At 38.0% G+C, this 64,706-nt stretch overlaps 4 protein-coding genes and 1 pseudogene across 6 annotated transcripts in view; 3 read left to right on the top strand and 2 right to left on the bottom strand.

The window, feature by feature from the left end:
- LOC143848486 (zeta-carotene desaturase, chloroplastic/chromoplastic-like) overlaps positions 1 to 2,170 on the bottom strand; it is a 17,738-nt gene extending 15,568 nt beyond the window's left edge. Inside the window, exons 1-2 of one of the 2 annotated variants that reach the window (XM_077357452.1) lie at positions 1,694 to 2,170; positions 1 to 21 (exon numbers count right to left, since the gene is read on the bottom strand). The exon at positions 1 to 21 is cut by the window's left edge and continues 104 nt beyond it. In XM_077357452.1, the coding sequence (XP_077213567.1) occupies positions 1 to 21; positions 1,694 to 1,877 (205 nt within the window). In that variant the 5' untranslated portion in view covers positions 1,878 to 2,170. The remainder of the gene's footprint in view (positions 22 to 1,693) is intronic. The other variant, XM_077357444.1, reaches the window with a different exon arrangement.
- Positions 2,171 to 7,519: 5,349 nt separating this feature from the next.
- LOC143860339 (SEC14 cytosolic factor-like) lies at positions 7,520 to 9,914 on the top strand. Its single transcript, XM_077370929.1, has 7 exons — positions 7,520 to 7,658; positions 7,738 to 7,855; positions 7,965 to 8,053; positions 8,159 to 8,205; positions 8,309 to 8,397; positions 8,967 to 9,100; positions 9,200 to 9,914. Exons 1-7 carry the CDS (start codon positions 7,572 to 7,574, stop codon positions 9,806 to 9,808), a joined length of 1,173 nt encoding a protein of 390 aa, XP_077227044.1. The 5' UTR covers positions 7,520 to 7,571; the 3' UTR covers positions 9,809 to 9,914.
- Positions 9,915 to 15,141: 5,227 nt separating this feature from the next.
- Positions 15,142 to 21,741, bottom strand: LOC143848503 (uncharacterized; annotated as a pseudogene). The gene is made up of 3 exons (XR_013235401.1): positions 19,997 to 21,741; positions 16,275 to 16,550; positions 15,142 to 15,589 (listed from the first exon to the last, which is right to left on the bottom strand). The product of XR_013235401.1 is annotated as an uncharacterized LOC143848503 (transcript).
- Positions 21,742 to 30,100: 8,359 nt separating this feature from the next.
- LOC143860347 (protein NDL2-like) lies at positions 30,101 to 47,022 on the top strand. The gene is made up of 11 exons (XM_077370937.1): positions 30,101 to 30,335; positions 30,491 to 30,590; positions 30,800 to 30,897; positions 30,999 to 31,087; positions 33,152 to 33,212; positions 33,326 to 33,412; positions 33,524 to 33,601; positions 33,697 to 33,753; positions 33,892 to 33,947; positions 44,941 to 45,076; positions 46,276 to 47,022. Exons 1-11 carry the CDS (start codon positions 30,276 to 30,278, stop codon positions 46,513 to 46,515), a joined length of 1,062 nt encoding a protein of 353 aa, XP_077227052.1. The 5' UTR covers positions 30,101 to 30,275; the 3' UTR covers positions 46,516 to 47,022.
- Positions 47,023 to 54,870: 7,848 nt separating this feature from the next.
- Positions 54,871 to 60,291, top strand: LOC143860354 ((-)-kolavenyl diphosphate synthase TPS28, chloroplastic-like). Its single transcript, XM_077370944.1, has 13 exons — positions 54,871 to 54,891; positions 54,979 to 55,258; positions 55,349 to 55,532; positions 56,725 to 56,939; positions 57,175 to 57,295; positions 57,430 to 57,542; positions 57,631 to 57,857; positions 57,949 to 58,064; positions 58,165 to 58,263; positions 58,347 to 58,571; positions 58,838 to 58,958; positions 59,617 to 59,823; positions 59,995 to 60,291. The coding sequence occupies exons 1-13, from the start codon at positions 54,886 to 54,888 to the stop codon at positions 60,214 to 60,216; spliced, it is 2,136 nt and encodes a 711-aa protein (XP_077227059.1). The 5' UTR covers positions 54,871 to 54,885; the 3' UTR covers positions 60,217 to 60,291.
- Positions 60,292 to 64,706: the final 4,415 nt, after the last annotated feature.

Genomic DNA, 64,706 nt, shown 5'->3' on the forward strand with positions numbered 1-64,706 from the left:
GTGGGAACAACCCTTTTGGAGCTGCCAGGTAAATCATGGATTTAACTAAATCAATGCCACATCCAAATACGAAGCGGTATCCGTGAGAGAATGTAAATATAAAACCATCTTCCAAACAAAGAACTTGTAACTTATGAACATTATAAAATATTAAAATGGCAATCATAGCTTGCATAACACATGAACTTTAGAAGTACTTAAAATACAATTCTGTGGGTAAGAGAAGTCATCCACCAATGCCATGATCCACTCTATCTAATCAGTCCAATTCAACTTCCTACTAACTAGACTAATAATGCTTTACTTAAATCAATTTTCAAACAAAGTCAAAGAGTAGCATGTACAAGGGGTGAAAGCAAGTAATTCCCTCTATATTATATGTTCTGAATCATGAGGATTTGGCACCTCAACACATCATTCTCCAATTACGTCCAAGCTTTTGTGAACCCTATTTTTCTAAAATGTGTGTCATAGAATTCTCGTAAATTAACAAACACACAGTTAGACAAGGAAATTGTATGGTTCGTTTTTTTTTTCCACCACGTGGAACCACTATAATTACCATTACATTTTGGATTTTTCTACACTAGTTTCAAGCTTATGTGTGTTTCTTTGAGCAATCAAAATTGCAATGCCACTAATCCACCGGAAGCCTACCGGTTCAACTATTGTGCCATAGTTAACTACCGTTAACAAAAATTATTCTTCGCTGTGATGCTTTTGTTTCACCTGCTAACAATGAATAAAAGATTTTGAGAGAATTCAAAAGCTCGACCAGCAACAAAACCGGTAAATTCCCCAATTCAATCAAAGTCGGATTAAAATGGAAGCAACATATAAACCCCAAAAACAGTGAAAACTCTGCTATAATCTCATTGTGATGTTTTAGTTTTACCTACTAAGGCCCTGTTCATTTGAAATTGTGGCAACCGATTGCAGGCCCCAAACAGATTAAACGCAAGTTCGAGTCCTGTAATCAGTTTGAGGCCCACAATCGGTTTGCCACAATCTCAAACAAACAGGGCCTAAGACTCTGTTCGTTTTAGATTATGATAACCAATTGTGAGTCCAAAACCTATTATTGGACTCAAAAATTAATAGGGCCTAAGAATGAATAAAAGATTTTGAGAGAATCCAAATGCACGACTAGCATCAAAACCCACATATTTCCCAATACCAACAAAATAGGGATTCAAATGGAAGCAACATTCAAACACCCCAAAATGCTGAAAAGCTATCTTCTAATCTCACTAAAATTCTATCCAATTCCAGTAGCCTACACAAATCCATATAGTAGAAATTCCCCCAAAAAACTCACTAAAATCTCAAACGCCATGAATTGAAAATCATTCGCAAGCTTCAAAAAAATCATAAAAAGCATCCAATTAATCAAACTCATTAAGAAACACTCTAAATTCCCAATTCCAGCTAACTAAAATTCACTCCAACTCTAGAAGCCAACACAAACCAATATCAGAAAATCCTTAAATACATACCCCAAAATCTCAGTTAAAAAAATAAATAAAATAAAATCACAAACAGCATCCAATAAACAATCTCATCAGAAACCCTAAATTCCCAATCCCAACATCTATCTCAAGCTCCCACCACAAAACCCTAATTCCTAACCCCACAAAAACTCATCCAAATTCACATAAAAAAAAAAGTGAATCAAAACAAAACAACTACTCACCATTCACGCTCATATCCGAAACCTGATTCTCCAACGAAGAACGAGCTTCCAACCTCTGAGATTTCCATTGAAACTTCCCATCGTACAAAACAACGGGAAAACCTACAGAAAATCCCACAAAATCACTCCGAAAAAGGCTTCGTTTTCCCAACGGAGTAGTAGTGAAACAGGTAAACGAAGCCATGATCGAAACGAGAAAACAATAAAAGCTAGGGTTTCTAGGGTTTCTACTTCAACAAAAAGAAGAAGAAAAGAGCAGTATCTTTTAACAAGGAGATGCTTGCATGGTGAATTTTGTCGTGGCTTCTACCTCAGAGATTCCACTACTCTACTCTCCCATTATATAATTCGACCAAAGAGGTGTGGTCTTATCAATTTATGGGTGGAGAGAAGGTAAATGGACACAGCCATAAGTAGGAGAAAATGGAGATTTTCTTGGCGATTATCTGCCTCGCTCCGGAGCTCTGGAAGTGAATGCAACACGAAGCTGGCATTAATACATGCCTGTCCGTACGTCTTTTCATGTTGTGGGGCCCGTGCATGAATCAGTGTGATTTAGACACGTCATACGTGGGGCCATATTGTGTGGACGTGGCCCCCTTGAAAATCTCTCTTATAGGCAAATATTGACCATTAGATTTGGGGAATAGAGATTCGAAGATTTTGGAAACGCATAAAGTGACTTTTACGACCAACAAACATAAAAGGCAAATTTGTACGTACCAAGAAAAACAAGGCACATGGAAAATATCATCCATTGGCAAACACATGGCTTTGGTTCTATCCTAAAAAGAAAGTCACTTTTATTCTCCTTCCTAAAAGACACTTGTTAGGCCCCACCCATTTATAAATGCAGTGCTGTGAGTTTCCTCCTTGCAAGTCGAGGATGCTTAAATAAAAGTTCATATCTAATGCATGATTTTGATGTCATGAAATTTGCATGGGTGCCCTTCTACCAAGAGGAATGCTAAACTAAAGGTTGCCATCGGCACCCCCATTGGATTGCATTTGTACGGGCACTAAAAAATGTCTACGGAACAGTAAATTGCAATTAGGTGACATGGATCTAAGGGGGGACTACCTTGTCGTTGATTTTTATAAGGCCGGCCTTCATTTCAGCATTCCTGTTCTACCAACATTTTCGATATCTGTTACTAATTAATCTTGGAAAGGTTTTCATGGGAAAATTTAACCCTAAAACTGAATCATATAAAAGGAGTGGTTGCTAAATAGGCACACCATACACAAAGAGTAACTGGTGATTTAGGGTTATTCTTTGGGTGGTCCTTGATCTACCAAGATCAAGCCCAAGATTTCAATGATCTAAGCATCTGTACTTGGTTAGATTGGAAGATCTCTCCGGTGATCTAATCTAAAGCATCAGCAGCGTCTTCAACAGCCGGATCACATGGAATTTAAAGCATTGTCATCTGATCATCATGGCTGGAACCTGGAGGTGACCTGCGGGTCCGGGTCACTTTTTGCCGGGTCTAAAGTCAGCCCGTAATCCAAGCTTTCTTTCATGACAAAAATGTGAGAGGTGCGGGGAAATATTACATGGTTTTTAAATACCATAGTCAGGTTCTTCACCTAAGATCTAATTTTCAGTCCACCTGAGGTGCAACCCAACATCTAGACTTCAAGAACAATCCCTCTAAATATTGTATATGTTGGGGGAAATGGTGGTGGAAAAATCTAATGGAGTGATAAGGAATGCTTCAAGGCGCATTGCACTTTGTCGCTTTCCAAGACGATAATCGCCACACCAATCGAGTTATGTACAACGGTGATCCACGAGTTCACCTCCAAGATACAATGAAGCCCAATAGAGAAAGCCTATTGATGATTGTTGAGACTTTGGATTTTGCAAGTCTTAGAGAATTCTAGTTTCTAATTCTGCAGATTAATGGAAACTAGATGGAAATGGAAAAAAGAAAACAGTATGTAGGCCTACAGAGAGAAAGAGGAGGCTTTGGATGTCTATTTATAGGCCATTTGGTGGCTTCTTTGGTTGAAAAGCACCATTCCATGGTACCTTATCACAATGGGCAGCTTAACTGGCCGTTAGATCGTGTCAGGTCGTGATTCTATGGCCCAAATCAGTCTTGAAATGACTGATGGGTTGTGTAAATCCCCAGTCATCCCCTATAACCGTGGCTGATCACCAATCTACGGTTCCTATCACACCCGGTCGGCTCTTAATCATTGGGAAGTGACTCTTAGCAATCCAACGATCCAGATCGCACTGGATCGGACACAACAGATTCACACGATCCGACACCTTGGAATGCACCTGATCTAGCATTGGAGTTGGACATCCGAGCACGATCCAACGGTCTTGATCCCACCCGCTTGGGATCTCCGTCAGATCACTCCGATCTCGACCAGCAGCTATGATCGAATCTAGAAGAATTTAAGCTCTCCTCGTGACATGCACCCTACAGCCCAAGCCGCGCACCCACGGCTCCACCTTTTGCCAAAACCCACTTGAGAAACAGAGAAAGAGAGAAAGGAAGAAGGGAATATATAAACCCCTCTCCACCTCTTTGAGTTTCCAATGTGGGAATAAAACTTCCCTCTTCCCACAACTTCTCTTTCACCTTTTACAAAAAGCTCCATTCTTCAAAATAAAATCTTTTTATTATTTAAAAACTATTTTCCAAAATATTTTATTTTAAAGATATTGAACATTATCTAAGAAAAGGCGCACTAATTGGATTTCTACAATAATAATGCAACCCCAAACAAAGTAAAAAAGCGTGCAAGAAAATAATAACAGCTAATGCAGCAATCCACATTCAACAGCCAAATTAAAATTCTATTGGTAGGATGGTTAATTAGAAACTTAAGATTTTAAATCATACAATGTGGAACCCACAATCTATACTTCAAGTTCAAAACTCAGAATTTTGAATGCTGAGTGTACAATAGGAAGCATTTAATCATCTCTTAAAGCTACATGAAAGAATGGTGGAGCAGTCGCAGAACACCCTGAAAGAGGAATGCTAATGACGTGGTTGTCCCAAACTGCAGTTATAGCTAGCAAGTTGGATGTTCCGCGACTATACCTACCATTTCTTAACAAGACATATGCGTAGGATTACCTACAGAAGAAGGTCCCACAGCATGTGAGGAAGTGAATATCCATATCCCATATTCAACACATTACTACTACAAATCACATCATTCATGATCGCAATGACCTCTCTGTAAAGCATAAAAGGGAGATTTTGCCGCATCACCTCTTTGATTGATATGATCATTAGTGTCCTAAACCATGCTTTTTACAACGTTAATAAAACACCTCAGCATCAATTTCCCATTTTGTCCGAGGCTTGCGTCCTAGAACCATGGTTTTAAAAATCGGTTTCGGTACCAGTTTTGGACCCCACCGAAATCGAAATTTCGACCAAAATTTTGAAATTTCAGCCAAAATCCAGCGAAAAAATAAAACACTATTTTATTTGATAATAAATTTCAGTAGTTTAGGTCGAAATTTCTGTAAAATATTAAATTAATTAAAAAAACACTTTTTGCGTAAAAATTTGGGAAAATTCCAAAATTTCGACCAATCCTAAAAATAGAAAAATATTGAAAGGTAATCCGAGAGAGAGAAAGACACATGGGGAGTCGATTTATCCATTTGGGGAGTCGATTTATCCCTACCCTAAACAAAATCCTAAAAATAGAAAAATATTGAAAGTTAAATCCCTAACTATATAAGAATCGAATGGGTAAAGGTTGAAAGGGAAGCAATAAAACATATTGTTGATATTTTTTCAAGTAAAAATGACATAATAGTGGAAAATAAAATATAAATGTAAAATTACGGTATTTTCATAAAACTGGGTAAATACAGAAAATGGGTTTCAAACATATTTCTCAAAGATCATAAAAACAATCTTGAAATATTGTACAATTGTATTTTAATCCGAAACATATATATGCGGAAAAAAAAAGGAAAAAAATAATTTAAGAAAACGGTTTTAGTAAAAGACAGTACTTGTTCTTTACGGACTCTTTGGAAGCCATCAAAATTAGTCCTTATTTGCAAATACAATTATTTTAAATTAATTTTGATCACCGATAGGACAACAAGGTCACATTTTTTAAAGGACGCAAAATTATGTTAATAAGAAGGAAAAACCTCCTAGACTGAGCCTCAAGTTAACAACAACAACAACAAAAGGGGAAAAAAAAATAAGACAAAGGTGGTAATAAAAAATTTCCAGACTCCATCGCGTTCCACCTCACTATTGGCAGGGCGACGAACATACTGAAATAGGATGAAATACCCCTTCACAAATCTCCACCGATATGGAAAGAATACTTTAGAAAGCCATTAATAGGATCATTTCTAAAACTGCTTACAAAACTATGTGCAGATGATCATTAGATCTATCCAAAGAGGCCCTTAAGTAAGTATGAGATGTAACCTAGTTTTGGCACAGATTAAAAAACAGACCCCTCACCAGCTGGATCTACATGGGAAACCATATCATCCAAACATTCAATGTATATGCAAATATGGAATCCGCTATCGGTTGACCATTTCGGATCATTCGTTGGTAATTAATGTATCAAGCCTTCCACCTACTACTAATGGTACAGATCAACTTGGGTGGGTCCTGCACTCCTAGAAGGTAGTGGGTCCCACTGAAATGCAACGTGTCATCATTCTCAGACAATGGCGAAGACATATGCGACAGACAGAGGTGGTAGGAAGACAACCCTCCCGTCGCTAGCCCAACACAATACATTAATTACCATTTATGACAGAATACCCATCTTAGAGATGGGCTTTAATTAGGACTAGATATAAGTAACCAATGATGTTAGACGTTATGTTTGAATTTGAAAGGAAATGATTCATGCAATGTCGTGGGGTGGCCATATGAGAGTAGTGGAATATTCACTCATGGTGGGTTTCAAATTTTGAAATCTAGGGTTAGGTTAGGTTAGGTCAGGTTGTGGAATATGTTGAGAGAGAGAAAGAAGCTACCATTTTTCTACGGAGAGATGGGATCGCACGTTGAGAGTAGTCAGCCAGGACATGAAGGGGAGAATCTCTACCCTTTTGAATCAAGACAACGGAAACAAATGTTCACTAAATAACACTTGGAGACGACTCCCCACTTTTCCATATATAAAAAAACAAACTGCAACACAGCTACTATATACTTTTAAATCTTTTGACTTTCTTCTTTTCTACTTTTCCAACAAACAGCCCTTTCACTTCCAGACGAGAATCTCTTTTCTTACACACAGTATATAATTAAAATATCTGAGCGGGTACTAAAGGGGGAAAATCCCACATACAGGAAAGTGAAAGAGGACACGGGTTTACAGGCCTACAAATAAAATAGCACTTCCGCTTAATTTTTTTCTATCAAAATCACCAAAATGGCCTTATTTCCACTTCATGAAAAGCCTCCAACTCTACTGAAGAAGAGAGGATAGTCTGGTAACTTTCGTTATTATTCATATGTGAGTCAGAGAACCCATGTGGCCCGGCATGAACCAGGTACGTTATTGGCTTTGCTTTTTGACTTTGGTTTCATGTGCCATTAATGGGAAGATCGAGTGTGGAGTGGTGATACGATGAGTACGAAAATAATAAACTCACCCCCCTACGTATTTTAGCCTTGACAATTAAATACCCATTACCCATATGGCCATATATAGGTTGTCGGCGGCCGACGTTTTCCGTTACGAATCGGGAACGGTCTCTGTCGATCACATAACGGAATCCGTCAGTCTACGTGGCATCTTCCTATAAACACGGGCTCTCTTTTGACTCTTTCTCGTCTCACACACGCATAGCAGGCCCAGACATTTTCAGACCCTCTCTCTCTGTTGCTTTCTGTGTCTAGTTGAAATGGGGATGAATGAGCAGAGAGAGAGAGAGAGAGTAGAAGAGATTCTTCAGATCCTGAGAAAACAAGCTCCTCTTACTGTAAAACAGGTGAGCATGCATTTCAGAAGCATTTTGCCATTTTTCCTCTTTAGTGATCGTCTCTAATTTTATAATTCTATACCGGCAGGAGAAGTTCTGCAACTACGCTTGCGTTCAACGGTTTCTAAAAACAAAAGGAGAGAACGTGAGAAAAGCTGCGAAACATTTAAGAGCCTGCCTTTCTTGGAGAGATAGCATTGGGACTGGTATCATTGCTTTTCATTTCCTTATTCCTCTTCTCCTTTCTGAGCTCTTCATTTTTTTAATCTCTCTCTCTCTTCTTCTTCAAAAAAAAAAAAAAAAAAAAAAAAACAGAGCATCTAGTAGCAGATGAGTTCTCATCTGAGCTGGCAGAAGGATTTGCCTACGTTGCAGGTCACGACCACGAATCCAGGCCTGTAATGGTAATTTCCGCATTTCATTTCTCTCTTCCTAATAATAAATAAATTCGGTTTCAAACGAAGGAATAAAAGATAAATTACCTTTTCTTTTCTTTTTTACTTTGGCAGATTTTCCGGATAAAGCAAGATTACAAGAAATTCCATTCTCAGAAACTGTGAGAGAAACGTTCCGGATATTTACAACAGTGATCTTTCTTCTTACGAAAGAAAGCAACAGTAATCGTAAGATTTTTCATTGTTCATGTGTAATCTTTGCAGGTATATTCGTCTGCTGGTATTTACACTGGAAGTGGCAATTGGATCCATGTCGAAAAATGTAGAACAATTCGTACTCCTCTTTGATGCCAGTAAGCTTTCTCCAACCGATATTTATCTTCAGTTATAAGACCAGGCACCCGTAGCTTTCTCCAACCCGATATTTATGGTCATTTAGAACATCATTTCCTTTCTTCATGTCGCTCACTGCCAAACCATAATCTGATTTTTCACAGTCTGGAATTCTTAGCACGATTCCCTCATCAATGCCTCTCCATTAATTTTCAAAGAAGTTACCCCAGAAATTCTAATGTGAGCCAAACGGAGTGATTATGATCTTCCCCGGAAACACAGAGCACATGGCGCACATTAATTAATGAGGATGGTGTGCAGAAATGTCAGACTTAGAGGAAAGGTCATTATGGTGATCAAAATTTCAGAAACCCTCCGAAATTTCGGACTTGTGTTGGAAAAGGTGTTTGTGGATTGACATTTGATTGGCCGAGAGACAGAAGTTGGAGTTGTCAGATAAGGAGGTGGGGGGGGTCCACTTCTTAAAAGGGGGCGCATTATCCTACATTGGGGGCGAAAAAATTCATCTCCATTTTTTATTTTTTATTTTTTCCAAATTTCTTAGAGGAAACGCTTCTCTCATTTGCAGGCTTTTTCAGATCGGGGTCGGCTTTCTTGAATTTATTGCTGGCAACACTGAAGATACTATCAGAATTCTACCCTGGAAGACTTCACAAAGCCTTCGTCATTGATCCTCCCTCCCTCTTCTCTTATCTATGGAAGGTAATTAAATTAAAAGGAAAGAAAAGAAAAGGGAAACGTGAGTTGCTATATCGTATAAAAATCAACGGCTAATCGAGCGTCTGATCGGTTTTGGCTCAGGGCGTCCGTCCGTTCGTGGATCTATCAACGGCTACGATGGTGGTCTCGTCATTAGACTTCGAAGATTCGTTAGAAGATTCCTTCTATCCAGGAGCAGCCTCTCTCCGTTTCGATCCCTCATCCGTCCCCACCAAAATCGGTGGCTCCTCCCGTTTTTCCTTCACCGTCTCCCACTTTGACTCCCTCAAACCATGGCACCTCACTCTCACCGACACGTCAGCATCCTCCAAAGTGGGTCCCACCTTAAACCCTAACTCCCTCATGGGCCCCGCACTCGTCTCCCCACTCAACGCGCGTTCCTTCTCCTTCGCCTCACCTGCCACAAGAACGCCACGTGGCAGCAGGACCCCATCTTCCTTCCCCAGCAGGACCCACAACCAAAGAACTCCGAGGCCGTCTTTCCTCCAATCTCCAGCTACTTTCTTCAAAAAAGACACCCACCATCTCAGTAACAGAACAGACAAAAGCCGTGAATTGTTCCTTCCTTTTCTCAAGTTTTACAGACAGCCGTACGATGAGATGATCTACCGGTCCAAGATGAGACCTCCTCTCGGTGGTCTCATCTCCATCGTCAAACGCCGACACCTCACCCCTTCCCGACGCTTGTGATCTTTTTTTCTTTTTTTTCTTTTTATTTTTCAATCAATATTTTTGTACCTGGAAATATCCTATAATCTCAAGAATCCCCTAAGAAATTGCTTTTATTTTTGTGAAACGATATCAGCACAACCATGTTTTAATATTAGCAAAAACCCAGCTTCTCTTTTATTTTATTTTATGCGGAAATGTAATCAACTTTTGACAGCTCTTTAAATAGGGGTGCAACTTGGGTCACCCTCGGGTTGGGTTGGCATTTCCTCAGGTGGTTGGGTTTAGGTTGGGAAAAGCATCAGATTTAATTTCGGGTTGGGTTAGGGTCAAGGGCGGACGGACATATATCATGAGGGGGGCCATGGCCCCCAATGACATGCAAAATCCCTTTTATGTGCATGGCTGTACATGCATGATTGGCTAGTTTAGTAGGCATGGCCCCCCAATGACCAATGCTTAGCGAGTGTAAATTAGTCTGGCGCACTCTAGTGTAAAATCCTAGCTCCGCCCCTAGTTAGGGTTGAGGTCTTGGTGACCTAACTCGACCTCCACCCTCTAATTTTATCTTTATTTTCTTTGGGTTACTGTAGATTTCTATTTGGCCCAAGGTGACCCCATACCAACCTAACTCAACCTGACCTGATTTTAGCTAGATGGGTTTGGATTAGGGTTGAGAAATTTAGAGGGGGATTGGGTCAGGGTTGACCACCCTCAACCCGATGCTCGGGTTGGGTTGGGTTGGGTTGAGGGAATGCTATCTCGGGTTGGGTTAGGGTTGTTCTCAACCAGATCCAACCCAACCCGAGTTGCACCTCTATCTTTAAATAGAAAAAGACAAGGTGGGTTAGTGAAAATATCAAAACATGGTTGTGCTGATATCAATTCGCTCTTTTTTTTGTCCACGTATTCCTAGAGTGAGCGAGGTACAGAAGTGGAGACGACGTGCTGAGCGGGATATGAAAGGGTGTGCACGTGTTAAATTTTCTTGGAAAGCTAATTCCACGACTGTGTTTGTTTTATGTGTATCGGATTACGGAACATGGAAACGCGATAGCGTGGTCGCGACGTTGTGCATTGGAAATAAATGATTAGACAAAGAAAGAGCAGAAAAAATATGAAGTATGAAATCTATGTTTTACCATGCTTTGGTGTAATTAAAATAGTAAGATAATCTTCGGTTATTGGGACGGGATCTACTTACTCTCCTTCATTTTCGAGAAGACTCTACGGTTTTATTTTATTTTATTTCATTTTTTTTTCTTAAAGTAGGAGAGTAGGAATAAGTGTCGTGTTTGTTTCTTTGTTTGTTTGTTGCCAAGTCAAAGAGGAAGAGTTGAGTTCAGACAGTCAAAAGAGTCTTGGAAATTGAACAACCGTCTTTTACTGCTCAAGGTCTTTGTTTAGGGTTTAGGGTTAGGTAAGAGACTAACCCTGGCTTTTGGAATTTATTTATCTTCTCTCAGTCTATGTAGTTTCTATTTAGATCGGAGGGCTAGGACCAGCCTATGGAAATGAAATTTTGGGACGCAACCTATTTACGTTTATGGCCCATCAAATGGACGGTTTGGATCATCCTATGGTATGGTATGGTCAGGGCCTATGTTGTTGAAAGATGAGCCCACCGTTCCACCAACGGTTTCTCTTGGGCCCACTAACTTTTCGTGTTGTGTGTGGAGAGAGAGAGAGAGACTTCAAATGATGGGAGACGTGACATACGTTAAACCCTAACGTTAGCCAGCCGTCAAGGGGGGGGAAATATCAGCGCCCTTACAGAAAAATGTTATTGATAGAATGGGGCCACTTTTTTACACCTCATGTTGTTTTATGAGGTGGGGCATATCATTTTACACCTCAGGTTTTGATGGGTTGGGCCTACTATTTCTACCCAAAGCTATATACTAGGGTTGGGCCCACCCTTTTACACCCACGCATAGCATGTCACAGAATACTAGCAAGTTTATCATGTTGTCTCTTAACTACAATTTTGAAGAAATGCCGGATTCTAAAATCCACGTACCCAAACGGCCCCTTAGGGTTCTTTTATGAAAAGTCAAATTGTTGTTTTTGAAGTACTACTAAAAACGCACTAAGGTATTTTACAATAAAATTTAGGATAAGCATAGAAAATTGATTTTATAGAAATTTTCCATTTTCCAACTAAATAACATAAGTTATCAAGTAATGAAAATAAAGTTATTGAGATAGAGAATTGGCAGTATCAAATAAGTTGATTCTAATACAAGCTTTCTATTAAACCTGAACAATAGAAGGAAAATGATATATTGCACTCCCACACTACAGTAATGACTGTACTCGTTTTGTACACTTCTCTAATTGAAATAAGCCTAAGAGCTCTCAAACTTAGCAATCAGATAAGGTTTGATATCATGCAATCCAAACATGGCCTTTTGTCAACCTTATTGATTTTTCATAAACATAAATAATACTAATATGCAACGTACCATTTATCAAATAAAATAAAATTTTAACCGTCAATTTAGTACCAAAATAGGAAAAATATGAAAACCATAACATAGAAATGTACGTGGTATTTTTTTATCAGAGGAATTAGACCTGAGCAGATCGGAGGGTCAGGATCAGCCTTCAAGGCACGGACTATTTTACTTCAGGGCTCAACAAATTAACGGTTTAGATCACCCAAACAATGGAAGCGCCACTGTTTTTGTTGGGCTGCATGGGCCACAATGTACATAGGTTGTGCCCTAAAAATCATTTCCCTGGGATGATCCCAACGGTCCGGTCTATAGAAATTTCCATCATGTAATTCCGATTTATAGCTGCAGAAGTTTAGCGTGTCTTTTATTTTGAAATATAACTGAGAAATTTAGGATAAGATTTGGTTGTAGGCCTGTCAACGGAAATTGATGGTTCTGATGGGCAGATGCTTTTGGATCGTAGGGCATAGATCTGGCAAACGGGCGAGCCGGGCCGGGATTGACCCGACCTGTACGGGCCTCGTAGAGCCGGGGTCACCCGGATTTTAGACATATTTTGTAAGGTTGTTGTTTTGTTTGTACAGGGATTTGCTAGCCACCTTCACCAACCCATCCTTTGCAATTACATGCGATCATGTGATGTTAGCCCATTTATATTTGTTGAATTTTTGAGACATTTGTCTTATCCTTGACGTGGTGCAAACTAAAAAGATTGGCAGAAGTAAGATTTGTGCAAAGGTGGATAGCAATAAATAATAACCTGATAGATTTGTTAAGAATTTTTTTGTTTGTATAGGGATTTGCTAGCCACCTTTGCTAACCCATCCTTTTCAATTGCATGTGATCATGAGTTGTTATCCCATTTATGTTTGTTGACGTTTTGACACATATGTCTTATTCTCGATGTGGTGCAAATTGCAAAGATTGGCAGAAGTACGATTTTTGCAAAGGTGGGTAGCAATATATAATAATGATGCGGGTACTAAGTTTTAAATGAAAAATTAAGGCAACATGGTAGTAAAGTGGAGAAATGACTACAAAAAATACAGAAGCAGGGTAGCAAAATATGACAATTAAGTAAAAAAATGGAAGCAAAGTAGAAAAATTACCAAAAAAGGAGACAGTTGGCGTTTTCTTTGGACGCATGTGCGAGGGGCATATGAGAAGCGGAAATGACGAAACCGAAGTAGTGAAAAAGGACATGTGTGGTAGTTTTACGGAAAGAAAGGGGGGACGCATACGGCAATAGAAAGGATTCTCGCTTTTAGTATAGTAAGGATAAGGATTTTATAAATCTTGAGTATGAGATTGCCGTTTGGAATGAGACTAATATCATTTGTTTTTCAAGTCTTTTATATAATTTCTTATGATTCGTCTGCTTACGTGGTGGGTGTTTGACCTCTTACAGCTACAAGATTTGGTCCTATGCAAACTATATACTATAGAGTCTACCATAAGAAGATAAAGAAAACTGGCGACAGAAATAGCAGCAAAACAGCTGCTACCATCAACGACGAGGATGAAAATATGATTGAAGATGCCAATCATGGCTAAAATTATGTGATTCTTTCTTTTCTTAGGGGTTTCTTTTTGTTTTTTTTTTGTTTTTTTCCATCACATGTGTTTGGGTTTGAGGCAAGGTTTTATGTCCTCCTGTATTCATTTACTTTCATTGATAAAACTAAGGGTGCCGCCCTGGGTTCCTAGATAAATTCTGGGTTAAAAGAAAAGATGGAGAAGAGAATAAAAAAACATTGATTGTCATGATTCTTGACAATTTTCCAATTTTGTTTTGAATTTGTTAAGAGACTTATTTTTGGGAATATTTGTTAGGGCAGTGATAAATCAACTCCCAAATATCTTAAATCAACTCCCCATGTGTCTTTCTTGAATTCCACTATGTGATGCCCAGTGACTTACCTCCTATTCTTCCCCAAGGCGGGAGACAGACCACGCCATTGAGTTGGTACCCGGCACGCGACCACGACCGCAGGCCCCTTATCGAATGGGCCCCTCCGAGACCCCCACCCTACTGGGCAGATGACGAGACCCCCACTCAAATGCTTTCGATGTAAAGAACCGGGTCACAGTGCGGTGGACTGCAGGAAGGGAATTAGCCGCGAGAGCAGGTTGGAGTTTTTGACTAATGTTCTGATTTTGACTTCGTAATCAATTGGCTTGGAGAGAGAAAGACACATGGGGAGTTGATTTATCACTCCCCGGATTATATTGTCAAATAGACAACAAGATTGACCCGTCACAGGCAATGCTGGAAGAGGATTTGGATGGTTTCCTGAGCACCCACTGTTGTGTTTCATAGTGTCAGCTTGTAAAAGGGCTGTGAAGCATAAGATATTAAGATGATCGAGGGATTCCTCGGTCATCTTACAAAGAAAGCACCTACTTGCAAGAAAGATAGACATGCTTTTTCTTGATCCTATCACAAGTATAAATTTTATGAGGAATGCTAAACTGACAAGAGCCCTTGTCGAAAACGGGTAGAATGGCTAAGCGTTAGAAGCTAATGAAGTGTATCCAATGGTGCCGCCCTTCTACCCGGTTTCTACAAGAGTCCTTGTAGAAACCAAAGAACAACACTCGGATAAAAAGATCAAGGGTGGATTGTGACAAAATCCAGATTCCAAGAGCCCAATGTAGCGCAATACATGCTTAACAAGCTAAAAATGACCTATTGTGAGCACGGCCATAAATAGACTGAGGTACTGTAGAGCTCCAACTATACTCTGATAATGGGTCAGATAAGGGTATGGGTCACTAGGCAGAGCTGTGCAAGATTTAGTGGCCATTGGAGCCACAATGGGCTTATTTCTGGCCATTAGTGCACTGTCTAGACGCTCACAAGCAGAATAGGCTTGGCATAGAAAAAGCCCAATGGAGTCATGTGGTACTTCATTCTTAAGAAAATAATGTAGGTTACTCATATCCTTCGCGGACAAGACTTTGACTTATGTGTAGTACAATATAAAGAGGTTTATGAAGCGGCCATTGAGATCAAAGAATTTTTCACATCAAAATTGGGGAATATCCCATCCTTTTATATTAACAACAATTAAGAGAGAAGAGAACATATGCTCACCAGGTTTGATGACAGGTAAGAAGGTTTTCAGAGAATAACTTGGTCATATACTTTATCGACTAGTCGTGCTTTTAGTCTTTCAGAACTTCCATCTACCTGAAATTTGTTCTTAAAACCACACTTGCAACCAATAATATTGATATGCAGTGCTCTTGGCTATTATGAAGACAAGAACAACGGGGATCGGCTTTCTTTCGCTCACTCCATTTTGCTTGAGTGCTCAGTCACGACTCTTGTAAGCAAATCCTGTGTTCACACAGATGATTCAAAAATTATATTTTTCCATACTAACCTCCTCCCTCACTTTGAAAAATCTTAATTTTTCAGATTAAAAACCACCAAATTCTCAAAAGAAATATAGCATAAGAAAAAATCAGATCTCTATCGTATAGAGAGAAAAAAACCAATGTAAACCTTGTACGGTCATCCACAAAACAAATATATTAACGATAATGTTAGATAAGAGCAAACAAGATAGGTTCCCGTAAATCAATATATTTTTTATAGGGCTCATCACAAATATTTTGAAATGTGAACAAAGGGAGTTTACAAGTTTTCCCTAGTTGACAACTGGAACAAACAAAGCCATGTTTATTTCAACTACTGACAATTAAACCTTTATCTAGAAGTAAAGGAACCATAATACCTAGTGGGTGACCTGATCCCTGATGCCAGATTTAGCTGAACACCCAAACAACAAATACATCAAACAGAGACCACATACAAGTCCAAGATTTAGTAAGGGCCAGTATCAAAAAATTACTTACAATATTCATACAAACAATGCTGGGAAGAACAGTGCGAAAAAAAAAAAAAAACAAAAAAAAAAAACTAAGCATATGGGATCAAGTAAAACTTTTCATGATACATAATGATATTAAAGAATATTTAGTCATTCATCCAAGTGAAGTCATGATGAAGTCAGTCCTACCTCTTCATTCCACATGTTTCGAAGATTTACAATCAGGGAGATTTAATGTATGCTTAGTAGAAACTTTAGTAGCTCTAGGTTGATGGATGTAGAGGCTTCTTAGTTTCTAGGATGGAGAAACAGTTCTCGCCCAAGATAATCTTCAATCGCTTTCACCATTTTCCTTTTGCTTGTGGCAGTTCAGCACATAGAGCCAGCTGAAGCCCAACAAGCGCTCTCTTTCTCCCATTATTTTTACCACCGAGACATCAAGTCCAACCACAGTGTCGGCGAAGTCTGTAATATCAGAACATATGATTTCAGATATTGTTCACCAATTTAGAAAAAAGGAGTGCTCTGCTCACATGGAAAGAACATTCAAGGTGTTATAACTCTAGAAGGGAAACTACATTGAGTAAGAGAAATAATGCGGAAAATACAGTTGAGTGACTTAAAATTTACACAAAAACAAATGATGGGCACCTCAGAACATGTATTAACTTGTATCAACATGGTGCTACAAATCCAGATACAGATGCTAAAAGCCTGACATTTTCCAAAAACGAAACAGCAGAAAATCACAATGAGCACGAACTAGAAACACAGCTCATCAAATCAGATATAACCTTATCCTCACACATTTTTTTTATTTTTTATTTTTTGAGAGAGAGAACTGCTTATTCGTAAGAACGAATCGTGGAAAAAAACCAAAGCGAAAAATAAATGCAGGGCAAAAGATCACCCCTCAACGAAAGATTCTTCTCTGAAAGACGTACAACCATAAGCCTCCCTAAACACATGAGAGAAAGCAAAACTCCTTCCCCTTGTCAAACTCCGAATTTCATATATGATCAGACCCAGACCCCAAGGTCCTCTACATCTTTTGGACGAGGCGTCCCCAAAGGAGTATACAGCCGCTGAATCCCAAAACCTACACACCGAACCTACGATAAGCCCAACCTCAAACTTCCTTCCGTCACTAAAGGGCCTCAATCGGGCTGGAACATTCATTTGCTATACCAACCGTTGAACTATTCCATTAGTCACATATTACATATACCATGAAGGTCGCATTGTCATGGATTGGTTAGCCAAGCAACAAGTGCTGACCGAAGGTATACAAACTGGAGAGACCCATCACCAGGAGTCTCTTTCAGATTTTAGTTTCAGATTGTCAATCAGGAGCCTTCTTTGAGGACTCACTAGGCTTTAGATTGTTCTGGTGTTTGCTTACCAAAAAAGAAAAGCGCGCCCAAACAAATCACTATATTTAGGAATCATGGGTTTATAAAATTTAGACCAAAATGCAACGAGTTATAAACAACATATAACTAATCAATGTTTTAAAATTTGGACCATGTTTGGTACAATCAAACTGCCACATATTAGTGAATGAACCACCCAAACTAATTTAGCTAGACGATTCTTTGCAAACAACGCTGATCAATTAATAACTAAAGAAACACCCAAGACAAGATCTAATCAAGATTTCTTTCTCTTAATCACATCTCCAAACCTCAAAATTTGAACTGGCAAGCTGCTTAATTAATGCATGGCTAACTTACCAGATTATCCTCTTATTTTTCCCTATTCAATTATTTTTATTTTTTTTTCGGAATTTGGTATTTAAAATTGATTTATGGGAGATGATAAATCTGCACCCCCTATAGGATTATTCGGACCCCTTTAACTTGAATTGACGTCAAAAAGCGTAAAAAAGGAGGGTAACGTGAACTAGACTTTTAACGCTTTTTGACATCAATTCACGTTACAGTGGTGCGAATAATCCTACATGGGGTGTGAATGTATCATCTTCCTTGATTTATTTATGACATCACAATTCAACATAGATTGGGCTGGGGTCAAATCAGGACCATTTCTAGTTCCATCACTGATTTGAGTTAATGAACTTGAGGTATAAGTAGTTAGCTGTGGTGAGAAAATTCAATGCAAAGCAGAAGAGCATGAGAAGTCTCTTATTTTCGAACGGTCAATACTCAAAAGAGTATGTGAATTCATTAAAGGTGTGGAACCTTTGGTGGGAGATTTTGACAACTAAGGTATAAAAATGAGGTCAATCGACCACTTCTATTGGACATTTTCTTCTAAGGTACAAGGTGTCTTCATTCCCAAGCTTCGAATAGGGTTGATCTTTCCAAGCACAAAGACGCATGGTGTCTTTCTGACCTTTCCTGGGCAACAATGCATTAGTTTAACATTTTATCAACATTTGCACTTCCTATCAATTCATGGGCAGAATAAAAGAATAGAAACACTACTATTTGACTTCGTACCTATACAAGATAGTATAATACCCTGTAAGAGGATCTTTTTTCCTGATTGGCTTTGGATATGATTCATTAACAAACAATACAGTTCAATAGAGAAAAAATGTTTCTTTGAGTCTAGTTGCTTTTATTTTGCCTCTCACTCAAATGACTAATTGTAAGTAAGTGTAGAAGAATCGAGGCAGATCACTGAAGAGTGCACTGTGCTAGTGAGCAAATGGGGAATAAGACTTAAACCGGATATGTGGGGACTGGGGACCTATTGGGTTCCCCAGACCCCATATAACTCAGTTGATTATCCTGAAGTATCAAAATGGAAAGGATGGCATTAGTCTAATGGTTTTGCACCCCTCACACCATGGTTATCGAAAGGGATGAGGAACTATTAACATTTTGGTCTATACATTGTCGTAGTGTGCCATATATCTATGTCTGACTGCTAGTTAAACATATTTTCACCCGTTTGTCACCCCATTTCCTTGTGTACGGTCAGTACTCTGGATTTGTGGTATGATACCACCACCTTTATTTAATAGCACAACAATAACATGGGATTCTCCTGATTATTCATTCCACAAACACAACAGTACATATATCCATCAATCTGAACAGTAAGAACAGACACCCTAACCGTGTGCCGTGTTGAACTAATTGGAGAACCCTAACTGTCTGATCAGTTTACTGGGAAATGGATGGTTAAAAGGAAAATTGGCTAGCAGTCCACATTTCACATGCAAAAGCCAAATCAGATAGACAGTTATAATCGTGAAATCAGTAGCAATACTTATGTAATGATCCATCAAAGATGTTGCCCTTCAATCAGAATGTCCAAGCTCCAAACCAGTGAGCATGCGATTGTGCACTGATTGTGGTAATGATGATTAAAGCCATGGTAGTACCATGGTCTTGATTGAGACCATGCTACCATCATGGCACCACCCTCATGCAACACATTTTCCCTTTAATTTCTTGAAAGTTTAATTTTCATATCCTTTTAAGAAAGCCATTTACTCTCATAAAACGAAAAACAAAAGACACGAAAATGTGTTCTGTCTTTATTTGATTAATGAGACAATCAAATTGAGATGAACATTTTCAAACCACAAGCTAAAAATCATACGAGTGTTCATAATGAGAAGCTCAAAGCTATAAATGGAAATTATGATAAGAAAAACAGAATCAGCTCCTACTCATACCACAACATATAGTTACCATGCACAATAAGCTACACAAAATCATTAATGGTTCTACATTAGAAGTGATTAGAACATAATGATACATGTAATTTCCCACAGTCAGAATAAAGCATGTCTTGTCTTGTGCGTCAAACTCAAAATTCAAAATATTGAATTCATCTTTTGTAGAGTTTCACATATTCTTCTAGTATAAGTATGTAAACATAGAGCAATCCATGGAGAGAAATGAAGCACTTAAGGCATATGTTAAACATCGAACCTATATCAAGATTATGCCTCAGCTGCCTCAGAGGCCTTTGGTGCGAAAGGATCATGTGTAGGACCGACATCCTGCCCGATATGACGCTGTACCAGCCGCTGAAGATCAGCCATAACCTTATGTTCAGGTTTTGCTTTCTCCTCATAGTTAAACATCGCCAATGCTCGCTTGTCCTCAGCACTGTAAACCTGGTTTTCTTTTCTGATACGAATGGCATTCATCCGTTGATGCCTGCTTCCACTCATCACATACCCAAGGCACTCAAACTTCTGAATCTCTTCCGCAGAAAGACCCACTTCTCCTCTACGAGGGATACGTTTCCCTTGCTGCACATACTGAGCAATGGCATCACCTTCACCTGGTCTAAGGGCACCTCCATAGCTAATATGTCCCTCTGCCCTTGGCAGGGTACAGGCCCAACAAATGGGTCATTGTCCAAAGCAGGTTTCTTTTGGGATTCAATCATTTCTTTCAAGATAAGAATTTCCTCGGCTTTCTTCACATCATCAGCCTTAGCATTGCTTTTTGTATCCACATTTGAATCAGAAGAATTTTCAATCAAACTCCCACTACCCAATTTGGGCTGTTTCTTTTTCTTGCTCAACTTTGAATCAGAAGATAATTTTGAGTGTTTCCTCTTCTTGTTTCTCGCATTGTCATCAGACAATTGGCTAGAGTCATGTTCCTCACTTGCACTCTTTTTGCCTCTGCTTTCATCAGAACTACTGTCCCTACTCCTTTTCCTACTATTTCCTTCCTTCTTCCTCCCTTGCCTATACTGGATTTTCCCTAATTTCTTCTTCTTATTCGAGTCTTCGTCAGTTGAAACATAAGAACTCTCCGATGCACTTAAATCCTCATCGGATTCACTGTCTGTTGATGAATCCCTAACCCTTTTAGAACGAGAAGATTTACTCTTCGCCCGAATCCTTCTTCTTCCCCTTTCTTTCCTTCTCTTTGAATGCTGACTACGCGAATCAGAATCACTCGCCCCAGTATCTTCCCATTGAGAATCCCTGTACGATTGGAATTACCCTTCTGTTGCTCCTCTATAATCTCCTTCAGTTCCTCATCAAATGGCTCAAATCGCTCACGAGGAGGACTAGGGCTCACATTCCAAATACAATTCATCATATCCTTCTTCCTCAATTTCTGGCGCTTGATCCGTCTATACTCTTCGAAACTCAACCCTTTCAAATCCTCGTCACCATCAGAATCCAAATACCGTCCTCCATTCCGTACATCTCGATCGAGGTACGGGGCCCTTCGACCCTGACGGTGGAACGAATTAGGTAGGGTTTCAGATCTAGGGTTTCTTCTAGGGTTTGAGAATCCATTAGAATCTACAAGATCGCGATGGCGATCTGATTCACGAGAACGAGCTCTAGGGCGGCCGTAGGGATCGTCTTCGGGGTCGGACGAAGAGTGCGGAGGAGAAGAAACCCTAACTCTTTCCGGTGTACGGATGCCGTTATTACGGTCGGATCGACGGTGGTTTTCCGGTAAAGCAATCGCTGAGGCAAGCTTCAACATGCTTTTTCTCCGGTCACTGCCTTTCTCCATTTCCCCCTCTCTTCTCTCCATTAGAAAACCTTCGCGAATCGGGGATTTTATAGCAAGGGATTTTATAACGGGTGCCTTGGTGCGCACGGCTTTCGCCGGTATATAGTTTTTCTAACATGCGCTGAGGGCGTTAAATACCTGTACGCGGGTCTCTTTGTATACCATAGTGGGCTGATTAACTTGCCCGCCTTTAGTCCAGTATTTCTCAAAAGGTACTGTACGTCGCATTTCATAGGATGATCCATACCGTTCATTTGTGGGGCCACAATGAAAATAGTTTTTCTCATCTATAGAGGGATGATCCAAACCCTCCGATCTACAACCTAAGCCTCTGCTCTAGATTGGGATGATCATGAACTTCAGAGTCTGGCCTCTTTTCTTTGTTTATGTGAAAAGAAAAAATCCAAGAACCGCGGATAGCTTCTTCCCCAAGGAAGGGCCATAATAGAACATACCAACAACACGTCAAAGGCTAGCGGTGTAAATGGATATTCGAAAATTCGATTACCGTCTGCATCTGAATCCGTTTAAAGCGAATATTATCCGGATCCTTTTCAAGCGGATATTATCCGAATCCGTTTATGAGATATCCGGCTCTAAGCGGATGCGAATCTGGTAAATGGTATATCTGATCGTTTTAACATTCGAATCCGAGAAGTAAATCCCTTTTATTTATTATTAATAATCTCATTAATATTTATTTTTAGTAATGACACACTATCTTTTGTTTTTAAAAGAAAAGTGAGTTTTCTTTTTAGAAAAAAACAAAAACAAAAAGTGTTTTGGGCAAGAAATGAAGTAATCTCTTATTTTAAGGGTATTCTTGAAGTTTGACATGGCTTCTTTATGAAGCAACAAAGGTGGGTTGTAGGATGAAAGAGACAAATGGATGATGGTGATTGAATGAAAATGTCATAGTTTCTAGAGAATTCTAGAGCAAAAAGGCCATAGTCATTGATGGTAAATGGACGACCATAGAAAGATAAAGTGCTGCAATATAATATTCGAATTTACCGGATAAACTGATAATATCCGAATTCGAACAATATCCGACGGATACGAATTCGGTAATAGATATTAAATATCCGTCAAATTCGAATCCGAATCCGAATTCAGATAGTGTATACTGTAATCGAATTCGGATATAGCCATATCCGATTCGAATTCGATCCGTTTACACCCCTATCAAAGGCAATAGGTTCAATTTAAATCCAAAAAATCTTATTAAACCTCTGGCACTGTTTTTGTAGTTGTGCAATGAGAGAATTTATATGATGGGTGGCTGTGAAAACACCTGAAGTCTAAAAAAGTAGGTACGGCCCACTTTTTCTGATGATCCAAACCGTTCATCTGTTTGGGCGCAACGAAAATAGGTTGTTGTGCCCCAAAAACCATTTCCATAGGATGATCCTAACCCTCCGATCTGAACTGATCTGAATATGGAGATTTCCAAAAATCATGTATGGAATTTTCTACAGATCGGCGGGTTAGGATCATCCTATGGAAATGATTTTTGGGACACAACCTATTTACGTTGTGCCCAAACAGATGAGCGGTTTGGATCATTAAAAAAAGTGGGTCGTACCTACTTTTTTTAGACTTCACGTGTTTTCACGGCCACCCATCATATAAATTCTAGTGCAATGAATATCCGGAAAGTAATAGGTTGGGTAAGAACGTATGAAAGAAGTCCTTCATCAAACACACAGTTGGAGCTTCATCGAGAACTTAATGCTCTGTCTCGTTGCTCAGAGTTGGCTTGGAGAATAGTGGAAGAAGAAGTCAAATGAGAGTTGACAAGCAAGGAAAATGGGGAGTAGATTAGTGGATATTTTGCCTACAAAGAATTGAAACTAAATAAAAGTAGGGCAGTGATAAATTCGACCCCCATATATTTGAAATCAACCCCTTCTAACGTTAAACTTAGGGCGTGGGAATAAAGTTGCCATCTACCGTTAAACACCGAACTGAGTGTACAACTCACACACCCTAACATTTTCTGTTAGAACGGTCGATTTAGGATATATGGGAGATCGATTTATCATCCCTAAAAATAAGTCTGATTATGAAAGATGAAACCCAAGATACAAATATATATTGGGGTTTTGCTAAGGGCACTCGTTGAGGAGCATTTAAATGCTAATGGAAATATCATTTTATACATTTTTTGAAAAAAAAGATTTAGAAACATGTGTAAATCGATGTTTCCAGGAGCATTGAAATGCTCCTTAACAAGTGCTTTATTAGCAAAACCCTAAATACAAACTCTCAAAGTGCAAACCATTGAACCGAAAAGGAGATGATATCAAAACAATCAATAGGAAAAAAAAGGCAACAAATGAGCAAAGGAAAAACAAAAGGGAATATTTAGAGTTTCTAAACTCCCTAAATTTTTTCTCTTTCTTAGTTCGCCAGCATTTCGATCCAATTTTTAGAGTCACGTGCACGTAATATGAAGTCCGGAAGAGTTTCCAAACTCTTAGACCGTTAAATCAAAACTTTTAATTTGATGAATTCTAAAAGGGAAATGATATTTATACCCCTTTTATCACCAGGGACACCCATTTGCCAGTGCACTTTGCAATCAAAGCCACTAGATTTTTCTGAGATACAGTACATTAGCTCCCCTTTTGCCATTGACGCTGGGTGTCCCTGGTGATCAAAAGGGGCGTAAATATCACTTCCCATTCTAAAATCGTATTTAAGATAATATGAGCTTAGAATGGGGTTACTTTGTCTTTTAACACTTAAAAGGGTATTTTTGTTTTCTTATAATTCAAAATCAGCAGTCGTTTTGCATTCCATCAAGAAACTAGTACCATGACTTGATTTGCAAAATATGACCAAATGTGATGACTTATTTTACTAATTGGCAAACTACACCCCACGTTCACAAATATAGCATAGTAGGAAACTTCTTTTACAGGAAATTATTTAAGATAAACTTATTCAAGTAAGATGCCAAATACAAGAACAACTTATCCAAAATGGTTCCTTTTTCCGGCTCTGTTTGGTCACACAAAAGCAGGGATGGGTTAGGGGTTTTGCTTGGCATTTGGGTGCCATGTCAACAAAACCCTTTGTTTGGTTGCCAATGTAGTAATGAAATCCTTGGAGACTACTAGGGATCAAGGTGGCAAACGGGCCGTGCCGGGCCGGCACGGTACTACCAAATGCGGCCCGGATAGGCCCGCGGGCCGGGCACGGCACGGCACGGAAGGCTTTATGTGCCAGGCCGGAATCCTCGACGGTAGGCACGGCATGGCCCGGGGCACGCCGTGCCGGGCTGTGTTTTTTAATTTTTTTTTGAAACAGAACATTTCTCGAAACTCCGTGGGATCCCCACGGAGTTCCGAGAAAGTTTTGATCCCACGGAGTTTCAAGAAACGTTCTGTTTTAAAAAAAAAAAAATTTCAAATTTTGTTTTCAATTTTCTTGGTCCCTTTTTGTCAATTTTTGTATACAATTTTCTTGGTCCCCTTTTTTGTCAATTTCATTTACAATAGTAATTTAGAAACAAAGATCGATTGTGCCCGGAATATTTATTGCACCTTTAAATTTTATTTATATCAAATATTATAACAAGTAAAGAGGAGCTGAGGAGGACATAGAACCTTGCCTCTAACCCTTTAAAGGAAAGAAAAGAAAAAAAATAATTACAACTTTGAAATTACAATAACTTCTAAATTAAAAGTCTTCAGCAATCTTCAGATGATGAGCTTGAGCCTTACAGTCCTTGTATCCTAGCATCTGCATCAAGCCAATCCTTCAAGCACACACATACCTCAAATGTTTTTTATGACATTTTGGTTCATTTGTCTTCTAAAATCCTGTTACCTGCACTAAAAGTGGACTCCGATGCTACTGTAGACACCGGGGGGTTAGTAGATCACGTGCCATAACGGATAGCACTGGATATATTTTCTCATTTGCTTTCCACCAAGGCAAAATTTTAATAGTTTTCCATTCTTCGGGATTGATGTAATGTTCATTTTTCAAATACAATGATAACTCATTGCAAGATGTTTCACCAACACTACTAGGTTTTGCTCTTTTTAGGCTTATTAAAGTAAAAATTAGATTATTTTTAGGCCCCGAGCTCGTAGAAGAAGTGGGTCTTCTTTGTCCATGTTCCACCTCATATATATAATACATAGACCTTAATAATGATTTAATTTCATTTATACTATTCCCTGAATCTTCAGGATCATTACCAAGGTTGTTATTGCACTATTCTAACAAGACTTCTAAACCTTGTAACTTAAACCTAGGGTCTATTACTGTAGTGAAGGAATATAAAAATAGAATTTCATTAAAATATTTTTTTAATTTTGCCTCCATGACTTTCTATTATTTGTTCATGTCTTTCAGTTCTTTTTAAAAAATAGTAAGCGTGATGTTATATAAGTTACTCATAATTATTTTTGAGGTTGGTTTGTAAACAGCAGAAAAAGCATTAGTTGCAGCATAAAAAATTTCAAGAAAACTCATGAAACTCTCACAAGTGTTCCAATCTGGGAGACCTACAGTGTAACAGAGAGGTTGATGTATATTTTCATTACCAAATGATTGAATTAAATTTTTATATGGGAGGCAATATTTCAACATTAAATAAGTTGAATTTCACCTATGTCTAACATCTAATTTAAATTTAGAAAATTCTTTTCCATAGGTGTTGCATATTTTTGCAAATTCTTGTCTTCTAGACATTGAAGAATTGATAAATGTAATATAAGTTTTAATATTTTCTATTTGTGGGTCAATAAGAGCTAAATCATCTTGCACAACTAAATTTAAAATATGGCATGCGCATATTTTAAATGGGTACCAACCTCAACCTATATATCAAAAAAGTCAAAATATGAAATCAGTTGTTGTTTACGTTATAATTAAATATTTAAATGGGTACCAACCTCAACCTATTTGAGGAAAATCTCCCCCTCTTGTTGATCGCCAATCACCGCCCTCTTGATGAGTAGTTAGTGCTACTAAGTAGAGAGAGAAGTAGATTGGGGGAGAGAGAGAGGGTGAACTTGATTAGGGAGAGAGAGAAGTTAATTGGAGATTTTAGATAATAGATAGAGAGTGTGAGCTTTTGTGAGAAATGAAGGGGGTGGAAAGTTATATTTATAGGATTGAGTGGGTTATTTTTTGACTTCCTAAAATACCCCCAAAAAAGAGTTATTAGGGGGTTAATTTGGTAAAAGACATGAAATGACTTAAATATCCACAAAAAGAGTTGTTGGGGAGGGTATTTAGGAAATGTAAAAGATTTAAATAATGAAAATCCCAAAATACCACCCAAAACCAGACCAATCATCCAATCGTAAGTCAATAACATGCATTTTTGTTGGTGAAGATGAACGGTCTACATGTAAGCAACGGTTCACATTCAATGACAAAAATAAAAATATTAATTCAATGTTAGGATGAGGATGCATGGTTGATCTTCCCAATTTTTGGGGCCTTTCGAGATTCAAAGCAAAGCTCATCAAATCAACGGTTCAGATCGATTAAAGGGGAGATCACACAATGACATACCATTACTCATGCACGTGTGAATTTCAAGCCCCTTGTATTGCCGGTGATGTTTATAAGTTGCCACGTGGCAGATCCTGACGTGTATATGTTGCCACGTGGACAGATCCTAAAAGGTTAGTGACGTCATCCAGGCAACTCTCCTCCGGTTCTTTTCGTCTTGCGAACACGGGTCAAAGAAAACTAACTATGGTTGGAAAATAACGGTTAGCCATGACGCGATAGCCGGTGCATTAACAAAACACTGTACAAGAGACAATGACAAGGCAACAACTGTCACGGCGTTTCTGAGATTTACATTAAAGTTCGGGGCATTTATGGTGAGGCTAGTTTAGTCATTTCATTAGTTAAATAATCCCGTATTAAATATCGATTAAAAAAAGGATTGCTCGTAACCATGGCTTTAAATTTCGACCGAAATCCAATCCGATGGGGACCGAAACCGGGATTCGGTCCGAAATTTCGAGAAAATGCAAATTTTATTTTTTAAAAAAATCTTTACAAAATTTCGGCTGAAATTTCGGAATTTCGAACGGGAGTACGAAATTTCGACCGAAATTTCAAATTTTCAATTTTCCGAATGTCCGAAAAGGTTACCGAAACTGAAATTTTAAACCATGCTCGTAACATACCTTATCCGGTCCCTCTTTTTCGAATAGAACAATTAGCAATGGGGGACATAAATTAGGAGGTATTATCAACATGACCCATGCTTTTCTAAAATTATCAACTGAGGGACAAAAAATGTCTTGTCAATAAAAGCTGGACGAAAATGCCATTTTCTTAAGTAACACGTTTTGCTTTTCCACTTTCCCCTCTTCTTTACCTCTTTTTTTTTTTTTACTTTTCCATTTTCAACTTTGCTTTTTTTTACCCCACCAGTCATCTTCTTCGTCGTTTAGCCACCATTGGAGGCGGGAAAGCTCGAAAACTTGAAACATGAGTTCATTCCCATCTATCTCTCTATATCTAGGTTTTTCATTTGTTTTAGGGTTTTGTATTTCTCCTTCTCCCTTTCAATGGAGGATGAGGAAGATGAATCGTAGGGTAGAAAGAAAAAAACGGTGAAAATGAATGAGTGAAAAAAAACAGAAACTAAAAACGTGTTCATAAGATACTTGATAAGCCTATTCGGAATTTGGTAACCCCATTTTGATACTCGATAACCCAAATCCCAGAGACTTGAAAACCCCCTTCCAAAACCCCGGTACCCTCGGCCAATCTTAAGGGACTTGATAAGCCCATTTGTAAATTGGTAACCCCATTTTGTTACTAGATAACCCTAATCCCAAATACTTAAAAACCACCTTCCAAAACTCTAGTACTCTATGGCAATTTTCAGGGACTTGATAAGCCCATTCGGAAATTAGTAACCCCAATTTTTATACTAGATAACTCCAATCCCAGAGACTTGAAAACCCTTTCCAAAACTCTAGTACCCTCGGCCAATTTTCATGGACTTGATAACCCCATTCAGAAATTGGTAACCCCATTTTTTATACTAGATAACCCCATCCTCACATACTTGAAAACCCCCTTCCAAAATTCCAATACCCTCGGTCAATTTTCAGGCACTTGATAAGCCCATTCGGAAATTGGTAACCCTACTTTTGAGAGTTGCTAACCCCCTTCTAGAGAGTTGATAAACCCCTTAAGCTACAAAACCCCCTTGCCTATAGCAACTCTTCTAGTGGCATTACAATCCTGCTCATGATAGAAATAACAAAAGAAATTAATGTTATTTTCATTAAATGTGCTTCATGTATTACATCCCATTTTGTGTATTAAAAAATAATAATTAAGTATATCAAAAAATGTGCAGCCATTCATTCATGTATTACATCAATTTTTTCTCATACAACCGCTTGTCTTCCAAAAAGTGAGTGAAGCCATCCATGCATTATCTCTAGAACACACCCTAAAATACAAACCGCTTAAACCCCAAACAAGATAACTCAGAATTAGAGGAATGAAAAATAGTGCAAAACCTTAAAAAAAGAGAAACAAAACCTAGATATAGAGAGATACATGGTAAGAACTCAACATTCAAGTTTTTAAGATTTGCCAGCAACAATGGTGGTTGAACGAGGAGGAAGATGACTAGTTGGGTAAAAAAATTAAAAAGTGAAAATGGAAAAAGTAAAAGAAGAGGGAAGACGGAAAAACAAGATGAAAACATGTTATGAAGGCCGAAGGGCATTTTTGTATAGCTTTTATAAATCCCCATAATTTTTGTCCCCATTGCTAATTGTTCCTTTTCGAATTTTCGAGTAAAAGCTGATACTTTTTCCCCGCTTTTTAGGATATGGTATTTTCACCCCCTGCAGTGCTCATGCGCCTCCCTTATACCGTGATTTGACGTGAACAGTGGGCAACTTTAACGCTTTTTGACGTCAAATCACGTTAAAAGTGGGGCGAATGCGTAATGCAGGGGCGGTGAAAATATCATCGCCCTTTTTTAATTTACAATTGTCGGTTCGTGAACTCTAGGTGGCATACAGCTGTTTTGTACGAATTACCGAAAATACCCTTATTCACCAGAAAGGGGAAAGTTCTCGTGGTGGGCCCACCCTGATGAAGACAGCCTTGGGAATCTGGTCTGGTGGGCCACCACAAAGACCGATTACCCCAAAGACAGCTCTCTCAAGGAGATCCAACGGGTAATCATTGGGCCCACAACTACCCTTCCAATCAATTTGACAAAGAACTTTTCATCTATGGGCCACGAGCAAAACTGTACTAAAATATGATTTCAACCGTTGATTAAAAAGGTCCTTTTTAATAAATTGATGAATTTCAATAATCTTTATCAATTAGACATGATCTCGTACATATCATGTGGACTGGGGCCCACAAAGTCCGAGCAGCAGTAAAGTTAAAGAAAATAGTACACGACCGTTGGATCCGGCTCAACGGTAACTTTACCAAAAAATAGATCAAAAGAAAAGGGACAAAATCGTAATATTACTAAAAATAAAGGTTTGATTGCCGTAATTTCGTCTCAATCGGAGGATATGTTGGTAATTCAATAATCACAAACCAGAGATATCGAGAGTGAGAAAGAGAGAGAACTGTGAAGAAGAAGAAGAAGAACAGAAGGAGGAGTGTCCTTATCCTTATCATTATTCTTTGTTTTTTTTTTGTTTAATTTCTTTATTTTGGGTGAAAGAACTGAGTCATGGGCGATTCGAGCGACTCAGTTTCTGTGGATATCGAGATGATACCATTAGGAGGAAAGGTAACAACAAAACACCAAAAAAACTCAATCTATTCTTCAATGCAGATCAAGTTTTTCTGGTTCTGTTTTTTCCTTTCTCTTTTGGTTTTTGAGTTTTGGATTTTGGGTTCTTATTCCATGTTTCTTTTTAATCGAGTCTTTTCACAAATTTGCAGGAATGCCTTGTTGAAACGAGCAAAGGCCCTATCTCAGTTTTTGTTTGTGGAGACCAAGAAAAGCCAGCTTTAATCACATACCCAGATATTGCTCTTAATTGTATTCCCATTCCCTCCTCTTTTCTTTTTTTCTTCTTGGATTTGTTTCCATTTTTAGAAACCATTAAACCCTTTTCTTTGTTCATCATCATTGTTTTGTTTTCCAAATTTCTGGGCTCATTGTGCTATTTTATTTTGCATATTTAGTGTTAAGATAATTTCAGTTTTTCCCATCTGGGTATTTTTTTTTCCTTGAATGGTTTTTTGCAGATATGTCTTGCTTTCAAGGCCTTTTCTTCTGTTCTGATGCTGCTTCTTTGCTGCTCCATAACTTCTGCATTTACCACATTGATGCTCCTGGACACGAGGTCGGTATTGGCGCTTATTCTCTCTGATGCATATTAAGTTTCTTTCATATCTTCTAATGATTTTAGTGTGTTAAACTCCCTTTGTTTAAGAGTTGTTGCAGTTGGGTGCTGCTGTCATTTCTTCTGACTTTCCCTTGGCTAGTGTGGATGACCTTGCAGACCAGGTTGCCGAAGTTCTTGACTTCTTTGGGTGTGTAAATGCTTGTCATTTTACTTGTTTCTATGCTATTTTTGTATCTGTGGTCTTTTAAAGAGAAACTGATCAACATTGTTCAGAAAAAAAATGAAAAAAGTAAGCTGATGAAAAATTGAGAATTGGGTTGTAAAGCTTATGCGATGCGATCGCCGATTCATATACTGATGATATATACCTGCTATGGTGTTTATTTTGTAGTTACGAAGTAGTTGTCAGATAGTTATTTAGGTTGGGGCTGTGGGTGTTAGTTTTTATGTTAGTGGGTAAATGTGTTGATGATGTGGCACTCTCTTTGTGCTTGTATTCAAGTTATTGTATTTAAATGAAAAGGGAGAGGAACGGAATTTTACAGCATAGGAGACTATTTTTTTAGGAGAGTCGTGGCTCCTCTCGAATTGAGCCGTTAGGAGGTCCGGTTGCCTCGAATCAGCCTCTTTCCCTTCTTTTTCTTTCTTTATTTGTGTTACAACTAATTAGGCATGTAACAAGTGGTATGAGAGCCTTTGATCCTGCGTCATTGCTACAACTTGGGAGATTTTGGATTCCATACATGGCGATTTTTGAAAGATCAAAGCACTCGTTTTGGAATTTATGGAAGGCCAACAAGGATTTATGGAAGCCTTGAACGAAATCAGCGCAGCGATCGAGGAATTTCACAAAGACGAAGGAAAGTTGAATCTTGTGGTGGAGAAAATTACAAGAATTGACACCGATGAAGATAATTTAGTTGAACACCTTGTCAAGATCATCTTGATTTTGCCGACCCATACGATCTTTCCATCGTTTCGATGTGTGTTTACTAACAACCGTATTTCTTTCCAATTTTGATCACAATGGATTTTGAAGGTTGACTTCGAATGATCGCGACCGTTAAAATTTGGGACCCCGGTAGAATAAAGTTTTTTCTCCAATAATTCGACCTTGAGGACAAGGTCATTTGTAAGGGGAAAGGAATGATATATACCTGTTATGGTGTTTACTTTGTAGTTACAAAGTAGCTATCAATAGTTATTTACGTTAGGGTTGTGGGTGTTAGTTTTTGTTATGTGTGATGATGTGGCACTCTCTTTGGGCTTGTAATTAAGTTATTGTATTTCAATGAAAAGGGAGAAGAGCAGAATGTCACAGCAAAGGAGACTTTGTTTTTAGGAGAGTCATGGCTCCTCTCGAATTGAGCCGTTAGGAGGTCCGGTTGCCTCGAATAAACCTTTTTACCATCTTTTTCTCTCTTTTTCTTTCTTTATTTGTGTTACGGCCATTTAGGCACGTAACAATTGACTTCTTCATTTGTAGATAACTGAAACTCAATATTCTCCTACAATATTGCTATTAATGTGTCAATGCTTATCGTCATTGTTAAGTTGGGCTGTAGCTCTAGATTGCTTACTGGAGGTTTGCATGATCAAATTTATGCAAATGGAATCGAGACTTATGGTTTGGGACGTTTCGATTTATTGAGAAGGGAAATGATGTTGCTGTGCTGGTTATTAACTATTTAAGTACTGTTCATACTTCTACTTAGTTAAGAAATTTTATTATGCCTATTTAATCCAGTGTCTTCGTTTGTATAATGTTTGAATCTGCTATTTTTTAATATTTGTTCTATTAGAAAAACTGAAGCCCTGAACTAGTTTCTAATCTTCTAGTATGTGAGATACAGTTTATATTTGATTTTTCCAGCTTGTAGATAGTCATTAAAGCCATGCGGGGAAGTGTCTCAAACATTGATTTAGATGGACACTGTTATCTTTTATTTTTGAAAATTGTCCCCAACCCAATTATTTATTTCAAGTCTAGATCCCATTTAGTTTTCACATCCCCAACCCAATCTTCTATTTTTGAAAATTGTCTCCATATCCCATTTAGTTTTCATTGGAAACTTATTCCATCTTTTACGTTATTTCAACTTTCATAGTTCTTTCCTTTTAATGGATCTCTAATTTTCCTTGTAAAAAATAAAGAGGGTGCACTCCCATTACGATGTTTTTTATTCATCTGAAACAACATCCTCTTTATTAATTAAAATCTGTGCTTGTTTATGGATGATTCTTCAATCAGGCTGAAAGAGGTTATGTGCTTGGGTGTCACTGCTGGTGCTTACATCCTTACACTCTTCGCTGTACGTTTAGATCCCACTCCACAGATTCCTAAGATTCCAAATTTAACTTGACTTTTGGTTAATCTATAATTTCAGTTTATCAGTTTCACATGTTCTCTTGCTTCGTGATGCAGACAAAATACAGAGAGCGTGTTCTTGGGTTAATACTTGTTTCCCCTCTTTGCAAAGCTCCTTCATGGACCGAGTGGTTCTACAATAAGGTTTTGAACTGCACAAGTCATTTTGTAAATTTCCAGAGAAAATGATATCGTTAGTTTGATATATTGCGGTGATATTTGATATTTTTTATAAGTTTTAAGTAAACTTTTCAGGTTCTGTTAAACTTGCTCTACTTCTACGGTATGTGTGGTGTAATAAAGGAGTGTCTTCTCCAACGGTATTTTAGCAAGGTATTTTATATGCCCGTCTATTGTGGATTGTTTTGTGGCTTTTGCCAATGTGGAGGCTTATTTAATGTTATGTAATTTTACTAACTTTTTCTCAGGAAGTCCGTTGTGGTCTTCAAGGTGCGGAATCAGACATTGTGCAAGCGTGCCGAAGGGTAAGGGTTCTCAAGCTCATCATCTGCTTTTGTATGAAACTATTCATATTTATTATTTAATTATATGAAATCTTTGTTACCACAAAATTTTCTTCAACCTGTATCGGGTTCTGATCCCTTCTTGTCATATGTCTATAGTTGCTGGATGAAAGACAGAGTTCGAACATTATGCGTTTTCTGCAAGCTATGAATCAGTAAGTCATTTTGTTCTTTTAGCTCCAATGGAAGAACCTTCACTCCCTGAGACCATTTTTTATTTTCTCGTCTTAATATTTGCTACAAGGTATGCCGTTTTCTTTCAGTGCTGTTAAGTCAATCACCTATAACTAGGGAACAATTAGTAACCAACCTTGCTAACAAAGTACAAGCAAGTAGTTTGCTCATCCGTGCTTGATGTGCATGCCTCAATCTTAAGCATTGGTTTTTATTAATATGATTTTAATATTTGCTTGAGAGTCTAAAAGAAGCAAACTGTGAACCTTAGCAGGGACATAATTTGAGAAGATCAGGTTGATCTTTTGAGACACATTACAAGAATTTATCAAGAAAAAAAAATCATCAAATGGTAGAAATCTCCCACTTATAGACCAACACCCTTGACTAATAAAGCATATCATTATGGCACACCACTCAAAAATTTTACTTTAACCTTCAAGCAGTATTTTAAGTCAACCTCCTAGCTAGTTTATGAATAATTGAGACTCGAATGTTTTACAGTGACACTCCCCCTCAAGAAGGATTTGAATCAACCTCTAAACTTGTTTCTTCCAAGTGGGATGACAAGATTAGGTAGTTTTTCTTCGTTGCCAATAGTTGTCAATTAGTCTTGAATTTTTCTGACAAACGTGACAATCAACTTGGATCTTATATTATTGGGATATGCAATCTTCTGTATTGCAGCTCAGTTTTTTATCGCTTGTGAGCAGTAAGCGATCTGTGTGCCTTGAGCTTTAAGCATGCTCTTTACATGCTCTGCAAATTGGGAATAATTCTAAAACTTCACTGCCTCTGTTTTTTGTTTGTGAGATATTCTGCTGACTGTACTTCATCTTGACTAATCTTTGGTGGTGTTGTGCTGGCGAATGATGGATTTACTCTATAGATGGTATATGGAACCACAAAATGAACTGCGGTGAATATGAAATTTGAGGGAGGACCTGGACCTTCTTTGATGGAGATCCTCATTAGACAAAGATGTGTCGCCAGAAAGAAGCGAAGCTCATAGAAGCTTTGCTTCCCTGTGTCTGTTGCTGTGCGTTAGAAATGGTCAAATGTAGATGTTTGGTACTACTCACTTCGTAGCTTCATTACCATATATAATGGCAAGTTTGTATGGGAAACGAAGCCCTTTGACCGGCACACAAGTAGTATAGGAAGAGTGTTAGAAATGGTCAAATGTAGTGTTTGGTACTACTCATTTCATAGCTTCATTACCATATAATGGCAAGTTTGAATGGGAAATGAAACCCATTGACCGGCGCACGGGGGTAGCATAGAAAGAGTGAAGACCAATTGGATTTGTAAACATGATTTTGTAATCAATCTGATCTTAAATGTCTCTAAATGACTGAAGCAGATGGAAGGAATCCATTTCGATTCATGAGAATGCGTAACGGTTGGCTTTTGTTCACATTCACAACGGAGAAGATGCGTGATGGTTGTAGAAAGCATTGTCCTTGGAGATGCTGGAAAAGGATATTGTCTCTGAGGCAGGACTACGAGGATGAATCTCTTGAAATCTTGGTTTTCAAATGGGTATGCGTTAATGATATTCCATCTGAGTGCTTGGCATTTTATCATTTCCCCACAATCATTTCAAAATTCAGGAAACTCATTGGATTGATTCCACAATCTGTATCAGGAATCTATCTTTTGTTAGAGCCTAGGTTAAATCGATTGATTGTTAGCAAATACTTTCTTGGCCCCAATGTTTAATTATGAAAGGCCTTTCAGGGGGAGGGGTTGACAAAGGTTTAAAGATTCTCGGGTATTGGCGAGGGAGGGATATAAGGCTTTTACTATTAAAAAAAATGGGCTTCAAGGATGTGGTTTCAACATTGAAACTCTCACGATTTAAACATCTAATGAGTGGGCATTGACAAATAGTTGTTTTCCCTAGAGGAACTGGTATAATGTGGTCTGACTCTGAACACCACTTGTTTCTTAGTATGGTACAGACTGTTTTTCGTAGAGGTGAGGGTAACATGTGGTTCTAGTGATTTTTTCTCAGATCACTAAGCGTTGGATGTTGGTTAGGGACAATTATGAGAATGACGCTTTGACCAAATACAGTGTCGGTCCTTGGAGATTAGCCCATTGTTTAAGCGAGATTTGGGATATTTGTAGAGGGGGGCTGATCACTAAGCATTGGATGATGGTTAGGGACAATTCTGAGAATGACGCTTTGACCAAATACAGTTGACCATGGGTCCTTGGAGATTACATGTGTTGAGACATTCTACAACATTTCCTATTTGTTACCTCAAGATGGTGTAAAAAGAGCAGCTTTATGGTTGGGCCATTTCTCTACCCCTTCTCTGTATGTTTTTTATGTTTCTTTTGAAATTTTTTGCTATTGTTTAAGGGAAAATAAACCACTGACTAGAAAAAGGCTGCTAGGTTGGAAAGCTTGATTACTTTGGCGGTGAAGGGTTTGGAGGTGGGATTTGTTTAGTGCAGGGGATGATGGACTCGAAGATTGTTACATGACTCATAGTTATTTGAAACTTCCTAGTTTGAAAGGAATCAAGCTTTCTCATAAACTCGCTTCGTGTCTGTTTGGTTGCACAAAAGCCGGGATGACTTAGGGGTTTTGCTTGGCATTTGGGTGCCACGTCAGAAAACCTCTTGTTTGGTTGCCAAATAGAGCATTGAAATTCCTGGATACTACCGGGGATGTCTCCTAGTTAATCATTGTTTGCTGATGTGTCACCATTGTCTCCTCCCACAGAAATCCAACCCCCAAACCACAAAATGGTGGTTTTTTCCTTGGATTTCTTGGGAATGATGCTCTCTCTCTCTCTCTCTCTCTCGTCCCTCTCTCTCCCTCCCTCTTCTCTCCTCTATCGGTAATTATCAACCCTCAAATTGATGGGGAGGCGGGAGAGACTAGTGTAATGACACTCTCTACCACTACTCTACGAGGCAAATACCCACAACCAAATTGAGCCTTCAAAGGCTAAGTTTTTCCCGCTTCCCAAATATAGGAGTTCTTCCTCCGTGTTTCCTTTTATTGAAGTGTGCACTTATTATTTAGGTGATTATTTTTTTCATGAAAGAGTATTTCTCCTTTTGATAACGTCAAAGGAGCATATTTTTTTTAAAAAGTGCATTTAAAACTTGAGCCTTCAAAGGCTAAGTTTTTCTCGCTTCCCAAATATAGGAGTGCTTCCTCCGTGTTTCCTCTTATTGAAGTGTGCACTTATTATTTAGGTGATTATTTTTCATGAAAGAGTATTTCTCCTTTTGATAACGTCAAATGAACATATTTAAAAAAAAGTGTTTAAAACTTGAGCCTTCAAAGGCTAAGTTTTTCTCGCTTCGCAAATTCAGGAGTGCTTCCTTCGTGTTTCCTCTTATTGAAGTGTGCACTTATTATTTAGGTGATTATTTTTTCATGAAAGAGTATTTCTCCTTTTGATAATGTCAAAGGAACATATTTTAAAAAAAAGTGCATTTAAAACTTTAACTCATCTTAAGTTTCTTAAGTTTCAAATGAAACTTACGTGGGTCTTTTTCCCAAAACTTAATGTAAAATCTACATGAATAAAACATGTTAAACCATTAATCCCTTAATGTGGTAATTCTAATTTGTCGTGAAGTCTTCCTTACTATTTGTAATCCTTACCCACAATAGCCTTTGCTTTCTGACTTACTATTACCCTATTCTTTCTATTATACACTTCTTGTTCGCTTCCAATGAGGCTTATGACATGCTTTATGTTGACTTTCAATAACGCTTCCAATATGTTTCTTAATTACATTCTTTAGAGCTTTTCTCTTCACAGATTTTCTCTTTAATAAACCCCTCATTTCCCGCTTCTGCTTCACGCATTGCTTCCCACTCCGGCAACTATGGTCTGATTCAGCCATCTTTCACAGTAGAATGTTGTAGTGGAAGGTGGGATTAATTAACTATCTAACGGCTTTGACTCCCTGTGGTACCCGATCCCGCGAGAGGGGTGGGGCGCGAGCCGCCGCGCTCTCTCTCTTGGTCTCCCGTACCCACGCGATTGGCGTGTGCATTTAATTATTGATTTGAATTCGTCTTTCATGTGAACTTGGGATCACTAAGGCAATCCGAATTCCACACGAAAGAGACTGACAGAGTCGCCACCTAGATGTGGGATCTAGGACCCGAAATTAACCAGAAATCTAGACTCGCTACCTGGTTACAAGAATGGAAGGTATGGGGAGTTATCCGCCACATGCACCATTCCTGCCCGATAATCGGTCTTCGATTCCAAAAGCTAACTCTTTTAAATTTATTTTAAATGGCTCATTCAACTCTATGTTAATGTGCGAACTAAGTGACATGCATCCTATGATCTAATTTCAATGTGAATCCTAAATGTGTATCTTGATTTATTAATTTGTCTTGATTCAATCTAACTGAAAGTTCTCCTAGAATTCTAATTTCATGGAAAGCCCTAAATGATTTGATTAAGCATTTACAAGAAAATTAATATACAAAACACCACAATTTGTTGTGGTGCCGACTCGCGGATGGTATGCCATCAGACATCCAAGCTGCCTACGTACCCAAGCCTCACTGGGATCAGAGTCGACGTAGTTCGGTGCACCTAAGCTAAGCTACTTATGCCTAACTCAACTAGGACACCGATCTAGACTGGATTGACTGTTTCAACAGTTTTAAGAGAAGTTATTTAATTCAAGTTGAGGATTTTATTATCCTAGGATTTCATCTAAGATGTTATATGATTCTTATCTAAATGCAAGTTGTCCCTTAGACTAATGCAGGTTAGCCTACATCCTAGTTTACTAGGCTTGTCCTAGGGAAAGAGTGGGTGACTAGTGTAACTAGACCTATGGCACGGTTGCTATACATAGCAAGCGTCCGTGATGAGGCTGGACTCCTGACTCTAGGACTCCCTAAACCTAAGACTCCTTAAAACATAGGACACGACATGACACCAATGTTCTTAAATTGGACTCTAATGGTTCTTATGACGGAAACCGTAATCCAACGGTTCCGAGAGACACGAGATGAATCGATTTCAGTTCTTGGAGTTAATGAATTTCAGATTTTGAGGATTTTCAGTTTTTGGACATTTAAGGAATACCAACGGTTCTAGGGTTCGCCAATTTCGGCCCAGAATGGCATCCAAGGGAGGGAATCGTGCTCTCTTTCCTTGTACAATTTAGTACTTAGGTTATAGCATCTTATTGCCTGGCAAATCTCAGGATTTCCGTGGACAGTAACCTCGGAGCCAACAACATGCTATAGCTTAAATATCTAAATTGTCAAAGATCGGTTGCAATTGGGATACGATTATGGATGCACTGGCCATTTTTCCAGGAAAATCTAAAGATCCTAAAATTTATGTTTCAATGGATTAAGGAGTGAACATGTGACAGAATTTAAGGTTCTTTGGAAATTTTCACAATGATTTTTTAATTAATTTCGAATTTTCAATGGATTTTATCAATTTTAAGCATATGAGTGATTTTACAAGTGAAACTGTTGCAAACAAATTCGAAATGAGTTGAAACTTCTACAGAAGCAAGATATGATGAAATGTAGCTTACTGGAAGATTTTTACAGATTTTTACATTAAACTCATATTTAATTTGGATTTAACAATTAATTGACCAGATTGTAAAAATAACACAGAAACTACTAGAAATAGAAATCTAAATTCCATGAAATTTCTACAGTAGTAAGATATAAGTGAAAATAGCATGATGTGAGATTTCCATGAAATTAGAAAACTATTTACTATCAGTTTCAGATTTTTTAATTTTCAGACCAGATTATGAATTAACACTACAGCTCATATGAAATAAGATCCAAATCACTTGAAAATTTTACAGAAGTAAGAAATATAGAATTTAAGACTACTGTAAAAATTTGGAGAATTTTATCTGTGATTTGACGTCAGTAACAATTCTCCCAAAATCTGATAATTTTCAAAGAATGCATAAAATAATATGCCAAACAAAATCCAAAAATTCTCACAAATTCATGGTAGAATGTATCATTATCATATTATTTTCCCACGAAATTTCATTTTTTTTGGAATCTGTTTAGTATATCTTTTAGTTTTCTTCGTTAAAAATCATGCAAAAATCCGAAAATATACCTAATAATTCTGAAAAATTCCGAGAACAGTGTACCTACTTGTGATGAGTTCCTCGCCGAATCCAAAAGCCGAAAAACTCGAAAATCCCGCCTATGTGCGATCGTTTCCGCTTTTCTTCCTCTTGATCTTTTTTTTTCTTCTTCTTTGCTCTCCTCACTTTGAATGGGGAGAGAGAGAGAGAGAGAGAGAGAGAGAGAGAGAGAGAGAGAGAGGGAGGCAGAGAGAGGCCTTTTTCCTTTTTTTCTTCTTCTCCTCATTGAACCATTTATAGCAAAGGAATGGGAGGGTGGTGGCCACCATTGTGGACTTATCCCATGGTAGGTGGCCACCATTGTGGACATATTCCATGGTAGGTGGCTCCATGCATGTTTGAATTTTGACATGTGTGTGGCTCCATGCATATTTTTTTAAAGTCCTTTTGAGTAGGTAAAAGATAACCCAAGTGGGTCCCATATGTGACTAAGTTCCCAATTGTGACTAATCATATGCCTCACTCAAAGTATGATCCGAACCGTTCATTTGATGGGCGACAATGTGATTTAATTTGTGCTCCACTAATCAATCCTATGGGCTGATCCAAACCATCCAATAGATTACCCACGCCCTATAGATCTTCTTCATTAGATGAAAAGGATTGAACCATGTAACTTATTGGACCCGTTTGGTGGGCCCGCATTGAACATAATTCGAATCAACCAGGGGGCCCACATTGTTTTGATAAAAAAATGAGTTTCGAGCCTATGTCGATCCAGTGCATAAAAATGCCCATCAAGGGAACAATCAGGATTTCAGGGAGGTTACCTTAACAACCGAATTCTGTTGCGATCATCAAGTTGAGTTACTCGGATCAGCCCATTAAAATAATTTAGGAGGACACAACCTACTTAGGTAGGGGACCCATCAATTGGATGGTCTGAATCGTCATAGAGGAATGATCTAAGGGGGCACAACCCATTTACATTGCGACCTACCATTTGGACCGGTTGAGATCATCTTACGAAGAAGGTTTGAGGAATACAATTTGCTTTTATTATAGATCAATAAATTGGATGGTTTGGATCATCTAATGAAGAAGATCTATAGGGCGTGGGTAATCTATTGGATGGTTTGGATCAGCCCATAGGATTGATTAGTGGAGCACAAATTAAATCACATTGTCGCCCATCAAATGAACGGTTCGGATCATACTTTGAGTGAGGCATATGATTAGTCACAATTGGGAACTTAGTCATATATGGGGGACCCATCAATTGGATGGTCTGGATCGTCATAGAGGAATGATCTAAGGGGGCACAACCCATTTACATTGCGACCTACCATTTGGACCGGTTGAGATCATCTTACGAAGAAGGTTTGAGGAATACAATTTGCTTTTATTATAGATCAATAAATTGGATGGTTTGGATCATCTAATGAAGAAGATCTATAGGGCGTGGGTAATCTATTGGATGGTTTGGATTAGCCCATAGGATTGATTAGTGGAGCACAAATTAAATCACATTGTCGCCCATCAAATGAACGGTTCGGATCATACTTTGAGTGAGGACAATTGGGAAATTAGTCACATATGGGACCCACTTGGGTTATCTTTTACCTACTCAAAAGGACTTTAAAAAAATATGCATGGAGCCACACACATGTCAAAATTCAAACATGCATGGAGTCACCTACCATGGAATATGTCCACAATGGTGGCCACCTACCATGGGATAAGTCCACAATGGTGGCCACCACCCTCCCATTCCTTTGCTATAAATGGTTCAATGAGGAGAAGAAGAAAAAAAGGAAAAAAGCCCTCTCTCTTCCTCCCTCTCTCTCTCTCTCTCTCTCTCTCTCTCTCTCTCTCTCCCCATTCAAAGTGAGGAGAGCAAAGAAGAAAAAAAAAAAAGATCAAGAGGAAGAAAAGCGGAAGCGATCGCACATAGGCGGGATTTTCGAGTTTTTCGGCTTTTGGATTCGGCGAGGAACTCATCACAAGTAGGTACACTGTTCTCGGAATTTTTCAGAATTATTAGGTATATTTTCAGATTTTTGCATGATTTTTAACGAAGAAAACTAAAAGATATACTAAACAGATTCCAAAAAAAATGAAATTTCGTGGGAAAATAATATGATAATGATACATTCTACCATGAATTTGTGAGAATTTTTGGATTTTGTTTGGTATATTATTTTATGCATTCTTTGAAAATTATCAGATTTTGGGAGAATTGTTACTGACGTCAAATCACAGATAAAATTCTCCAAATTTTTACAGTAGTCTTAAATTCTATATTTCTTACTTCTGTAAAATTTTCAAGTGATTTGGATCTTATTTCATATGAGCTGTAGTGTTAATTCATAATCTGGTCTGAAAATTAAAAAATCCGAAACTGATAGTAAATAGTTTTCTAATTTCATGGAAATCTCACATCATGCTATTTTCACTTATATCTTACTACTGTAGAAATTTCATGGAATTTAGATTTCTATTTCTAGTAGTTTCTGTGTTATTTTTGCAATCTGGTCAATTAATTGTTAAATCCAAATTAAATATGAGTTTAATGTAAAAATCTGTAAAAATCTCGGATTCTTATGAATAATCTCTCTCAACACTTAACGGAAAAATGCGAAACATGGCGGAAATGATTGGATGGGGTTTCGCCCAAGCATAGCGAACTTGGGTCCGATCAAAATGGGGTGTCTACAGAAAGCATAAGGGACAGACACGGGAACGGAAAACACTAGAACCCGACAACGACACACTAATTTCTTTGTTGATTAAAGCGGGGAAAAATGGGGTGTCTACACTCCCGAATTATGACTACTTCAACCAAGTACTCGGCCGCGTCATGTCGAGGCAACAGGATTAGCTCCGGCCGCGTTTTGACCCACATCCACCTTTTGAAATACTGCTTGCCTCTCCCATTGCCTTCTGATGTAGATTAGTTGCCCAATAATCATATTTGCCCATTAGAATTTTATTTCCATGTTATTTACTTTTTAGGATTTTATTTACATGTTATTTAGTTTCTAGGATTTTATTTTCATGTTTTTTTAGCGTTTAGGGCTTTTATTTTGATGGATGATTTAAGGTTGAAGGCAACTGATTCGGCCGGCGAGTTGACTCAACAATGAAGAATAGCCTGACCTTGTATTGTTTTCAATAATGCTCGCCGGAGAACTCGGATCGTTCGCTCTGATACCAAATTTGATGTAGGGTAGGGGGAGAAATTAAGAAGAAGAAGAGAAGAATTAGAGTAGAAGAAGAAATCTGTAGAGGGAGAATCTCAATCAATCTTTAATTCATCAAAAACTAAAAATCTCTAATACATTGGGCAATGGAAGTAAATTCCATGGAAATAAATAAAATCCTGAAAAACTAAAAAACAAGGAAATAAAATCCTAGAAACTAAATAAGATTAAATAAATCCTAATGGGAAATTATGCCTCTTATTGGGCAACTAATCTGCATCAACTTCCATGCGCATCCTTACCCTCACCCTTAACACAGCATACGCTTATGAGCTTTTCTTCCTTAGAAATCACAGTGGCAGCAGGGCTTATAACCATCCAAATGAAACAAAACAAACTCTAGTATAGGCGTGGCTTGGTGGATAACACAAAACCGATTTATTGATCCACTTCGGGGTAATAATTTAAAGAACAAATACATTAGATCTAAACTTACATTGATACTATTGATTAATGACTGTTGATTAATGAATATTTGAAATACCCATACAGTAAGCAATGCACACATTAGATTATAACCCTCAATGTTCCATTCTTCGACAGAACCGATTTATTTATCAACTTCGGGGTAATAATTTAAAGAACTAATACATTAGATCTAAGCTTACATTGATACTATTGATTAATGAATATTCAAAAACACACAAAGCAGAAAATACAGAGGCCTCAAGGAGGGAAGAAAGAAAAAATCTCAATCCCTTCCTTTGCAACCACTGATCTGGCCAGTTTATCTTACTTTCAAAAAAAAATTAATGAATATTCGAAATACCGGTCCATACAGTAAGTAATGCACACATTAGATTATAACCCTCGATGTTCCATTCTTCTACAGAACCAAAATATGGCATGTATATTACACATTGCCTATAGTGAGATGGCCTCTTGCTCATACAATTTTGAAATTGAACCCTAAGCATACTTCAAAAATATTCAGTCCATTGCCAGTATCCAGTGGCTCTTCACCTCAGGAGTTTTGGATATTCTTGATACACGTGATGACTTTTAGTTATTCTAAGTAAAAAAATTCTCATTTGCATGCACTACATACTATAAGTTAAACTAGCATTTAAATGTTAAGTATCTTTTCCTTTCTAATTTTTATCAATATGATTTCTGACATTTGGTCTTCCGCTAGTGGTAATGTTGTCATGTGTTCGTCCCCAGCTTGCCGCCCACCAAGTTTATACTAATTTATTTTGTTCATGAAGACTGGTATGTTAAAAACCTAAATTCCTATTAGTGGAATCAATAAGGGACATATGACAAAACGAGGTCCCATAGTGTCCCATTGATTGCACATTAAATAAGGAATATCAGCCTTTTTTTCCTGGTATGAGTATTACATGCTCTTTTCCTTTTGTTCTTAGGCCTGGTTGAAGTGATTTTAATATCCACTTGGATATGCTATTCTAGCTTACCCATTACTTTTCCGGTGGAAGGGTGCTTAAAACAGCCATTGGGGTCATTGATGCACACGCACACACATTTATACATGAATTTTCTGTTATTTAGGATATTTTTCTTTAATTTTCTTTTATCATGTATTCAATTGCCAGCCTGAGAAAAAACCGCAAACTGTGTAGCTATGTTTTATAAGTTATGATGCCAACAACTTCTGATTCATTTGCAGGAGATACGATCTCACAGAATGCTTGAAGAAGCTGCAATGCAAAACACTTATTTTTGTAGGTGATAGCAGTCCTTTCCATTCTGAGGCCCTCCACATGAATGCCAAAATGGACCGGAGGAAAAATGCTCTTGTGGAGGTGAAGTCATGATGCTTTTGCTTCTTTGTTGTTTGCCTTCTTGTGTTCCCTATCCTCATATTCATGCCACTCACTAGGTTCATGACAAATAGCACATTTCTCATTTTCTTGAAAATTGATCAGTAAGCCATTAAGAAATCGTTCTTGCTGAAAAGCCACTTTAATCAGTTTCTCAATGTGAACCTGATTAGTTTTGAAGCACAATGATTATCAATGATCTTGAGATTTTGTTGGGCACTTGAAATTTTAGTATCATTCAGGTGTTTTATGTTGGGATGACCAAAATGCCCAAAATTTCTCTCAATGATGGCCTTTTCTAATTTCACTCCTGTGCTGAATAGAAATTGATGTGTTTAAAAACTCGTTGACATGACAAGGAACTCGCCCGAGTTGACAAGGATGTTTCGTGGCCGCGTTCCTGCATTGCACCACATCCGCATTCCGCGTTTTGCCCTACGGAGTCAATAAAAACTCCTCTGACTCTCCCGAGTTATGATCACGTCAACCACATCAACCGCATTCTTGGCCTTGTCCGTGCTGAGTCGACAAGGATTTTTCTTGGCCGTGTTCTGCGTCACATCCGCATTTTAAACACTGGAAATTATTATTCAGGAGTCTCTGAGTCTCTACTTGTCTACCTGAAAGAAGCCTCCCCAATACTGTGAAATGACGAACCCCATACCCTGACCTGTGAAAAAATCTTAATCTCAATTAATTCTTGTAAAATGGCCAAAATTTTCTAATTCATTATTCTGAAATGGCTAGATTCATGATCTCTCTCTTATTCCAAACTCCAAAGCACCCCATTATCTTATTTTTCCTTAACCCTGTTTCAGTTTATATTGTTTATATGGTAATATCTAGTGCTTATTGTTTTAATGTACGCCAACCAAGTAAATTTAATGTCATGATAGACCATAAGTCATGCATGCTTATGATGCTCATATTAGTATCATAGCGCTCCATATTCCTTGTTCTATCACTTTGGGAACTCACGTGTTGTCATAAAAAACCATCAAGTGGATTACATCCTACTGTAATATAGTAGTAATCTTCATGTCATAGAATCAGATAAAGTAGCTTTACCTGTTTTATCTTTAGGTACACAAAAATTCATGCACGCTTTATTTTTAAGCTCAAAGTAGAAGTATAATAAGTTTTCATTTGGGTGATAATATCTAATAGCTTTGTCAGTACAGGTGCAAGCGTGCGGCTCTCTAGTGACAGAGGAGCAACCTCATGCTATGCTCATTCCTATTCAGTTTTTCTTAATGGGATATGGCTTCTACAGGCAACCCCCTGCTCCTGCTTCTAATCATTTCTTGAGTCCTTCCAGCACGTCAAACAGCTCTTCATGCATCCCACCTGAGCTTCTTTCTCCTGAGAGCCTGGGTCTCAAACTTAAACCCATCCGAACCCGTGTTGCGATCGAAGTTTGAATTTGGAAGGAGGGGGGGGGGGGTTGCAGTCTCCAGGCAGGTTTTTGTGGAGCACACATCCATGTTTGCACAGTTGGACCTCAGACATGCACATACTCATGTTGAGTAAATAATGTTTTGGATGCTATTCTTTTGTGTGTGTGTGCGGCGGGGTGGATTTGTGGGTGTGTGTAGGGAAGGAGGAAATGTTTCTTACTGTAGATATAAAAATGTGAGATTTTACAGGAAAAGATGTCGTAGTGAGCATTCTTTGGGGGTGAGGGAATTCATGTATTAGTACTACTATTCATTTTGTTCATTTACCATGTAGTTGTTATTAGTTGTATTAGCTGTATAATGACCCGGATGGTATGGGTGTTCTTCATCTCTTCTTTTTGTTCAGCTCTCCTCCCTTTCTTGGAAGTAGGTAGATAGTTCGAACACTACTATTCATTTTGTTCATTTACCATGTAGTTGTTATTAGTTGTATTAGCTGTATAATGACCCGGATGGTATGGGTGTTCTTCATCTCTTTTCTTTTTGTTCAGCTCTCCTCCCTTTCTTGGAAGTAGGTAGATAGTTCGAACACCATAAAAATATAGAAGATTAATGACATGCGAATACAATCTTATAGGCAAATAATGGTTATAATTAATACTTCTATATCTATTGAGTTGGTGGCTCTAAACTGGCTTTCCTGTTGTCTTATTTGCAAATATAAACCAACCTGGTTAGGATATAAGATCCAAGTCCAGGTATTAAAAGAATCTTGTCACTTTTGTGTGGGTACTTTTGTCACTGCCTACGAAACGCATATCTAGCTGGATTGAAAGCAGTGACATGTTTGAAAGATGCCTTGCCTGATTGAACAATGCGCACAGGGTAGATAACGCCCAAACCAGACATGAATTGGGTTAGCCCGATTGGTACTGCTTACCTCTTACCGGGCTAAGTCAGGGCAGACCGGGCTTTTGAATGCACAAGTTAGGATGAAGTTTTGCCGACTCATGTCTCATGTCGGACACAGGCCGGAAATCTAAGCCCAACTTCTATCTACATCCTCTTGATCCGGGGATCCTAAATTGCAAACATGAATACGCACCTTGGGTCGATTTTAGGCACTCGGGTTGAGCTTTTACCATAACATTAATTGGGTCAGGTTCGGGTTGTTAGGAAAGAACCAAACAATCAGTCATTTCAGCATTTTTTCTAATAGAAAACACAGTTCCTGGGGAAGTCGAAAGAAAGAGGGGAAAAAATCTCAAACAAAGAACAAAACAAGAGCCGTGGGAGGTATATACTGGTTTTCTTTAGTAAGTTTGGTCGCTTAAAAAACTACTCCAGATTGATTAAGAAACATTTAGCCAGGTGCTGTTTAAAGTTTAATCATGGTGATTAGTATATTTTAAGCCACAAAAAAATAGTTATAAAGGCATTTATTTGAGTGAGACATGTATCATGATGATCACCTCATGGGCATCCACGAAATCAATGGTTTTGATTACACATGTATGCTCTGTGGGGCCAAAGGTTGATCATTAAGATCATATCTTGACAATGATCACTATATTTCTATTTTTAACTCATAAGAATTTAGTTATAAAAATACTTATTTGAGGAATCATATGGTGCGCGCACTGAAGTACCAAAAGTAGAAGGGTATATTTACTAGCTATAAGGTATTTTAGCTTAAGCTGTTAGAGTTGGTGTTATTTAATCATTTATACTTCAACACTCTCCCTCACATGTGGCCCCTCTTTTTTTGAGTTGGCTGTACTCGTGGATTTATAATATCAAGTATTAGTTGTTGGGTTTTGAAGCCAGGAACTGCCAAACAACCAATTACTCTCAAACAACCAATTACTCCAAAATCTTAAGCTGTTAGAGTTCGTGTTATTTAATCATTTATGCTTAGAGAAGTTTAAAATTTATAAGCTTTTCAATAACCTCAGGTGCCACTCATGTATGTCCAATATATAGTCTAGTATAGATAGATAGATTTATTGTTTGTTATGTAAAGTGTTTAATATTTATAGAGAAATTAATACAATGTTTGAAATAACTTATTTTTTCTTTTCTTTAGTTTTTTTTGATGTACAAAGAAATTAAATACATAGTGAGGTTTACAGTTAGAAGGTTTTAAACGTAAATCTAGTGGCTTGGGTGTATGGCCTCCCAAGCTCTCTGATTTGGGTATGTTTGAGATAAAAAATAAAAAGAAAAGTTGCTTACAATCTGCAGTAAAAAAGTAAAGGGGAGTGATAAATCGACTCCCAATGTGTCTTTCTCTCTCCTCTGCGTTAGAGAGAGAAAGATGAGTGAAACAGACACATAGGGAGTCAATTTATCATTTTGGGGGGTCGATTTATCACTGCCCAAAAGTAAATTGTAATTTTGTCATTTGAATTGAGGCTATACCACCTCCCATATACAACAAGGTTTTCAGGGCGGATTCCTCGGCCAATGGCCATCCCAAACTGTCCACATTGGTGTATTTATGACTATTGTACAGTAGAGGGTACTGTCCCTAGTAAAAAATAAGTTACTTTCCACCTCCCCGACCCAAGGTCTTGTTTAACCAAATAAGGAAGGAATTGGTCACACCTACGCTTACTTTGTAATATTCTTTATATGGAAATGACTTCAGAACTCCAATATTCAATACACATGCGCACTCATGTTTGTCGTGTAGTGTTTAAATGGCTTTAATAGCTTTTTGAGTACCGTAATATTCCTCTGACAGCTCTTTAAACACTACAGGACAAACATGGGAGCGCACCGATCAAAAAAAAAAAAAAACATGGGAGCGCATGTTTATCAAGACATTAGAGCGCCGAATCATTTCCCCTATATATATATATATATATATATATATATATATATATATATATATATATACTAGTAAAAAATCCGTGCGATGCACGGGCTGACAAAGAACCGGACGACATCATCGGTTGATCCAAACTGTCGATGTGATGGAACACAACATGAAGAGGCTGTGCCTGTAAAATCATTTCCATAGGCTGATCCTAGGTGTCCAATCTGTAGAGGTTTCCTTCATAGGTTGATCCAAACCATCCATGTGATGGAACACAACATCAATAAGTGGTGCCCGTAAAATCATTTCCATAGGCTAATCCTAGCCGTCCAATCTATAGAGGTTTCCATAATATGGTGTTCCTCTTCAGGTGTCCGGAGTTCGTAAATATTTTGCAAGGTGCGCCGTAGTGTAATATCTCAAAAAAATCATAAGAAAAAGTAGTTTGTTCGTAATTGTCATATTTCGATACATCCCCTCGGTAGTTTTTTTCGTAATTGTTATATATAGGAACCATGGTCCGTAATTTCCCTACAAAACTTTAATACGGTAGCTTCTTTTGGGTAGTTATTATTGCTAGCCACCTTTCCAGACATAGTATTTCTGTGAGGTTTTTCAACACGGGTAATAAGACAAATCTCTGAACCCATACAATCGCAAAGGACGGGCGAGACGTAGCCTCGTAGAAGGTGCCTAGCAGATCGGAAAAACTTTTTCAAATTTTTTTCATGGAAAAGATGAAAGAAATTTTGGAAAGTTAGTTGCTTATATATATATATATATATATATATATAGGAAAAGGATTGTACGCTCGAGTGTACCTAACCTTAGGTACGCTCGAGTGCCAAATCACATGGGTCCCACATTTTTTTTGGTCATCTAAATCATTCATTTGTAAGGCCCCATCATAGATAGGGTGTGTACCAAAAATCAGCACCATTGAATCATCCTAACCCATGTCCACAAATCTGCCCATTTTGACCTCCACAAATGGATGTGTTAGGATGATCCTAGGGAGCTGATTTTGGTATGCACCCTATCTATGATGGGGCCTTGCAAATGAATGGTTTAGATGACCAAAAAAAATGTGGGACCCATTTGATTTGGCACTCGAGCGTACCTAAGGTTATGTACACTCGAGCGTACAATCCTTTTCCTTATATATATATATATATATATATATATATATATATATATATATATATATATATGAGAGAACATTTCTTACACACTTGTGTAGGTAAGTTACCTACACACTAGCTTAAAATACAGTGGGGGCTAACATTGTTTGGGTGATCCAAACAATTCATTTGAATGGTCCTCACATAGATAGGGTGTCCACAAAAAATCAGATCCATAGGATCATCCTAACCATTCAAACTATGGAGGCAAAAAATGGACTAATTTGTGAAGGTTTATACACATCCATTTTACCTCCACAAATCGTAGGATTGGGATGATCCTATGGATCTGATTTTTTGTGGACACCCTATCTATGTGAGGACCATTCAAATGAATTGTTTGGATCACCCAAACAATGTGGGCCCCCACTGTATTTTAAGGTAGTGTGTAGGTAACTTACCTACACAAGTGTGTAGGAAATGTTTTCTCTCTCTCTCTCTCTCTCTCTATATATATATATATATATATATATATATATATAGAGAGAGAGAGAGAGAGAGAGAGAGAGAGAGAGAGAGAGAAGGTACTCTCTGGAGTAGATAACTTATCTACTCCCTACCTTAAAATAACAGTTGGGGCCACATTGTTTGGGTGATTCAAAGCATTCATTTGATGGGCCTTCACATAGATAGGGTGTGCCCAAAAAATCAGCTCGATAGGATCATCCTAACCCTATGAACTATGGAGGCAAAAATGGACGTGTATAAACCTGCACAAATCTGTCCATTTTCTGCCCCCACAATTCATAGGGTTAGGATGATCTTATTGAGCTGATTTTTTGGGCACACCCTATCTATGTGAGGGCGCATCAAATGAATGCTTTGGATCATCCAAACAATGTGGCCCCAACTGTTATTTTAAGGTAGGGAGTAGATAAGTTATCTACTCCAGGGACTACCTTCTCTTTTCTCATATATATATATATATATATATATATATATATATATATATATGAGAGAACATTTCCTACACACTTGTGTAGGTAAGTTACCTACACACTACCTTAAAATACAGTGGGGGCCCACATTGTTTGGGTGATCCAAACAATTCATTTGAATGGTCCTCACATAGATAGGGTGTCCACAAAAAATCAGATCCATAGGATCATCCCAACCCTACGATTTGTGGAGGTAAAATGGACGTGTATAAACCTTCACAAATTAGTCCATTTTTTGCCTCCATAGTTTGAATGGTTAGGATGATCCTATGGATCTGATTTTTTGTGGACACCCTATCTATGTGAGGACCATTCAAATGAATGGTTTGGATCACCCAAACAATGTGGGCCCCCACTGTATTTTAAGGTAGTGTGTAGGTAACTTACCTACACAAGTGTGTAGGAAATGCTCTCTCTCTCTCTCTATATATATATATATATATATATATATATATATATATATATATAGAGAGAGAGAGAGAGAGAGAGTATATATATATATATATATATATATATATAGAGAGAGAGAGAGAGAGAGAGAGAGAGAGAGAGAGAGAGAGAGAGAGAGAGAGAGAGAGAGAAAACATTTCCTACACACTTGTGTAGGTAAGTTACATACACACTAGCTTAAAATACAGTGAGGGCCCACATTGTTTGGGTGATCCAAACCATTCATTTGAATGGTCCTCGCATAGATAGGGTGTCCACAAAAAATCAGATCCATCCCAACCATTCAAACTATGGAGGCAAAAAATGGACTAATTTGTGAAGGTTTATACACGTCCATTTTACCTCCACAAATCGTAGGGTTAGGATGATCCTATGGATCTGATTTTTTGTGGACACCTATCTCTGTGAGGACCATTCAAATGAATGGTTTGGATCACCCAAACAATGTGGGCCCCCACTGTATTTTAAGCTAGTGTGTAGGTAACTTACCTACATAAGTGTGTAGGAAATGTTTTCTCATATGTATATATAAAGGCCTTATTGTACCTTTACTTTTTATACTTTTCAGTGCAAATGATGACATGGATCAAATTGTTGCGCCTAATGGCTGATTTTTGCAAAGGCAGCCTTCAGTTTAGTAATCCCGTAGATGGGTAGTTATTCAAATTTAGAATACTAAACTGAAGGCACCCTTGCAAAAAACCACCTACAAGGGCATGCTCATTAGACAATCTCACTAAAGTGCATTTATTATTCATATAATTTTATACATTTCTGTGCCATTTTAAATGCACCTGGCTAATATTGTCCGATGGGAGCACCCTTCGGTTTAGCATTCGATGGCAAATTATTAGTGTAATAGTAATGAAACAGATACAGCAGCACTCTTTTCAACAACGATGCCTCCAGTCCTTTGTACTTATGCAATCAACTTTTATAGGTTGTTACAATTCCCAAGATGCCCCTGTGTTTGGTTGGCTGAGCATTTTCTAGGAATATGAAATACCAAATATTGTTTGGTTGTCATTTTTTAGCTCAAATCCCATTGGACTACTAGACATGGAAGAAACATCATTATTAGCTTTTTGCTTAGGTGGCGCCTATGTGGCGGGATTGTCCCCTCCCCTACTTTTCCAATGCCAAACCTTGTTTTTGGTAAATTTTAGAGGGGAAAAGAGTAGAATATGATATGCCATGTGTAATCACTACTTTTTTCTCTCTTTCTCTCTCTTCTACTATTTATTTTGTTAATGACACCCCTCCATTCTCCCACATGCTTTGACATCTAACCAAACACACTACCAAAATTCCCTCTAATCTTCTCTAGACAAGTCTACACATATCCCACCCTTGTTACCTCCTTTTTGACTACTACTTCTACTAAAATCCCATCTAACCAAACAGATTTATTTGCGATCAGTAGTTGAAAAGGTTTGGGAGTGCCATTGCCAAAAAAGGGAGTGAGGATTTCATTTCCCTAGGTATAAAACTTGCTTTTGCTCTGTCTCAGGAGAAAAAGGTGTTTTGACCGTATCAAAATCCAAGGGCAGGTGGTTTGCCACCTAGCCCTTACCACCTAGCCCTTGAGATTTTGATGGTCGGGCACTATATAATGCGCGTGACAGCGATGCATGTGTTCTCCAGTAGGCATGGGAGTCTTTAATCTAATATATACAACTCACAGTATATTCGTTCTCCATGCAGCCTTCATACGAGACAAGCCGTTTATGTCTTGTTCTTGTGTCTCTCTTCATTTATATTCCTCCCATTCTCTCTCATTTGTGCCCATCGTAAGATGACTTCTCAAGCTTTCCTTCACTGCTTTTCTCCATTACCTTTCTTACCAAATACCAAGGATGCTTCTTCAAGTAAGTTTGGATTTCTTTTTTTTGAAATAGGTAAGTTTGGATTTCTATCTATCTATCTATCTATCTATAGATGCACGCCCGCACCAAAATCTGGCCATGTTTTGCATGAAAGCAATATAAACCATTCAAAGTACGTAGCAATATGTTTTTTGTTCGAATCCTTAAAATTTCAAACGATTTTCATGAAAAATAATCTGCAACTTCTCTTGTAGTATCACTGTGTGTTCCTTTTTTTTCGTTCTTTTGGGAAGAGGAAACTTTATGGCCTTTCTGGAATCAACCAAAATTGATTCTTATTTGCAAATAATATTATATTAATTTAAGGAAAATGATATCAGCAAAACCATGATTTAATAAGTGCACTAACTCAGCTGGTATTTTATTGTTTACAGTTCCCAAAAAAGCTCTCCCAAGCCAATTAAAAAAGAAAAGACAAGCTGAGCAGTTTGTGCAATTATTAAAACATGGCTGTGCTGATACATTTCTCCTAATTTAATCTTATTTGCAAATGTGACATTAGGGCCTCTTTGCAAGCCGTTAACTACACCATTTCTAAGCTATCATATACATTATACTAGCTTGATTTTTGCTTTTCTCGATCTTGCGAATGAGATCTCCCTTCAGTGTAAAACCTAGACCGACTTGTTGCCCAAGCACATATACTACATGTACACTGCGTCATGATTCGTTTAAAATCATCAAGATGAGATCATCTTCCTAATCACTTTGATTATTCTGGACCTAAATTTCATTTTCCTTTATTATTTTCTTAGGTCTCCATTTCGCTCTCGGGATCAGATGGAAACAGATACATGCCACTTTTCCTCGTTCAAAATGCTACGTACTATCTGGAGCACCTATCGAAGGCAAGAAAATAGGCCAAATTGCTAAACTTAAGGCTTTACCCACTTGAAATGTATCTGTATATAATGGTCATATAGAAACTAACATACATAGATATAAATTCATATGTAAATCTAGATGTTTTAGGTTTAATGAATAAGTAAAGGCTTGTCATACATGCAGACTATAAAGACACGCTTCGAGATGACCTCTCAGCTATTCAATGGCCGGAGAAGCACCTTGACACTGATGAAAGAGAAGCTCTAGAGGTTATTTCAGCTAAAAATTCAATTATGAATGTACATTTCTTCTTGGTAATTAAAAGAGATGAATTCAAAATTTTGTTCATTCCATGTTTGAGGATGTGAGTGTCAATCCAGATTAAGCGACAAATCAACGTCATCAAAGCGATGTTTCATTCCATGAATGATGGAGAAATAACTGCTTCCGCATATGATACCGCGTGGGTCGCCCGAATTGAGGACATAAATGGAACTGAAACTCCTCAGTTCCCTTCCACTCTTCAATGGATTGTTGAGAATCAGTTAGCTGATGGGTCATGGGGGGATTGCCACATATTCTCCGTCTATGATCGGCTAATTAACACTTTGGCTTGTGTAATCGCGTTGAAGTCGTGGAAAATTTACCCCGAAAGATGCGAAAAAGGTATTTAAAGAGCCAAATTTTGTCATACAAATTGCTTATCTATAAATTAAAATGTGATTATTAAGCTAAATGGGATTTGCCGTGTAACAGGATTGTCGTTTATCCGAGAACACACGAGGAAACTTGAAGATGAAGATGCAGAGCACATGCTTATAGGATTTGAAGTTGCCTTCCCTTCTCTTATAGAAATTGCTAGAACATTGAATTTGGAACTTCCCTATGATTGTCCTGTTTTGCAGGACATATATGCCAAGAGAGATCTCAAGCTCAACAGGTATTTCAAAAACTCACTTTCCATAACATGCTCAAATCTTTTTGAGAGAAATTATGAAAATCTTTATAATTGCTCTCTCATGCGACAGCCAGCATCGAAATGCCTTATGCGATGGTCCCTAGCAAATCCTCATTATAATATAGACTAATCCATACTTTGGACCCTAATTGGATTTGGGCACGTACGTAGATCTTAAATATAAATCCATAATTTTCAAACCCTATTGAATCTTGAAGGATCAGTCTCATTAAAATTAGTCTCCAGGATTCATTTTAATTAGATAGGATCTATCACCGAGTCCGAGTCCATTGACAACACTAGAATTTAAATTAAACAGCTTTTCGATGTGATGAGATGTTTAACAAAAGATGGCTCATGGGTTTAGGTCCCCATGTGATCTAGTGGCTTTTTAAGTGTTTTTTTTTTAATCGGCGGCTACGAAATATAATAAGAAACCAAAAACCATGACCAAGAAGATTAGGCCTTACAACACTAAACAGAGAAAACAAGGGGGAAAAACAGGCACAACCTCAAAATAAGCCAAAGAAATTCAAAGGGAGAGATGACCAAAAGTTTCGAGCTCCCAACTATGGACCCCCACCATGCAATGATATCCGTTGCTCCATTAGCAGACTGAAGGACTCGCTGAAAAAACTACAGAATGGCCCTCAACTGATATTAAAAATCCAACAACTCCTTGATATTAAAAATCCACTACTGCTGCTAACCTAGAAGAGGGCCCACATGGCTAACCCAGAAGAGGGGCCACATGTGCCATGTGTACGGCCAACCCAAAAAAGATGGGCCACACATGAGGACTGTTAAGTATCAATGATTAAGTAACACCAACTCTAGCAGCTTAAGTTTTTGGAGTCATTGGTTGTTTCACACAAGGGAAGTGATATCCCCCCCCCCCCTCTGACAGATCAAATCCCCCCCTTAATGTTATCCGTTAAAGTTTTAAAGTCACAGAAAAACGTTAGAGGGGGTCAAATCCCCCCCTTAATGTTATCCTCGAACAGTGGTCAGTTGTCACCCCCATCAACTTACTCTTTCTATTAGGATTGAAAGGTTGCGATATAGACTCGTCGGTGGTGAATTCACTAGATCATGAGTCACTCATAAAGTATGAACTGTTGGGTATTATTTACAGTGGGTTTCTCACTGTCTTCATGGTCTATATGAATGTTAGGATACCAAAGGAACTGCTACATAAGGTGCCAACGACACTACTCCATAGCATGGAAGGAATGGAAGATTTGGACTGGGGAAAGCTACTCAGGCTACAATTAGCAAATGGGTCCTTCATGTTTTCGCCGTCCTCAACCGCTTATGCTTTCATGCAAACAAAAGATGAAAAATGCTTGGGATTTCTCAAGAAAACAGTGGAAAGATTCAATGGTGGAGGTAAAACACTTCATAATTCTTAAGAAAATTCGACATTTGTTTTGGAGAGGGAAATGATATCCCCTTTCCCTTGTTTGATAATGGCAATCTGCTAACCATTTTTTTATTTGACTATTAAGAGCATCTTGTGAATTGGAAAAATATTAAAGAGTGGAATATCATTATTGAAACAAGGTGGGGGGAACAATTCCCTTGATCTATTTATCTAATAATGTAGCTTTCCATCCTTCTTCAGTGCCTAGTATTTACCCAGTGGACTTGTTCGAGAATCTTTGGGCTGTTGATCGCTTTGAACGCCTTGGAATCGCTCGATTTTTTGAACCTGAGATCGAAAAGTGTCTCGATCATGTCTACAGGTATTATCAAGCATCAGCTTTATATTAACTAGTTTAATGAACTATTTCTTCACCCAAAGAATAGCAGGAACCCCAAGTGAGAATGGCTAGGATCACATCAAGTGATCCTCTACTAAACTTGAATAAAATTTCAGATATTGGACCCAAGATGGGATCTTTTGTTCAAGAAATTCAAGTGTACAAGACGTTGATGATACTGCCATGGGATTCAGGCTCCTAAGGTTACATGGGTATGATGTTTCGGCCGGTAAACCCATGACGTTAACTAAATTCCCTAATTCTACTTGAGCATTGATCCCAAATACTTATATGGCTCTAATTTTACATTGTTGCAGATGCATTTCGGCAGTTTCAGAAAGAAACTGATTTCTTTTGCTTCGCCAGACAGTCAAGCCAAGCTGTTACTGGAATTTTCAACTTAAACAGAGCCTCACAAGTTCTGTTTCCTGGAGAGAAGATTCTTGAGGAAGCGAAAACATTTTCTTACAAGTTTCTTAGAGAAAAGCAAGCTTCAAATCGGATCATGGATAAATGGTTAATAACAAGGGACTTGCCTGGTGAGGTACAGAACAAGATTATGTTATGGTGATAGTAAATTTAAGCAAAACCCGGTTCATCCATTGGTATCAGAATTGATTTTGTGCTAAAAACAGGTAAAATATGCACTGGACTTTCCATGGTATGCTAGCCTTCCAGGTATAGAGGCATGTTTCTACTTGGAGCATTACGGCGGGGAAGACGACGTATGGATTGGGAAGACACTCTACAGGTTTGAATTTTACAAACCCACCTTACTATACTAATATTTGTTACTTTTGCTCCTAATTTTTAAAAAAATGACTGAGTCATTTTAACTATTCACCTTGCAGGATGCCCTATGTTAACAACAATACCTTTCTCGAGCTTGCAAAATTAGACTTCAACAATTCACAAGCCATGCATCAGTTGGAGCTGCTAGACATCCAAAAGTAAGAGACTCAATGAGATTCCTCTCCCATGATGACCAAAAAGCCCTTGTATTTGACAACTTGACCGAATTACGCCTTCTCAGATGGTATGCAGAGTGTAATTTGCAAGAATTTGGGTTGAGTAAGCAAGAATTTCTCCGAGCTTACTTTCTGGCAGCAGCAAGTATACCGGACCCGGAGAGGGCGACCCAGAGACTTGCTTGGGCTCGAACTGCAATCCTGATTGAAGTCATTTTGTCATATGTCAGCCCAGCAAGTATGGCGGAACGTAGAAGAGCTTTTCTCCAAGATTATTTTAGCAGTAAAAGGTACATAATTCTGTTTAAAAACTTAATTAATTGTCTCTAATCAATCAATTTTCACCTAAGGAAACTATCATTATTTTAATTTCTAAATAGATTTCCGGAGAATGATACTGTGAGAAGTTGCACAAGAATTTTAGTCTCATAATGTTAGAATGATAATTAGGATTTTCCTACTATCAAGGCTTCTAATACTATTATTTTCTTTAGAATATAGATAAGCCCATGATTAACATAAACAAAGAATATAATGCCAAGAATTTTACTATCAGGCCGGATTCGAATACAAGGAGGGGGAGTCTAATTGGAGCCTTGCTCAAGACCCTGAACATTCTTTCATCGGAGGCCCAAGTGGTGCATGGTAGGGACGTACATCGACAATTAAAACACTCTGTGAGTACATAGTTCCTGAGCTCTAGATCCTATCACAAGCTCAAATACACATGGCATCTGTGTCATAATTGGGACCGTTCATCCTGTGGACCGCTATGGGAATAATCATGCATTGAATGGAGATCCGTCCCACTTCATGAAGCCTTCAAACATTAATGATCAGAGGAACTTCTTTTCAATTAATGAACCTCTAATCTCAAGGCATGCAGAGCTGAGATTTCGTGGGAATGATGTTTTCTCTCTCTTTCTCCCATAGAAATTCAAGCCAAAAACCACAAAAGGTGGAATTTTGCTTGGATATCTTGGGAATGATGCTTTTTTATCTCTCTTCCTTCTATATTGGTATGACATTCCCTACCATTAATCTACGAGGTTGACAACCAAACACTACCTGCCACCATACTACGAGGTAAGTTCCAGGCAGATCCAAGGCTTGTTTCCTCCCTGTTGAGTACTTATACCACTACAAGGTAAATACCTGCCACCAAACTGGCAGTATGGTGGCCCACAAGATCAACTAATCACTACAACCATGTGGCACATATTCAATGGGCCTACTATTATGAAAGCCAAACCTAGTTGTGTGACTAGGTCTAGCATTCCTCTTTTTTTTTTTTTTGAAAGCATTCCTCTTACATACCATGTTTTCTTTGTTCAGTGGGACACATGGATGCTGACATTGCAAGCACAAGAAGACAGTGAGGACACTGGAAATCAAAGCAACGCCGAGCTTCTAGTGCACACGATAAACCTCTGCTCTTTGCACCTGCCCTTGGAAGAGCTCTCTTTTCATCCCCACTATGCGCAGCTCACTAATCAGATCAATATCATTTGCCACCACCTTCTTCACATACAGAAGGCCAAGGTAAGGAATCTTTTTTGTCCACTCAAACCTATCTTGGCTGTTCTCTATCTATCCTTGGATAAGCTGTTCTCTATCTATCTAAACAATTTGACTATTGACACCCCTAGGGGCGTGTTTTCTTTCTTTCTTTGCATTTTTTTTAAGCTGATGCATTTTTTATTCAATGACTAGGGCCAAATGGAAGATGGTCATGGAAGATACAAAGGGTCTCATGTGGTAGACTCTGAAATGCAAAAGCTTGTCCAATTCGTGCTTCAGCGCTCTCATGGCTTAACCTCAAACCTCAAGAAAACGTTCCTCACTGTCGCCAAGAGCTTCTATTATGCAGCCTACTGTGATCCCGCCACCCTCCAACTGCATATTGCAAAATTTCTCTTTGAGGAGGTGGCTTGAACTTCCCTTCTTCGCATCATACGAGCTTCCTGAACTTTACACCAACCTATGTATTGAATTCAAAATAAAACGAAAGTTACTGCTTTCTGCTTTCAGCGCATGCTCACTTCCATGAACTTTACAGCTCATCCTTGCTTCAGTTTTTTATTTATTAAAACCTGGAAAAGAGTGTGACCCCTTGGAGGACTTCAAAGTTTTATAAATAGACAAATAAGAGGACTGGTTTCATTCGGCTACTTTATGGAATATAGATGGATTCCAAGATCTAAGGCGTAAACAAAACTAAAAAAAAAAGATAAAATATTTACGATACGATGTGTGGAAAAAGGGGAGTCATCGCAAATCTGAATTCAAAGAAAAAATTCGATCCATAACATCTAGGTCAGTTTTTTCTGTGTGAATATGAATGCATACAAAACAACTCACTTTCTAGATGATCCCTCAGAAGAGGGGATTTAAAAAAATCCTTCTAGTTACTTCGTTCCCTATTTCTACTCGTGAGAATCCTGAGGAAAAGAATTTTATTCCACCGAGCTGAAACAATATGTCGACGACTCTAGTAAACCAAAATCATCGTTTAATAGCTATTTGGCTTCAACCTCCTTCCCCATAAAAAATTGAAGATCTAGCTACGATTAGAAATAAACTTTTGTATCTTCATCCATAGATCCTTTACTCATACTCATTCAAAAGGAACAGCTGATCCAACTCAAAAAAAAAATTATGTTCCACGATTCCATAATCCAATTTGCTTATTCAAATTAAATGTGTATTGTACCTAAGTTGTATTTAGAGTATACCGAATCAGTATAGTCATATTATATGTATCAGCTTGTTCAGTTAATTCAATAGCTTTTTTCATTGCCTTTCGAAACGAAACTCTATTCTTTAATTGTAGAGCTATATATTCTTCAAGAATATTAGGTTGTCCATAGGTTTTGCAACTCTTGTGATAGCAATGCTAAGTCTCCGGTTCACAAAACAAAACCCTTTTTGTACATTGATCCGTAATTCTTCGATTCCTCGCGTTTGACCCTCTATTAACAAATTTGGGAATCCAATATAGATTATGACCTGGATCAGGTCGATTTTTTTTTAATCTCCATATGTGCAATTCCTTCTGAACCAGATCTCATATTTTTTTGTACATAATTCTTGATACAATCCCGTATTTTTTCATCTTCCTGGAGACCCATGGAATAACTTTTTGGTTGTGCGAACCAAAGGGAACGATGACTTTGGTTTGCACCAAGTTGGAAACCAAGTGGATTTTTTTTCCCATATCATATTTATCCCGATCTCTCTCTCTCTCTCTCTCTCTCTATATATATATATATATATATATATATATATATATATATATATATTCCAATTCGGAAATTGAAGGAGGCGTTTAAAGAAGTTTATCTCTCTCTCTCTCTCTCTCTCTAGATCTCTATTATAGTATCTTTAAATACACCTTTATTCTCTGACTCGATGAATTGGATGATTTAGAAGATGAATAATTTACATTTTACATTAACGAATTTTGGAACTCATCAATATGAGATAGAACTGGATGTTGTGGTAAGTAGAATAATAATTCGCCAGTCTAATTGAGTTCTAAAAACGTTTGATTTCCGTTTTGTTTTGTTTTAGAAAAAAAAGAAGTCATTAGGAACTTAAATTTAGTCAAGAATGTCTCATATGTAGAAATCCATATTGTCTCATCCATAAAATCGATTGATTCCTTCGTCTTCTTGCTTCGGAAGAGTCCATCCATATTATAGAGGAACAGATACTACAAGAATAGAGAGTTTTCCCATCGTTTTGAAACGCCGGCATAACTTCAAATAAATGCCAGCTTAAGTTTTTCCGGCGTTTTCCCGGCATTTATGAATACTTCGGGTCTACTTGTGTCGGGCAAAGTATGGCCAGTGTTTTAGGAACGCCGGGAAGATTAGCCGGCGCTCGTTAAACGCCGGCAAAATATGCCGGTATTGGCTTGAATTTAGTGCTACTTAACACAGGCCACAGACATTTTCCGGCGTTTACAAACGCCGCCTAAGGTACAACTGATATTTAATAAAAGCTTTTGCTTGCATTTAGGAACACCGGGAAATGGTGTATTTAAAAAAATAAAAATTAAATTAATATTTTGGAAACCGAAAACCTGAAACGTGAACATGCATCTGAGATAAATGTAACGAACAAATTAACACAATTCCAAACTTATTCCATAGGTTTCATTCCAAGCCCAACACATACCACAACTTCGCCAAAAAAATGAAGGAATACAAGATGAACATAGGCATTATCCTAAAACACAACCTAACAAAGTGCACTTTGTGCAAAACAAGTTAAAAACAACTTACATTGAAATTATGGAAATCCATATACAAGTTATCCACTTGAACTCAGTACCGGTTTTCCTTACGAATAGTTAGATTCAACAAGTTCCAAAAAAAATATAACATGAATTACATTGAAACCAAAATTGTTTCTTATGCACAATATGGCAGCTTGCTGTTTTCACCAACCGAGCAATGACAAACAGTCAACTTTGCATCCAAGTATCTTGATAGTATCTGCACATTATAATATCTACAACAGTTCGTTTGTGATTATGATAAATGATGGTGAGTCCCCAAATCGATTGATAGCATACATAAATGCAATTAAACAATTAGAGAACTGCGCATTAAAACTTGGAAATGATATCAGCACTACCATGTTTTGATATTTTCACAAAAAGCATCTTGTCTTTTATTATTTAAAGAGCTATCAAAAGGTTATTAGCTGATCCAAAACTATGTTTGGAGTTGTCTCTGATTCGCTTTCAAAGATGGGCATGTACTAGCAAGTCTCACGTTGCAGTCTCTCAAATCATGAAGAACAAAATTGAAAGATCCAAAATAGCCATATGCATGGATTTTGGGTTTGTTTTTCTTTTGCAATCGGAAAAAGTTCCTTGCTTCTCCTTTTCTGTTCTATTTAATCAACTCTCAACACCAATAAGCAAACACCAAATGGTCATGGGGTCTAATGCCCAGATTACATCAAATTTCAAGTAGAGAAAAAAGATTTAATCCTGATCCTAAAAAAACTCTACCTACTTATGGTTCCCAACAGAACCAATATACCAATTAATATGGACATTCATCTTAGGAGTTTCCTCCCTGCTGCCAATTGTTGAGGATAAGCTTCCCTTTGCATTAGACACTTCTTGTTGTCATTGGTTGCATTCCTTCACCAACTGCCGTACTAGAGTCCTATCATCCTATTCTTCTTGGCCAAAAGTTCACAACACCCGCGACAACTTTGATGGGCTGTGTCACCCTCTCTTGCTTGGGACCCACAACTAGGCCCTCACTTTCCACAATCCACCTGAATCATTATCGTTCCCAACAGCTCTCACAAGCCATCGAAAAGACGAGCTGGGACCGTGCAACAATTAAAACATGATTTTGCTGATATCATTTCCCTAAAACTATGAGGAATTCTACAATGTCCAAGTAAGAAATCATTGCCAGAATCCAAAAGAATAAAAAATATGATTGCCAAAAACCAAGAGAAAAACCCAAAAGCTTACTTACAAATCATAATCAATTCAACAAAAGAAAAGCATTCAAAACATGAGAAACCAGACACTATAACGTTTCTAAGGTCATCCCACACATGCACAATTCCAACTGCCTGTTCACTCTACCATGTAAGTGTTTAGCCCACATTTACACATAAAATGTACGCCAACGGAACATGGTCTCTAGTTTGAAATTTCTTCTTCGAAAAGCATCTCAATGGAACATAGACCACTCAAGTGTAATTAGATAACTTAGCTATGTGAATGCTTGCAAGTATAATACAAGAATTGAATACACATTGTAATCACAAATTGTACCTTCTTGTCATGCATGGGCTAGAGCTGGAACAGTTTCCAGAAAATTTCCCCTTGATCTCCATCTACGTTTGGCAGCATCCTTATAGTCACAGGCTTAATTTTGGCTACTGGCAGCTTAGGATCTACAAAACCAGCATGAGCATGGGATGACAACTGACAAAAGGTAATTTTTTTGCACTAACTTAGAGAGCCAAATCAGAGCATGGAGATTGCTTAGCAGATGGTACCTACCAAAACCATGTACAATATAGCTCTGTTGGCAAACTGCTCCTGCTCCTGGGAACAAGAACAAGGAAATAAGAAAAACTACATGAAAATTCGATACTACATAACTTTAAAAGGAACCTTAACTTCACTTTTTTTTTAAAGATTGGCAAGAAGGAACCTTAACTTCACTTTTCCTTTTGAATTCCAAGCAGAGACTATCTTCACTTGCAAAACACCAAAAATTCATAAATATTAGAACAGGTTATCAATACACAGAATGCGTAAAAGCTACAAACAAAAAAAATTTGACATTACTTATCTTTTAAAGCTTAGAAGAATAGATACCATCATGATACTAAATCTTCAACTACAAAACACAGATAAATCATAAAAATTTGACATT

Source organism: Tasmannia lanceolata, unplaced genomic scaffold (assembly GCF_043159265.1).
Source record: "Tasmannia lanceolata isolate RefF3 unplaced genomic scaffold, GAP_Taslan_0.1 ptg000003l, whole genome shotgun sequence".
NCBI classification, from domain to species: Eukaryota; Viridiplantae; Streptophyta; class Magnoliopsida; order Canellales; family Winteraceae; genus Tasmannia; species Tasmannia lanceolata.

Bases quoted from the DNA above. Each gene is read 5' to 3' on its own strand.
- LOC143860354 (XM_077370944.1), top strand. The intron at 57,858-57,948 runs GTACAGAACAAG...TGCTAAAAACAG, and splicing joins CAAGGGACTTGCCTGGTGAG to GTAAAATATGCACTGGACTT. The intron at 58,065-58,164 runs GTTTGAATTTTA...TTCACCTTGCAG, and splicing joins ATTGGGAAGACACTCTACAG to GATGCCCTATGTTAACAACA.
- LOC143860339 (XM_077370929.1), top strand. From the start codon at position 7,572: ATGGGGATGAATGAGCAGAGAGAGAGAGAGAGAGTAGAAGAGATTCTT. The intron at 7,856-7,964 runs GTATCATTGCTT...AAAAAAAAACAG, and splicing joins GAGAGATAGCATTGGGACTG to AGCATCTAGTAGCAGATGAG. The intron at 9,101-9,199 runs GTAATTAAATTA...GTTTTGGCTCAG, and splicing joins TCTTCTCTTATCTATGGAAG to GGCGTCCGTCCGTTCGTGGA.
- LOC143860347 (XM_077370937.1), top strand. From the start codon at position 30,276: ATGGGCGATTCGAGCGACTCAGTTTCTGTGGATATCGAGATGATACCA. The intron at 33,413-33,523 runs GTTTTGAACTGC...TAAACTTTTCAG, and splicing joins CCGAGTGGTTCTACAATAAG to GTTCTGTTAAACTTGCTCTA. The intron at 33,948-44,940 runs GTAAGTCATTTT...ATTCATTTGCAG, and splicing joins TTTCTGCAAGCTATGAATCA to GAGATACGATCTCACAGAAT.